We start from the raw sequence: 66,987 nt of genomic DNA on the forward strand, positions 1-66,987 counted from the left end.
GAAGCAGTGTCACCGAAGGGCTCAGCCGATGCCCACGAGGAGCCCTGAGGCTGGGATGGCCCTTCGGCGTTGTCCCCACGGGGGTGCGGGGGCTGAGCCTTCGTCCCCTGCGTGGACCAGTCATTGGACACAGCCTGCCCCGGGAGGGAGGTGTGACGGCTGAGGGCGGCCAGCCCCACAACCTGTTTGTTCCCTTCTGTCTTCAAGGGGGTTCGGGGCGGCCTACTCAGCATCCGCAAGGCGATTCTCCTCCAAGTTGCCAGGTTCTCGTGGCCCAGGCTCTTCCTTCGGTTCCCCACCCAGGATCGGAAGCCGCTTCCTGCCGTTTCCGTTGCCAAATTACTTCAGAGTCTCCCGGGTGTTTTTGTAGGTTTCGATACCCGGTTAAGCGATTCCTCGCACTAAACGCTCTCTCTGGCTCCTCCCGTTTTCCCGATGTGCATCCTCCACCAGATGACTCCAGCATCATTAGGGAAGGAGGGGGCAGGGGGAGAAACCCACACTTGGGGGCTGGTTCTGTGTCCCACTGGCCAAGTTACATAGAACCCAGAAAGGTCCATTCGGGAAACATGAGAGTTATGTTTTGCTTTCAGCTCATGCGTATCCCGCCCCCGAGTCATCTGAAAAGCCCAGCGTTTCCACCCAGAAACCTGGACTGAAATAATCAGAGAACACGCATCCCGTGCCCTCCGTGTGTCTGCCCTGCAGGCAGGAACGTGCCTGAACTCTCTGAGCGACTTCGAGCCTGAGTGTAATCCACTGACTGCATCGCTGACATATTAATGCAGTAAATGGCTCCCGGGTGATCTGAAAATGTTAACACGGTCACAGCCTGGGTGCCTAACTTCATGTGCAAATGACTCAGGCTCAGGTACGCTCGGCTGGAAAACAGAATAAAGGGGTACTGAAGGGGCAAGAATAAATCAACGATTTCTTTTTTTTCCATTTCTCCGACAGCACCAGAATGGATTTTCAGGACACGCTGGACAGCGAGACGAGCACATCCCAAATAAACGCGTCCTGCCAGTTAGTCAAGTGTCCATCACGACATTTACATGTAGTCACATCGGTTTTAGGAAGCATGTCTAAACTAGAATTCCCAGGCTCCCATCACCAGCATTAAGAAGCAAGCAGAATACAACCCACTTCTGTCAGTCAGAGCACGTTTTATTAACAGAGAAAGAGCACGATTTGCCTTGTTAACCTCGCAGGGGGAGTTCAGATCCTGGTAAGCACCACTCAGGTAGTATACCATGGACTGGGTTACGAGGAGGAGGCAAAACACAGCATTATTACCAAGAAGTCCTCACCGACAGCCTCCCCGCCCCCCGCCCCCAAAATGTATTAAAGTCTCCAAATATACAAATCTAAAAATATGGTACAACATGTAACATTAAGACTCAAGTTTGTTTTTGTAAAATACGCTTTAAAACGTACAAAGCATTTCTCCCCCTCTCCTGATTCTGTCTGTCTCCTGGACTTCTAGCTCCTTCTCGGTCCTTGGGGGAGAAGGAGGCTGACCGGTATCCGAGGCGGGGGCTATAAGGCTTTCTCCGCAGACCGCCTGTGCTGGCTTCGGACGTGCCCCTCACTGCTGGGGGGCACCTCCTTTGGTAGGTTCGCCGAGCTAGTCTTTCCCGCCGTTTCAATCCAGGGGTGCTGAAGGACCTGGTGGGCGGTGTAGCGCTTTTTGGGGTCCACCACCAGCAACCGGCTCACCAGATCTTTGGCAGCTGTTGAGGTGAGAGAAGGAGGGGGAAAGAAGTGAATAAAGGTGCCTCCGAAATGGTTCTCCCCACGCAGAAGATAAGAGCACAATCATCCGTGTCAGCACCACCCGAGCTACGCTGCAGCCGTGCTCACCCGCAGAACTTTCCGTGATGTTGGGAACCTTCCAGGTCTGCACTACCCACTGGGCGTCTGAAATCCGGCTAGCGAGACCGGGGAACTGAACGTTTCTTCTGTTTACTTTCAGCTACTCTACACGTAAAGTTCCGTAGCCACGTGCAGCTACGGGCTACCATGTTGGGACAGCACAGCTCTAGAGGACGACTGTTCATTTCTAGAGTCACAGGCCAGGCCCCACCCGTGATAGCCACGGCGCCCAGTGCAAGGGAACAAACGGGGGCCACCTACCCTATGTCCATGGATCTTAAGTTGTGAAATCGATCGTCGGGCTGTTAAGTAAAATACGTTCAATCTCCTAGGTTGGTAAATATGCCTTCACATTGACAAAACTGAGAAACGTGTGAAAGAAACCGGAGTAAAAAAGAGCACAAATTCAAAATGAACTTCATTTTCTGCCCAAGACCATGACTGCTTCTAGAGATATGTGGCAACTGGTGGGCCAGGGGGCAGGCGAGGAGGAGAAAAGATTTCTCCTCCTGGGACTTGCTGGCTCTCCCTGGCCAGCTCCCTGAGTCTCCTTTTCAAACACGTGAGAACCCTTCTTGGGGGGATGACCCTTGGCTCTCCATCAGCCACCAATCAGCCCCACCTCCACACCCCTGCCCAACCACCTCTTGGGCCTGGAAGCCACAGGATTTCTCCTGCCCCACCCACTTCAAGCTCCGCCCACAAAGTGCCCTGGTACCCATCCGGCCAGCATCACTCCGTCAAGGTCCTCAAAGGACTCAGCGGGGAGCAGGTCAGGTTTAAACTGGAAATTCTCGGACTCACATGGACAGGTGTGGACGACTGGATACCTGGCCACATGTCCAAGGTCTCTCTACCCCTCTGAACAGGCGCCCCTTGGCTCACTGTGAGGAGTGGCTGGGAAAAGAGGTCTCCCCAGTCTTGGGAGTGGGCCTGAGCCATTTGGCCAGGGGATTCTGGGGTCCTGATTAAGGGATCTAGAAGCGGGGGGGATCTGGGCTCTGGGGAGACACACGTCCTTGGCTCCAGAGTCTCCTCACTCTGTGGGGCAGGTGTAACCAGAGCAGGGCCCTCTAAGGTATGGGGCTCAGGGCAGGGGCCACCATACCCAAATCTAAGGACACTGCTGCACAGAACTTTCTAAAATGATTTTCAGCTCTTCAGTTCCCAAGTCGCCGTTGGCTTGATCAGCTCAAGACCCTCACTCCACCATTTTTTCAGGAAAAAATGAAGCTTTCTCCTTCCCTCATCTCCCAACCCCAAGTAAGGAGACTGAGGCTGGGGGTGAGGGCAGTTTGATAACTAGTCTTAGATGACGTGGTCGGAGGAAAATCGAGGCAAACTAAAGTTATCACTGCTACGTTTTAAGCTAAAGACTCGAAGACTCAAACTCCCTGAACGTCTAGTTCCCAATTCTGCAAGGGTGCTGGGCGATACCAACCAATCAGTAGCAAAAAGGGGGAAAGTTGCATTTGAAAGGGCCAAAAAGACCCCACGTGCTTCTGTTCCACTGAAAGTAGCTGAGGCCTTCACGCCCTACCCGCCACAGCCCCTGTGTCCCACGTATACCCCTCCAGGACCCCTGGCTGTTCACGAGCCAGATACGCACTCCTAGTCTGTTCAATTCACAGCACGTCTATATACGAGAGGACTTGGATCTTTCCACATGAGGGATCTGCGTTGTCAACATTCTTCCGTTCTAAGGGTCCTCCGTTGCCTTAAGAAAAAGTTATCTAGTGACTGCAACCAGCGGTCAAACTTTTTCACTGAACCTAAAGCGACTCATGTTTCCAGAGAGCCACACACAGAAATCTTCAGGAAGCTTCCAGGAGACAAAGGAGGAGGCACCTGTCAACGGCCCGCGGCTGTGCCCAGTTCTGTAGTGGGCCCTCTGCGCGTCTCGTTCCACACCTAAAACCTGCTCTGCGGTCAGAACCCGGGACAGGCTCCAGCTCCCACGTCCCCTCTCCTCCTGCTCGGGGAAGCCCCAATCTCACCGTCAGAAATATTGTCCCAGTAAGGGGCCAGGAACTCGAAGCGGCCAAGCTGGATGATGTTGAAGAGCTCGTCCTGGTCCCGCTCCGGGCTGCGGAAGGGGGGGAAGCCGCACAGGAGGATGTAGAGGATCACGCCCGCGGCCCACATGTCCACTTCCAGCCCGTAACCTGTGTGACAGGCAGAGACACAAGCGAAACGGAGGCCAGGCTGGGTCAGAGCAATCTGGCACGACTGTGACATCCGGCTGCATGATCGAGGACACATCTCCATGAAGAGAGTATAGACATCAGAGTTCGGGGTTGTCGAACACACGTGGTAACTCGCATGTGGCACGAGCGGTGATCTAGTCACCCTGTAGCAGGGTCCCCACTATATTAGAAAAGTTAAAACCTTCACCAGAGATGTTTCGAGAAGGCTTGGTCTGCACCAGCAGCCTCTACGTCCTAGGCATTCATCGTCTCCTCACAGTTAAAAAGTATTTTTACTGGGGCGCCTGGGTGGCTCAGTCAGTTAAGCATCCAACTTGGCACAGGTCAGGATCTCACGGTTCGTGAGTTCGAGCCCCGTGTCGGGCTCTGTGCGGACAGCTCGGAGCCTGTAGCCTTCTTCGGATTCTGGGTCTCCCTCTCTCTGCTCCTCCCCAACTCACTCTCTCTCTCTCTCTCTCTCTCTCTCTCTCAAAAATAAATAAACATTAGGAAAAAATTTAATATGTATTAATATAAATTTTTTTACTGACTCTCTTCTATGATTATAAAAAGACTGACATTACTACCTGTTATCTCCCATGAACACACGTTTCACACTTGTATTTTCTGTAATAAAATTAAAATCACATTGTCCATATCTTATACCTTATTTCACACACTCAATATATCATGGTATTTCCTATATAGGAATTTCCCATAAAGAACATTTAAAAATCTTTAAGGAATATGATTTCTAAGAGCTGTTAGTATTCCCTTGATATAATAAATCCTCTCTGATGTAATGTACGTGTTCCCTAATTTTTTTACACTGTAAGTAATTCTGTGGCGAACATCCTTACCTATTAAATATTTATGCACCTCTCTTAGTATATCCTTGAAATAACTTTCTGGAAACTAAATGCGCAAAGAAATAAACAGTAACAGTTTTTGCTAGAACTGCCCAATCGTCGTCACAACACTCTGTCAACAGCAGTATATACATCTGCAAACACTTTGCAACTTTTTACCTTTGGAAAAGGAAAACTGTCGGCAGCTGTAGGTTGGAAGTTATTCCAAATTAATAATTCTTATGAATTCATTATTAAGCCCCAGAGCAATGTTGTCAAGACAAGTCAGCAGAAAATTATTAGAGAAACAAATCATTCCTGACCTCTTTCTGGCCCACTTCACTGGTCTTTTCTCAGTTCTGTTCTAGAATTCCTGCTCAGGAGGGTCTGGTTCGGCTCAGCCTCCCATCTTGAAATCTGCCCCCCGCCCCCCGCCCCCGCCGGCCTCCATGACGTAGTACTTTCCTCTTCCTCTTCCTGCCTCCACTGCCTTGTCCCCCGCTAACCCATCCTTCTCTCGCTCATCCCCCAACTCCTGGCCTCCCTCCAGACTCTTCCCCCAGATGCCCTTGCTGGTACCATGCGGGGCTCGCTACCTCGCCCGCTTGGGCTGCCATTCCTGAGTCGAGGAGTCTCAAAAAGGCACGGTCAGCCCAGGACTTGACCTCCCCGCCAAGTGGACAACCCCAAGTGTCCATTCTCACATCGCTACCAAGTCGGTGCATTTAAAATTTTAACCTATCCACCCCCATCTCCCCAGGCAGCTTTCTTTCTAACACCCGATCTTAGCTGGAACCAGCACCAATGCCGAGGTTTCCCTAAGCGTCCAGGTAGACTGTCCGCTTCCCTTCTTCTCTTACCCAGCTCATCGACACCTCCACTAACATCGTCTCTTCTGCTCAGCATTCTCCTATCTGTCTCCACACCGCCATGGCTACTCTGCCTGGCCACGCTGAGTCCAAATTCCTCTCCTCAGCCTCCCCGCTTGTGGAGACCCCAGGCTCGACCCCATTAAGCCAACTGAACTTCCCTCTGCAACACCGAGAAGACCAGTCTTCTTAATGTCTCTACCACCCAATCCCCACGCACATTCCCATCTCCTTGTCTTACCTTTTCCCCATGCTGCTGCTGGGAAACTCTCTCCCCTCTCCCCACTGGCCCCACAACCCGTCCAGAGTCTCGCCATCTTCTCCACTGACCCCACAACCCATCCAGAGTCTCCCCATCTTCCCCACCGGCCCCACAGCCCGTCCAGAGTCTCCCCATCTTCCCCACCGGCCCCACAACCCATCCAGAGTCTCCCCATCTTCCCCACCGGCCCCACAACCCGTCCAGAGTCTCCCCATCTTCCCCACCGGCCCCACAACCCGTCCAGAGTCTCCCCATCTTCCCCACCGGCCCCACAACCCGTCCAGAGTCTCCCCATCTTCCCCACCGGCCCCACAACCCGTCCAGAGTCTCCCCATCTTCCCCACCGGCCCCACAACCCGTCCAGAGTCTCCCCATCTTCCCCACCGGCCCCACAACCCGTCCCGAGCTTTCCCCATCTTCCCCACTGACCCCACAACCCATCCCGAGCTTTCCCATCTTACACACGGGGCCTAAATGGATCTCTCTCAAAGTGCCATGGGGGCTAAATGGTCATTCACGTATTTGGAGCCATATAATAATAATAACAGTCTCCTTTTATACACTTTACAGAATGTGTCACTAAAAACCGTTCACTGGAATTTCATACTGTATATGCAAACCGGTAATAAATATTACTCACGGGGTTTGAAATGGGACACCTTGTTCCTTAAAATGCAAGGTTGGTGGAGAAATTTGTAAGGTGCTTACCATAAGAACCACTTCAATTTTCTCCCATTAGAGGTATCCTGGGGCCAGTGGCATAAATGGCCTTGCTCGCTTGAGTTCCCCAGCCAATTTTCCATCATCTCACGATCCTGCCAACGTACACACACACACACACCCGAATCCCTCCTCTACGAGGGCTGCCCCAATGAGGAAAAAGTCCACGTGCTTTGGTCAAGATCAGCTTCAAATATTCCCGTTAAAATCCAAGTGCCAGCTGGGTGCCAACATGCTGAGATTTTCGACTGCTCCGTATTGAAAAGTGGAAAACATGAAATATTCAAAATAAAACATCTGTTGGTAAGGGAGCTAGCGTCCCACGGGGCAATGTATAACACCTACCTTTCTCGGAGAGAATTTCAGGAGCTACATACGTCGGAGTCCCACACACGGTGAATATAGGTCTCACTACATGCTTTGCAAGGCCAAAATCAGCCAGTTTCAAGGTGGTAGATTTGTCCTCATTTCGCTGAACCTGTCAGAACACAAAACCCCAAATCACCAAAACCGTGATGAGAGCGAAGAAGGAAAGTGAATGAGACAACAACCGTGCAAGGTCAGGATAAGCAAACAATAAACCTAGAGGAGCTCGTCGTCGATAAGCCCAACCTGACTGCAGGGACAGGTGCTCGCTCACCTTTTCAACCAAGAAACGAAGGAGTTAGACTCCCCGTGCTGTCCAGCATGGTAGCACCATATTGCCACCGATGGCTATTAAAATCAAATCAAATCGAAAATATAGCGTCTCAGATGCACTGGCCACCTTTCAAGTGCTCAAGAGCCACGGATGGTTAATGGCTACCATATTGAACGGTGCAAATACAGAGCGAACATGTCCAACATCACAGACACTTCCATTGGGCACCACTGAGTTAGCACAAGGATCAATGATTTTTTGAGCACCGACTAGCTTTAGGGAGGACTAGAGAATTCCTGGCGGGTAATGCAGAGTCTGGGCAGAAGAAAAAAAGAAAGGGGAAGAAGTAAGAATTGGAAGGAGAGAAGCAGACAAGCAGTGGAACAGGCTAAGTACAGGCCCTAATTTGGGGGCAGCGGGAGGCGTTAAGGACCACACAGACCCGGAGTCTTCAATTCTGAATCCCAGACTTGCCGCTGGACAGTCGTGGACTGATTTCTTTACTACTCGAAGCCTCTGTTTTCTCATTTGTTTAAAAAGAAGGGGGGGGTGGTGATCGTTTCCAGCAAGAAGGCTTATGTCTGGAGTTCCATTCAGTGTCCATAATCTATCTTGCAAAGTTCTCATCGAGAGTAACCACGGTCCCAAGCTGCCGGGGGCTGAAGGGTCCCCAGGATGTTAAAACTGGGACAGCCTCGGGCAAATCAGGATGAGGTGGTTGTCCTTGTCTGCACGTAATGCAGAATTAATGCTACTGAACTGTGATTTATTCCCGCGTATGTGAACTGATACACTGGGCTCTGTTAACGTTTTTCACGACGGCAAAAGAAGTCAGCTCTGATTCTTCCTTGAGACCCCATTTCCATCGGGTTTTAGAGAAGGGCAGAATCAGTCATTTTGAGAACACAGAAAAGACGGCCGCCCTCACCACTTTGAAATGAGCGCGGAGAACCGCTGCCCTCCTCTGTCCTCGTCAAAGGGGATCCTGCCTGAGTCTCCCTCTTTCAAACAAATCCTGGTGACTGGCTTTCTGATGGCTGGTAAACCCATTCCCACCGCCAGGTCAATGAGTCCCGTCCTCCTTCACCCTCAAGGTCATATGCGTGCTAGATGATGTGTTAGGAAGAGGCGGGGCTTCACCTAGAAGAAATGAATCTCAAGAGGTGAGCATAGCAGGTGTTTGGACCACCCCGCAAGACCGGATAAAGGTACAGACATCGTGTGAGGGGGCAAAGCTAGCCTATCTTGCAGCAAGTAAACGATGCATTGGTTCCCTCCATGCTATGGAGGCCGTTTTCCACTTTGCGGAAGGGTTGAATCGGGCGCATCAAAACTCCAACCTTCTTCCATACGCGCTGTACCCAAATAAGCAATGCAGAAAGGCAGCCCGCAGCAGGTCTGTTCGACAAACACATCGGACAATGTTAAGACTCAAGCAGTTGCCTTCCCCATAGGAGTCTCACCTTGACGAAGTCCCAAGCCACCAAGAAATAAAGGCCCAAGCCAAAGGGTCCCCACAGCCCCTCATTCCCAGGAGGTGGGGAGCGAAGCACGCCTGGGCGATCCCTGCCTGCTTCCCACTCCTCCGGCTGACGCAGCTCGGGGCCCCGCTTGGGCCCCGCTCTGGGGCTACCCCTGGCCGCCTGTCTGAGCACACCTGGAAGATGCTGCTTCCACCTCGGGAAGGTGTTCCGAGCCCCTTTAGCAGCCTTGCCAGCCAGCGATCACTCTGACCTCATTTTGTCACGGCAAGAAGGCCGCACGGCCTCCACCGGGGCGCTTTGAAGGGAGGATTCTGGGAGCGTGGTATCTTTTCCTCCGGCCTTGTCTGCCTCTTGGGAAAGGTGCCGGCAGCCCGCACGACCACAGCCTGCCTGGCGCCCTGCCTCCCAATAGAAAGGACAATACTTGGGGCTGTCGAGGTCTCAGGCCCAGAGGAGAAGTCATCCATAAGAGGGAAGAGAGAATAGTGGAGTCTTGAAAAACAAATGGAAGAAGTCCAGCTCTTACAAAGAGTAGAAGAATGGTCGCCAGGGACCAGGGCGGGGATGGGGGGGGGATGGGGCACCGGGAAAGGTGGTTCAAGGGTACCAACGTTCAGTCATAAGATGAATATACTCTGGGGGCGCTGGGTGGCTCAGTCGGGGAAGTGTCTGACTCTTGATTTCGGCCCAGGTCATGATCTCACAGTTTGTGAGTTCGAGCCCCGAGTCAACTCAGAGCCTGCTTGGGATTCTCTCTCTCTGCCCCTCCCCTGCTTGTTCTCTCCCTCTCTCTCTTTCTCAATCTCTCTCTCTCTCTCTCTCAGAATGAATAAACAAACTTAAAAAAAAAAGTTGCATATGTTCTGGGAATCCAATGTACAGGATGGTGACTGTGGGTAATAATTCCATATCGTGTACTTGAAATTTGCTAATAAACACCCTTACCAAAAACAAAACAAAACAAAAGGTAACTCTATGAGGTGATGAATGTGGGAATTAACTGGATTGTGGGAATCCTTCCACAATGTATACACGCATCAGATCATCACGTTGAATACTTTAAGAATATTACTATTGTATTTGTCAATTATACCTCAACTAAGCTGGGGGGAGAAATTAATGCATAGTTTTAATTAAAGCATAAGTTTTATTAAATATAAGATTACATACACTTATATTTTGGGGTTTTTTTTCCAAGGCAAGTTCTCAATAAAACTTTCACTTTCCACTTAAAAAAACAAATTAAAGGGCGACCTGGGTGGCTCAGTCAGTTGAGCTTCCAACTCTTGATTTTTGACTCAGGTCATGATCCCAGGGTCGTGGGATCGAGCCCTGTGCTCAGCTCTGCACTGAGTGTGGAGCCTGCTTGCAATTCTCCTTCTCTCTCTCTCTCTGTCTCTCTCTCTCTCTGTCTCTCTCTCTCTCTCCCCCTGCCCCTGCTCACATGCATGCATTCTCTCTCTCTCTCTCTCTCTCAAATTAAAAACAAAACAAAATTTATGGCCCCTATTGCTGTCTTGAAACCCAGACAGCCAGCCAGTGTTCTGGGGATCTTGGTCACACAGCAGAAATGCCCCAGGGACGCCCCTAGAGGCACCCTTCCTGGACCCAGCGCCATCTAAGGGGTCCATGGCAAAAGCCCTTTTTTGTAACAACTTGGTAAAATTCAGAGTTGAGAGACTAGCTCTGCCCCCTCCTGGCAGAGGTGTGCCTCTGGTCCCCCCTGCCTCTTGGTTCTGCAGGGCGATGGCGGGCAGGGGGGTGATGGCAGGCAGGCGGGGGGAAGGCTTGGGCGGGCTTCCTCATGGCCTGCCCGGAAATAACCCTTGGCGGGAAGAGTCAGTGTCGCAAGCACAGACTCTGAAGCCCCCCTGCCAGGGTTCAACTCCAGCTCAGCATTTACTGTGTAACTGGCTAAGCAACCTGCCCTCTCTGTGCATCCACTTCCTCATTTGTAAAGTAAGGGGCGAATGGGATGTGTAATGACAACTTAGTGAATTCATATTTCGAAGGTGCAGGGTGCCTGGGTGGCTCAGTTGGTTAAGCATCAGACTTCGTCTCAGGTCATGATCTCACGGTCTGTGAGTTCAAGCCCCGCGTCGGGCTCGATGCTGACAGCTCAGAGCCTGGAGCCTGCTTCGGATTCTGTGTCTCCCTCTCTCTGCCCCTCCCCAGCTCACGCTCTGTCTCTCTCTCTCCTTGAAAAATAAATAAAAATTTAAATATATATATATATATATATATATATATATATATATATATATAAACAGCGCCTGGCTCCTAAGAACCACGACACGAGTGTTTGTGAAGTAAACCCTATTGTTTTCGCCTTCGTGACCTCTTGGAGAGCAGGACTGACTTCCGGCAAAATGGAAGTACCAGAAGCCGTCCTTGATATTTTCCCTCTCCAAACCAGGCACGGCCCTGGGCCATTCTCTGCTCCACCCCCGGTCCCCACTCTTACATAGAAGCTGACTGCTCAGGGCACAGGCCAGCTGAGCGGTTAATTACCGAGCGACAGTAAAACAGGGGACAAGCCTGGCTGGTGTCACCCCAGGCAAGAGGCTCCTTGAGGCCACCTACAGGAGCTGTAGGAGCAATTATCAACTTGTTTGCGGGCACAGGCTCGCCCATCTCTACTGGAATAGGGGCGAAGGCCCCCAGTGCCCCCAGCTGTGTTTGGGGGGTGCCGAGGGCAATGGGAAGATTCCGGCTCTCCCTGAGCCCCAACAGAGCCAAGGGAAAGGCAACACCCAAAAATCCGGGGCAGGCAGCGCTCCCCGGTTCCGCCAGCATTGAGTAAGCTCCCTGAACTTGCTCTGGATCCTGCCAGGCCAGTGAGCTTACGTCTCTGTGAGCAGAACGTGTGTCTTATTTACTGAGCCTGAGTCACCCCAGGGCCACCTAATCAATGCCTCCATAATCAACCTGACCGAAGGGGAAGTCACAGACGTAGACAAAAACTTGATTCGGTTTTGCTCTGCGTATCGAGACGGATACAGCCCGGAAGGAGACAGGGAGGTAATTATCAGAGTAACCTAGACTAGAAAATCTAGTTTGGAAGGGAAGGACAAAACATAGTGGGTGCCGAGAGTTTCCAGATGGATCATCTACATTAATCACACTTGCTGGGTAATCGCTGAGAAAAATACGTCCCTCACAAACATTTGTAAATATCCCCAACCAAATGATCAGCAATAAAAGCATTTGGTTGATTTAATAGCCCACAATGAAATATGTAGCCCCATGTGAAAGAAACTAGTCCCCCCACCCCCAACTCCAAACTTGGCCCAACTGAAGGACCCACCAGATTCAACATGGTGGAGAGGCCATCTTTTATTCTGGACATTTATCATATTAGATGTCCAGATGCTGATGCTGACAGTTTCATACACCAGATCTGTGTTTTACATTATTTCGTGGCCTTTCTGAAACATATTATGCTGCCCCTGGCCTCTTCCCGGTTTCGTGCCGCTCTCTTGGCCACAGCAAGGATCACGCCCACAGCACCACCAACAGCAGGCGCTGGGACCCGGGCGTGGTTAAGATCTGTGGGGCCCCTTGTCCCTTCCAGAAAGTGGCTCGAGACCACTCGTGGTTTTAATTCCCCGGTCTCCAGCTTCTGCTGTCAGCAGGGATGTCACAATCCTTCAGTCGCACATCCTCAGTGGGACTCGAGGCTTCTCATTTATGTCACCTACATGAGCAGCTTAATTGCCTTTAAGATCATGCACTGACTGTGTGAGTTTTGTTTTGTTCTGTTTTGTTAACAGGCACCTACCATTCCTGGCTTCCGAGCAAGACCTATCATAATCTCGAAATCAAATGAGTGACATCCTCCCGCGATAATTCTTCCTCCTGGCCTCTGTGGGACTTCTGAAACCACCAGATCTTTCCACCCAGACAGGAGCTTGTACCAAGTACTGTTTACCTCTGATTGAAATCTCCACCCGGAAAAGACTCCACAACTTGATCCAGCAGTTCAGCCCATTAATGGCCAGCGTGACTTGTGAAGAGCTTCACCCCTACGTTGATTCCAAATTCCACCCCCTACCCTGTTTTCTAAGCCTGCCCTCGGGGGTGATGCTGAAGAAGGGCACGGTCCTCCCAAAGATGGGAAACCGGTATCACGATCCCCAGGTCACCTCTGCCTTCTCTAACTTCACATCCGGGGATCCTCACCTGATCCTTATAAGACCTACCCTCCTGACCATCACCCCTTCCTTGCCCCCTCCCACACTAAGTTCACTGCTTGAACCAAGAGCACTGTCATTGCCTGAGGGCTGGTTAGAAATCTAGGCTGCCCCAGATCCATGCATGTCAACAAGACCCCAGGGCGGTTCGTGTGCACAGTCAAGTTCTGGATCGTCTCCCATTTCCTCGATGCCTCTTTTAACAAAGAACACCCAGGAATGAACACGACACGCCAGGTGTGTTTTCATCAGGACAGTAGACCTCAGGCCTCTCAGTGGACGGGACACTGGGTTGCCATAAAGGCGGCCAGAGAGGGGCACCTGGGTGGCTCAGTTGGTTAAGCATCCGACTTCGGTTCGGGTCATGATCTCATGGTTCAGGAGTTCAAGCCCCAGGTAGGGCTCCTCGCTGATAGCACAGAGCCTGCTTGGGATTCTGTCTCTCCCTTTCTCTCTGACCCTCTCTCTCTCTGCGTGTGCGTGTCTCTCTCTTCCAAAATAAATAAACTTAAAAAAAAAAAAAAAAGACAGCCAAAGACTCCACTCAGTGTCCCTCTCTGATGCCCCTTCCTCAGAAAGCCTTCGCAGTGGATCAGAACATGTTACCTCAAATTATGCCACCTTGACATATTGATTCTCTTGAGCTGAAGACCCTTGAGAAACAGCAGGGACAAGAAGTACTCTCTGACCTTCCCCTTTCTACTTAAAAGCAGGACACAAAGTCTCCAGTGAGGAAGGTGCCCTCCCTGCCCCAGGGCAGACCACTGTACATCACCAGACGCTCTGGCCAGGCCAGAGAGGCGCTGAGAGAAGACTCCGCACAGAAACCTTCTTAAACAACTCCTGTCTCCCGCTAGTTCTCCCACGATTTTACTTTCCGTAACTTGCTGCTCCTAAAAGCCTAAAAACCCCTTTTCCTTTATCTTGGCACTTCTCTGAAGTCTCACTGTTCCTTTAAGATGCTTCTAAAAGCCCCTAATTCCAACTCGCCATTTGGGTTACTCATCGCTGAATTTCTCCCACGTGTGAATGATGCACACAGGCCCTCTGTTTTTCTCGTTAATCTGTCTTTTGTCAACTTAATTTCCAGGGCCCTGCCAAAGAACCCAGGAGGGTGGAGGAAGAAAGGTTTTATTCCTCCCCTACACCTTAGGGGGCGAGGTTTGGCTGAGGGCCCACCACAGCCCCAGTGCGCACATCTGAACTCGTCTCACCCACATCTCCATTTCTCTATATTCTGGTCCATTGAAACCCACGGCCCCGGGTCGTGTTCCTTCCTGGGCTGTGTTTTCAGCCGCCCTCCAACCGCCAAGGTGTTAGGGATGAATTTGCATGGCACGGTGCCATCTGGACTGCCGATCCGTCTGCATCCGTCACCTCCTTTGCCAGCCACGCCAAGGTTCCCCGATTTGAATCCAGGTGGTCCATGTTATTTACATAAGCAGCCATAAACCATCTGGATGGTCTCAAAGATTCAAGAGAAATCCTTCTTTTTCCGAACAACGAACAGCCTCCTCCCCTTCAAAATGGTACCTCCGTTTAAATGTGATCTTGTAATGTTCACCTCCGAACAGAAGGTGGCAGCAGAGTACAGATGGTAAACAGAAAGTAGCTGCCGTAAGAAAAACTGAGAGGGGGGGAAGCCTACTTATCTTCTTGATCCTTCAGGGTCCTTCTGGCCTCTTCCCTCCAAGGTTCCATCTTCGACTGGCTATGTGGACTTAGACAATCTTAAAAACCAATTCACACTGAAATACCAATGCCTAAAATCAATTTACGTGTCAACAGCAATACAAAAGAGTGACTGAAAACGTTAGTGAAAACAAAGTCTTTCCTGGGAACTGTCATATGACAGGCCAATGATAGGCCTTCATCCTAGTTCTTTTCTACTTAATTAACATCTGATATGCATCCAACATATCAGGAGGGACAGCAAGTAGGGGCAGAAGCAGAGTGAGTGAAGGCATCAGTGTTTGGAGTGGAGCTTTAAGAGGAAGCCAGAGGCCATATCGTGCAAGACCTTGGAGGCCACAGAAATGAACTTGGCTTTTATTTTGAGTGTAACCGAAAGCCAGTGATGGCCCTAAGCAGAGGAGTTACAGGGTCCGATTTACATTTGGAGAAGATCACTCAGGCTCCTTGAGGAAGGTGGCCTTTAGAGGAAGAAGGAGGACCAGCAAGGAGGCTACTGCAATAGTCCCAGCAGGAGATGATGGTGGCTTGGTCTTGGGTGGTAGAGGGGAGGTGGGGAGAAATGTCCCACCTAAGGGCGGAGAGAAGACTTGAACGGGGAGGGTGGGGAAAGGGGCTCCAGGGCGACTCTAGGTTCCTGCCGTGAGCAGCTGGGTGGGTGGAGGCCCCATCTTTGTGACAGAAAAGGGTGGTTTCCGCACAGTAGGGGGTGAGCGCCTGGCTGGAGCTCAGGACAGAATGGAACATGGAAAACTACAAATGGTGAGTACAGACACGTTTCAGGGTGTGTGTGTGTGTGTGTGTGTGTGTAGTTCATAAAGTGGGGTAACAGGTGAAGGGGGATGTGGAGAAGACAAGGCTTCGTTTTCTTAAGTTGGGAGAATATTACGTATGTTTTTGTGATGACGGAGCCAGCCTCTGGGTTAGAGAAGTCCGGAGAGAAGCAGGTTCCGGGTGAAACCCAGCTTTTGACATCCTGGGAGCGAGACGCCCATCACATCAGACAACCAGGTGGTGACCTGAAGTAAGCGGCTAAATGGGAGCCCACCCCGTGTGACCCAGGAAACATCTCCGGCTCACCAGCCTCTCCTCCACCAGCGGGGCGGGCCACATCTGAACCAGACACTGGACCACACCCCAGGCTCCGGGGCCAGACGCTCTCAGCTGGGGGACCTCCCGCAAGCCCCTCAGCCTAGTGTAGCCTCAGTTTCCCCACGTGTACATGCAAGTAACGAAGCCTTCCTCAGAGTTGACCTGAGAATTCTGTGAAACTGCAAGATGCAGAGAGCAGCGAGCAATGTGCTACAATCACGTGACAGGAAAGTTCTAATGGGGTGTGGGTTCCTGGGGGGGGGGGAGCACAGAGCGAAGAGTCAACGTCACAGCGTAACAAGTACAGGCAGGGGGGTCCTCCACCACCACCGCCCCGGAGATACCTGACTGTCTGGAAACATCTTTGCCTGTCACAACTCGGGGGGATGCTATTGGCCTCTGGGGGGCGGATGCCAGGAGGCTGCCAAACCTACGATGCCCAGGACGGGCCCCCACAGCACGGTCATCCTGCCCAAACGCAGGCACAGCGGCACAGTTGAGAATCCTGGTGGAGAACGACAGAAATAGGGCCACAAGCATCAGGTTCAGACTAGAGTGATGACGCCCTGGCAGAGGACACGATGGAGGTAAGCAGCAGGATATTTCCAAACAAATGCCCGGACTAGCGCGTGATTTCCGCACTCTGCTGTCTCTTCGTATGGAAACACGAAGACTGCGCTCCTCCCCACCAGCTTCTCGGTCTCCCCGATACCGGAACCCACCCAGCTCCCCGACTCTCGAGGAGCAAAGTCCACACTCGGGTATAGAACTCTCCAAGGAAATCATTCAACCCAAAGTCAAGCAACGGAACCGTCGAAGGTCTTGCAAAGATGCGAGAGGCTGCACGCATCTTGCGGAAGAGCTCAGAACTAGGACTGAAACTACCTGGGTCTCGGTTTTAGCTCTGCTGCCACCAGAAGAGCCAGATGGCCTCCACCTTGCCTTTTGCTGAGCCCGTCTAAACGAAAGCAGGCTGAGAGGAAGTTTTGGAAAGCATTTGAGAGATGCCTTGTCCCACAGGATGAGGAGGCCCAACTTTTCGTGAAGTTGGGAGCCTCCCAAGAGATCCAGAGAAATTACCCATGAAGTTTGGGTGATTCTAGAAACAGAGGTCTGGCGGGCACGTCTTATCTATGGCTTCCTGAAGGGTATAGTCTCCCAGATTTGCCCTACAACCAGCAGTCCCCGAGACCTCCTAAGAGGACTCAGAATCATCCCTATAATCCCACAATAGAGATGGAGAAAAGAGTGAGGGAGGCCACCCCAAAAATGGCCCTGAGCCAGCCCCATGCTGAGCGGCGGAGAGACCCAGAGGGGCCCATGTGGGTGGTCCCCCCTCCCCCACCCACTCCAGGAGCACACTGTCTTCAGTGACCTCAAGAAACAGCTGGTGGGTGGTTTCTACGTCCCCACCCAAGCCCTCCAAACAGGGAAGGGTACCTAAGGGCCTGGCCACTGGGCAGAGTCCCCAAGACAAAGCACAAGTGAACATCTCCAAAGTGTCCTAGGCTAGGAAAATGGGCGTTTTGAAAGTTTCTCATGCCCCATTCACTGGACCTGGTCGGGGGGGCCGAGGTGAGGCTAAAACACAGGCCATGGCGTAAGCAACAGGGCGGAAACGTGTAGTGGCCAAAGACCCATACTCCCCGCAGGGCCATGTGACACGGAAACATAGACAGCCCTTCCCTAACTGGCTGGCACAGGAGGATACACAGGCCGGCAGGGCCTGCTGGCTGGGTCACCTCCTCCCTAGGTGTCCCACCGGCTCTAGAAGACACAGAAGTCTGCAGAGGCAACGCACCGTGTGTGCACCCCCGTCTCCAGGCACCGCCGGTTCCCAGGCCCACTCTGAGCTGTAGGGTGGCCACGGCTCGTGCCCCCCCTTCCACAGGCTCCCCTCCCTTCCCACAGAACCCAGACTCCACCCAGCCGCCGGGCAACTTGCACGAGGAAAGGTGGGCCCATTGTGACTGGGCCCAAGTCCATCACTGCGACCATGCCTCTTTTCCAAGGGAGGCCCCGTGATGCGTCCTGGCCAATGAGCTAGAACGGGGGGTGTGCCGAGGGGGAAGATTCTCTTCGACTTTCAAAAGGGAGAAGGCCAGCAAGAGTCTACCCCCTACTTTTCCTGCCGTTTATGTGGCTGTGACAATGCGATCCGTGGAGAGCTGTAGACATTTGGGGGCCCTGAGAGAAATGGCAAAAATGGCCTGGACGTGCTTGACCTGCTCCATTAACCATCCCCGTAACCGCCTGTCTCCAAGCTTCTGGTCACGTGAGACAACTAGAGGCCTCCGCTGTCGGAGCCCTTGCCCCACAAGGTGTGCTCTTCCGACCCTTAGCATCCCCTGGGCCTTATTATAACTGCAGCGTCTCAGGCCCCTGCCCACACCCACGAAATCAGCATCCGCCTCTCATCAAGCTCCAGGTGCCTCCGGTGCACAAGACGGGTTGAGAAGTGCTGATTTAGCCCACTGTAGTCAGGTGGTCCTGCCACAGCCGGAAGGTAGGTCTGCTGTCACCAGGAGAGCCGGTCAGGGGGTCCTCTCCGTCTCTTTATCCGCTCCTCGGCCCTTACGACGCGTCTGGCTCCCCTGGACACAGACGCAGGCAGTACCTGCACGGGCACACATCTTTGTGTTCCTGCTTCCAACTCCCTCCCAGAAAAAGCTAATGAACCGACATAAAACACCAAGCCCACAATGACAGGGCCACGCACGTAATTTGTCAAACTTCGCACGGTCGAGGTCCTCCCCAGTAAAGAAAGCCAAAGTTATTAGAAACAGAACTGTTATTGTCATGGTCGCCATTATTTATTCATGGGCCTCCAGGGGTACCCTGGGATCTGACAAGGTCAAAACATCAGAGACGGTTCCCAGAGGGCCAATTTAGCATCTTGAGAAGGCACCTGGGGCCAAATGCCTGGGCGTGCTGCCCTCATAGATTCGTAGACACATCGTCCTTTAACCTGATTCTATATGTTCTATCCAACCGGCTGAAAGGATTCAAAGGGTTCTGTCCGAACACGGGAAAGTGGACTCTCCTTGCCAATGAAAGGTCGGGGACGGATCAACAGTACCCATACGCACACAGAATGTCCTGAAGAGATTTACCAACTTGCTTCTCCAGGGGAAGGGCATTTCGAAAACAGAGATTTTTAAGAAACTTCACGTCAGACCCTCAAATGGCTCACACGCCATCAGTCTCTTGGAGCGACAACAACACACGTGAACACAAGTATTGAGAGGACGACAGACTGCTGTAATATGTACCTTTACTAAATGATTTGAACTTCAGGACCCTTGGGGGGAATGAAGTCACAATTTTAGAAGAGATTCAACAAGGTTGATAACTATGAATCAGGTTTTAAAGGTGCCTCCATTACTGATAATCTACTGTCTGCAGTATATTATGAGACAGCGACTGTTGTAGGTGACTCTTTCAAAAGAAACAGAGGAAAGAAAACCTCGGTTATCAAAATGACCCAGTATCTAGAATTGTGACGACTTAAATCTCCTGAAACTTCCGGCTCTGTGGTCAAGTCACATATGTGGGTTCACTCTATGGACACTTTTTATTTTCCTGGAAACTGTTCACATGGAGGCCGAGAACCACTCTCATGGATACAAACCTGAAGTCGTAACTCTCGATGTCTCCTGTGGAATTCACCCTGGGGTTCTTGAGATGAGTTGTAGCTCTTATAAACCCGTCTTCTCACCGATGTGATCAATACTGGCCAATGGCCTAAAGGCTTGTATCACTGTGCTTTTGCTTTAGTGACTTCGTGTGATTGCTGAAATCCCCATTTCTTGATGGTGCTAAGTATACCTTAACAAGATACGCTTCCTAGTCCTCCAATTTTTAATTAATGCAACGGGTGTATAAATGCATGTGTGAATGCCTGGACCATTAAGGAGAGGACCTGGACACCCGTCTCAGACGCTATGGGGAAAGGAGACGGAAACTGGAGCTGGGACAGAGAAGTCGTGTTGCTGGTGAGGGAGAACCGCGCACCGTTTAACTGCTAGCAGAGCACTGATCGCTGAGTCCTTCTTGAACATCAAAGTAGAAGTGGGAAAAAGAACTTAGAGAACTAGAGCACACAAAGTGACTGGACAGGGTTATTTCCGAGGGAAAATGGGCAAGATGTGCGTTTGCCCGTTTTTTTAATGTTTGTTTATTTTGGAGAGAGAGACAGAGTGTGAGTGGGGCAGGAGCAGAGAGAGAGGGAGACACAGAATCTGAAGCAGGCTCTGGGCTCTGAGCCCTTATTTTTAACCTTCCATATCTTCCTTACCACCCTTGGGGACGTCGGTCTCTGATCTGTCCTAGTCACATTCAGAAAATCTAGAAAAGTCTGTTCCCTTCCCAGAACCCACGAGAGGCCAGAAAGAGCACAACCTTTATCCTTGATGAGCTGGGACCTGTCCCCACACCATTTCCCCTGGACTCCGAGGGTCTCTGCTTCAAACACTTCAGGGCGACAGTGCCTGCCGCCTAGCCCCTGCCTTTCAGCCCGATTCCAAAGCCAAACCCTGCCCTTCTGTGGGACAGATGACCTCAAATGGCCTGTGCTCACATCTGACACACCCTCAGCTTTCTTCGCCGCGGTGTCTCAGTTGTTGGCCGGAAGTAGCCACCAGTAGCCACTCCCCAGGCCGTGTGGGCTGCCCCAGTCCTCCTCGCCTCTCTGGCTCCTGTCTGCCCCCTCCCCTCCTCCCAGGGCCCAGTCAACACCACACAGCACATTCCAACCCCACCAAGGGAGCACAGGCTGGCAGAAGAAGCAATTAACATTTCTGCACGCTGAAAATTCTCATAATTAAAACTTCTCTTGCAAGATCTCAGGAGTCGAGATAACCCAAGGGGAAGAGGCGTCTTATCAGGACACGTGATCGGCAGAGAGGGATAAACTCAGTAATACAGGCCTAAAATTGTACCCTGGGGCCGAATTATTAGACACAAATATTTCTGTTGATTAAAATAACATGAGAAGCTTGCTATAGTCCTAAGGAGCTCTGGGCACATTCAGAAAGTCTCTAAAAGAAGCAACAGTTATAATCACTCATGGAATCCGAAGTTAGTTCTAACGTGAAAGCGCTTTCCTAAGTTTAGCAAGGTCAGGTCTTAACTCAGACAGTAGCCATCCGCTGAAGGACAAAGAAAGAATCACCTTGATAACGCAAGGCTCCGTACAAGTGCAAAACACTAAATGAAGGGCACCTGAAGAACATTAATTGATGAACAGTGGCCAGCCTGGTCATATTCAGGAAGAGTAGATCTTAGAAGACCAGGCAAGTCTGTGGCGTGTTTATCGTACCAGCAAATTTAGAGAGGACGACCTTCTAAACCCAGACCACAAGTCCACTGTCAGATCCGGCAGTATCCAGAGCTCTGTCTGAAAAGCCAATAAACACTGGCATTAGAGACCATTTAGGCTTCTGACATAACAACACGCTGAACTTGACTCACCCAGAAACAGAACCAATATGGCCTATAAATGCGACGGACCTGTTCATTTTCAGATAAATGCAACCTGACAAACTGCAGGACAGAAAAGATATTAAAGTATTTCACAAAAGATGGCTCAGATATGTATCTTCTTGCAGTTTCTGAGTAGTCGTACGACCACACACACACACACACACACACACACACACACACACACAAAAGGTTTTATTTAAAAAAAAAAGAAAAGAAAAGAAAAAAAAGGGAGGGGGGCACCTGGGTGGCTCACAGGTTAAGCGTCCAACTTCAGCTCAGGTCAAGATCTCATGGTTGATGGGTTCAGGCCGTGCGTTGGGCTCTGTGCTGACAGCTGGGAGCCTGGAGCCTGCTTCGGATTCTGTGTCTCCCTCTCTCTCTGCCCCTCCCTGGCTCATGCTCTGTCTCTCTCTCTCTCTCTCAAAAATAAATAGACATTAGGGGCGCCTGGGTGGCTCAGTCAGTTAAGCATCCGACTTCGTCTCAGGTCATGATCTCGCGGTCCGTGAGTTCGAGCCCCGCGTCGGGCTCTGTGCTGACAGCTGGGAGCCTGGAGCCTGTTTCGGATTCTGTGTCTCCCTCTCTCTCTGACCCTCCCCCGTCCATGCTGTCTCTCCCTGTCTCAAAAATAAATAAACGTTAAAAAAAATTTAAAAATAAATAAATAAATAAATAAATAGACATTAAAAAACATTTAAAAAAAAAGAAGAAGTGGGCTTTCTTTGAGATCAGAAAAGAGAGAAGGGTCTAAATACAAGTTACAATCCACACCAATAAGTAAGTCATGTACTGAGACCGAAAAATGTGCCTCTCAGAACACACACACACACACACACACACACACACTTCACTGCCCTTAAGGGCACTAAAAACACACCTGTACTGACATGTAAATCCATGAAGGGTTGCCAAACGACTTCTCAGAGGCAGTTAGCCTGTCCATGCGAAACATTCCTTGCACTTCTAATTCCTCAAGGAAAAACTTCTCCCTGAAATCTAAACCGGTGCTTTCTCCATTTTAAAAACTGCCAACAAGTAGGGGCACCTGGGTGACTCAGTGGGTTGAGCGTCTCCCTCTCGGTTTCGGCTCAGGTCACAATCTCACAGTTCGTGACTTCGAGCCCCCGCATCTGGCTCTGCGCTGACGGTGCGGAGTCTGCTTGGGATCCTCTGCCTCTCCCTCTCTCTCTGCCCCTCCCCCACTCACTCGCTCTCAAAAATAAACAAACAAAAAATAAACAAAAGTAAAAACTGCCGACAAGCGAGTCCCTTGACACAAGTTAAGAGCCTCTGTGGCTCAAGAGATGAGCTGGTTCAACACATGGTCCTGGGACCGTGTTGAGAAGACGCGAGCTTAGATGACTGACCCCAAAAGAAAATAATCCTATAGGATAAATTATGTCAGTCCACATATTCAAGAACCTGTATCAGCGTTAGAATGCTTTAGTAGGCATATGCCCAAAATGCTCAGCTCAGGGAGGACCCACCCGGGCCTCTAAGCAGAATCTCTTCTGCTTAGACAATTCAGTAAAACATCAGAGGCTCATTCCAAAGCGTCCGTTATAAACAGCGCACGGCACCCCACACACGGAGAACACCGGGGCTCAGACCCAGAAGACAGAAGAAGCAGTCAGGAATCAAGTGAAGAGAGGAGGAGAACACCTCCCTAACGCTGAAGGGAAATTTCTTCAAAGGGAGCCATCGGACAGTAATGCAGATCTCTCAGGCAACCAGATTGCTTCTTCAGTTCTCTTAAATTCAGGCAAAACCAAGGTTGCTTGACTGGGTGGTCAACACAGACCTCATTTCGCCAGCTAATTGGCTGGATTCACTCGGTGTTTCTTTTGCGTGTGGGAGCAGTTTACGGACAGATGAATGCCCCGTGGCAGCATGTTCCCAGGCTGGGTCTACGGCCACGAAATGAAAGAAAGCAAGCTCACGTGCTGCCAGAAAGAAAAAGTAACGTGGCTCATCGAAATCGTGTTCCCCATTCCCAACTGCTCTATCTGCAGCAATGTGGCTTTGGATGCCTGCTCCTGACATCCACCTTAACATCCGAGTCATTTCTAAAGCACGACAGTCGCCACCGCTGATGGAATGCTCGCTGTTGTGGGGGCAGCGTGCTATGGTCCGAGTTCACTCATTCATCTAAGATTCAAAGAAGGTCCACCATGGGACAGAACGGTTCTGGGTTTGGGGGTAAAGTCTGAATAAAACAAAGCTCCCGCTGGCATAGAACGAGCTTTCCAGTAAGAGGAGAAAGAAAACAGAAGAATAAATAGGGGATGTATCAGGGGGTGACCAGGGCTATGAACGAAGTAGGATAAGGGTCCCAGAGGGTGACCGTGTGAAAGCATGCTGTCCTAACACAGACCACCGGGAACACGCGTGCCGTTCCGTTCAGGAACACGGCATTTACTAACTCGCTGCTACAAGGGAGAATGCACACCACGGGGAGCCAGGCATCCAAATAAGAGGGTGTTCAAAGGACTTACCTTAGGATTTGGCTTGTTAGCTGACTGGGGGGAGGGGTCGAGAAAGCAGGATTTTGCTCTGAATGGGACACTGTCAGGAAGGGAGGGTCGTTCTACAATTCGGTGTCTTAGTAATTCTTACCAAGGAGAGGGGAGGAATGAAATGAGGCAGCCCCTCCTACTAGCTGACGGGGGCCTTACTTGTGGTTTGGGCAATCTTGGTTTCACGTGCATTTGGACATGATTATAAAGGGTTCTCGCTTTTGTCTTAACCCATCTTTATCTGACGGTGGTGTTCTGGGAGCCTATTTACGTGAACCAGGAGAACACCACGGCCGAGCTGAGCGTGCGAGGCCAGCTCCCGGCCATCAGGGCCTGCTCTTCTCTTTCCTGTGCCCCGTCTTCCTCCAACCCTGCCAGTCAAGTACTGTTGCTATTTCTCTTTCATAAATGAGGAAGCAAAGGCCCAGAGAGGTGAAAGACCTGTCCTCCGGCAAGCAACTCAGAAAGCCAGGATTCAAACTCGGGTTATCTGACTCCAGGGCCAGCCTCTTACAGCCGCCTCACACGGGGGCCCCCCCTGCAGCGCTGAGCCTTTTGAACACCCTTGACAAGCTGTTAACCTTCCAAAGGGCCAGGGGGCATTCCGGTGGGAGGGCGATGCAAAGCCCGCGGGGGAAGCTGCCGCCGGTAGATATCCCCCCACCCCAGACCAGGCGATGCGCAAATGCCCGAGAAATTAAGTCCGCCTGGTCACTGTCAAGGTGAAAGCATTTTTCTCCCAGGAATGAGAAAGCATGTCCCATTTTATCTAAACTGGAAGGTTTCTTTTTCAATGATCATCAACCCCAACGCATCTCAGCAGCCTGTGACCGACGACCGGGCCGAGAACGCTAAGGCAGCACGGGGGCCACGTCCCAGGATGCGGGGGAGAACCGCTAGGAGGCGTACTTGCCGACCGCCAGGCAGTCAGGGCTTACCAGCAGGTTTTCGGGCTTGAGGTCCCGGTGGACGATGCTCTTGTCGTGCAGGTGCACAAGCGCCCTGCACAAGTCCATGAGCATGAGCGCGGCGTCGCGCTCGGCGAACTTCACGCTCTCGATGATGGCGTCGAAGAGGTCCCCGCCCTGCACGTACTCCATGATCAGGTAGATCTCCGCGTCGGTCTCGTACACCTCGTGCAGCTTCACGATGTTGGGGTGGGAGAGGCTCTGGATGATCAGGATCTCGCTGTCCACCATGTCCTCCTTGCCCTTGAGCTTGGACTTGTCGATGATCTTCATGGCGTAGGCCTGCCGCGTCTCGCGGTGCCGGCACTCCTTGACCACGGCGAAGTTGCCGTCCCCGAGCACGCGGCCCGCCTCGTAGAACTTGTGCACGTCTGCCGCCAGGAGGCCCGCGGGCCGCCGCTGCCGGCCGCCCCTGGGCTCCCGGTCCCCGCGGGCGGCCGGCTTCCTGGGCCCTGACGCGGCCGCACAGGTCTGCTGCTCCCGGTGCGCGTCCGGCTCGCCCCCGCGGGGCCCCGGCGGCGCCTCCGGGTCCACCGGCTGCTCCCTCCGCGGCCAGCCGCCCTGCCTGCTCCCGCAGGCGCTCCTGGCCTCCCTCCTCGCGTCCCGCAGCCCCTCCTCTCTGACCGGCGGCGCGTCCCCCGGCTCCCTCCGGGCCTTGGCCGCAGCCTGAGCGTGCCCTTCCTGACCTTCGGGGTCTCGGTCCTCCTTCTTGTCTGGGTGTCTGCCGGGCTTCCGGGGCTCCTGGGTGGGGTTCCTGGGGCTGCTCCTGTGGCTCTCGGCCCTCCCGCCTTCCTCCCCGGCCGCAGGGTGGGCCTCGGGCGACCGCCGGCAGCTCCTGGTCCTCACCAGCTTCTCGGCCGCCGCCTCGTACCTGTGGCTCTTCCCCAAGTCCAGCTCGCTGGTCCCCAGGGTCAGCCTCTCCCTCTGCAGGCCCTGCTGGAGCTCCCTCTCTCGCCTGCACTTCTCACACCGGATGATCTCACCCGAGGTCCTTTCGATCTCCACGCCCAGGTGCTTCTCACCGCTCGCAGGTCTGTCCAGAGCGGCTTCCCTGGGCGGCCTGCTGGCGGGCTCGGGCTCCCGCTTGCCCCCGACCCACTTCTTCTGGGGCCTCGCCCTGTCCTCCGGCGCTGGCTCCGCGGGGGCCTGGCCCCGATGTCCGGGGGCCGCCTTGGACGCGCCAGCCTCCCCGCGGCCCTTGGCCGCGTCGCTCTCCCCACAGTGGTGACCCCCTCTCAGAGCCCTGCTATAGAGCCTGCTTCGCAGCCTCGGAGAAGGGGCCCGGCTGTGCTGGGTCAGGGTCAGGGCCCGGGCTTTGCTGGGGTAGAGTTCTTCTACGGCTACCTGAATGTTCTTCAGGGTTAACGGTTCTTTGCCCATGGCTATGAAAGCATCCCCTTCCCTGAAGAAATCGGAGACGCTCCTGATCTCCTTGCCCTTGAGGTTAAAGAGCTTCCTCACGCGATCGTTCTTCCATCTGGGAAAGCCCAAGGCCTCGGAGATGTCCGCCAAGAGCTGCTCAAAGCTCTGCACCGACCGTCTGTTGAGGAGCAGGGTGACCTTCCGGAGCGGGTGCCCGCCCGGCTTCACCACGGTCACCACCCTGGGCTTCAGCGGGCTGCTCTCGGCGTGGACGGGGTGGAGGCCATTCTGAGGGCCGAGCACGGGCGCGACGGAGCCCCGCGGCCCCAGGAGTGGTTTCTCCAGGTTCCCGCGGCCCGCAGGCAGCCACGTGCCTTGCAGCTTCCGCACCGTGATTCTGGAGCTTAAAGATTTTAGAGAATGGTCACACAGGCTTCCGCGTCCTGCAAGAGGAAAATGACAACACTGTGTCAGTCGTGATGGGTTCAAGGGGCCCACTGGCCTTCGCCAAAGCTTTACTGAAGGTCACGGGTTCTATTATGGTCTGTAGGTGTGATCGTGGAGGGTCTGTTTGAAACGATGGAAGCCTGTGCACTTGGGACCTTATCCCCGGTCTCCCCTGTAAGAGACGAGGAACGCCGAATGGAGTCAGCCTCGGGCCTGGGTCACTCCTCTATGCCTCCCAGGAACCCCCAGAATGGGCCACACGTGGAGAGTTCTCACTAGGCTAGGCCTGACCCTGGAAACGCAGCCTCTGCCCCCCTGAAGTGAGCCGACTCTCCAGGATACACAACGGAGATCATAGGTCCAGGGTTTGCCACCCAGGAAACACCAACAAGTCAGAACGTTCCGGAGCTGGAAAGAACCCAACTTTCCCCCACCTCTTTGCCAGGAAGAGTTTTCTCAGCTTGACTTTCAACTCACTGGAGGTGAGGTGGTACCTGAAGGGGTGATGACCACCGACTCTGAGACAGACCTGGATTTGAACCCTGGCACGGCCACTGACTACTTGTGTGAACGTGGGCAAATCACTCATGCTTCTGTCTTTTCAGCGAGGACGTGGGGATGCAAAGGGTTTTTGTGAGGGGCAAATGGGAAAATGATTGCGGTTCACTCAAAGGGGTGTTTGGCACACAGTGAGGGCACAGTAATTAACACTGTCCTTAGAGTCTCAATATCTCTTTTGTATGGTATTTTCATTTTGGTAGTAATATATTACACTGGGACGGCAGGATCCACTTGGCATCACAAGAACTCATGGACCAGCACGACAGGGCGGGTATTTCTTAAAGCTGTGATCGAGATTCTCTTACACCGGGGGTTGCAGAAAAGAAAAGAAGGTGGAAACAAGTTCGGTGTAGGTACAGAAACTTTCTTCTCCAAATGGCTTTTCCTCTCAGAAAAAGGGAAAGCTTTAATAGTGAAAATACGCTCATTCTTGGGGCGCGTGGGTGGCTCAGTCGGTTAAGCGTCCGACTTCGGCTCAGGTCATGATCTCACGGTTTGTGGGTTCGAGCCCCGCGTCGGGCTCTGTGTGGACAGCTCAGAGCCTGGAGCCTGCTTCGGATTCTGTGTCTCCCTCTCTCTCTGCCCCTCCCCCGCTGACTCTCTCTCTCTCTCTCTCTCTCTCTCTCTCTCTCTCAAAAAATAAACATTAAAAAAAAATTTTTTAAATACAAAAAAAATATATGCTCATTCTCTCCTTACTCATTAACCACAGAAATGAATACAACAAGACACTGTGTTTCCTGATCAATTGTGCCCAGCCAGAATGAAGCAGTTGAGGCAAAAGCGGTTCAATTTCCATTTCTGTCCAGGTCAGGAAACAGGAAAATGACAGAATCTGTCACGGAGTTCAACCATGAGGGTGGACTGCGGCCTCCTTACGTTGCCCCCAAAGGATCCATATGTCCTACCCCCCACGTAGGAATCTGCCATTTATGCTTCCTTTAAAAAGAAGTTAAACAGGGGCGCCTGGGTGGCTCAGCTGGTTAACCGTCTGACTTCGGCTCAGGTCATGATCTCACGGTTCGTGGGTTGGAGCCCCGCGTCGGGCCCTGTGCTGACAGCTCGAAGCCTAGAGCCTGCTTCCGATTCTGTGTCTCCCTCTCTCTCTGCCCCTCCCCTGCTCACGCTCGGTCTCTCTCCGTCTCTCAAAAATAAAAAAATGTAAAAAAATAAATAAAAATAAATAAGTAAATAAATAATAAAAAGAAGTTAAAGATAATCCTTTCTATGTGCATCTGAGTTGCAGCCGGAACCCCAGTTGTGCCAGGATGCGCAATTTGGCCCAACATATTTACACGGGATGCCTTTTGTGTTTCAGTTACGACGCACAATCTGTTCTGAGATGATTTCCATCTAGACACAGGTGTCAAATTAGATGACGAGCACTGGCTGGTACCGACTGATCTTCTCACATGTCATGCATTTATAGGTTTAGCACTCACATTTACAGTGAGACTGCGGACATCTGGTATACCATTTCTTCTCATAATCTCTGTCATCTGCCTCCATTGTTTGAGAGAGTTTAGAGAGATCTACAGAAGCCATGCCAGTCTGTATTTCCTCATGGGGAACATTAAGGAAGGATGCCAAGGACGATGACCTTCTCAAAGAGAAGGACCTGCTAGACACATTCGGCACGCTAACTAAATGGAAAAGAGTTCTCTATTCCAGGGAAGGGAAAGGAGAGGGGCTTTCAGGGAAGAACCAGAAGTACACGGGAGCATGTGGTGAATACACTAGGGATGCGGGAAGAGTTTAGCACAGAAGGGGGTTCAGGAGGGTCCCAGAGAAGGGTCCAGATGGGATGTCAGGGAACCCTACAAGAGTACTCATGGAACGGGACAGACGCTGGTAGGGCTGACACACTGAACGGTGACCGGGGATGACAGGCAGGTATGTCGTGATGGGACCTGGGGCTTCAAGGTCCCAGTGAAACTATGGAGTTTGGGTATGGCCCTGTGGTACCCAGAGTCGGAGTGGGGGGGGCATGCTCTCTGGGATGGCTGTGCCCAGCCAGATTCAGCACACCTTACCTCAGAGCCGGCCCTGATTCCTGGTGGCTAGAGGAGCAAACCGGGGTGCTCAGAAAACACAGCCTCCAAGTGTAAATATTTTTACCCTCTCTTCCACAAGCCCCCTTTTAAAAATCCTTAGTCCAGAGCAAAGTTTTCTTCTTTAAGGGTGAGAGGATAACATCAGCAGACTCTGAAGGCCTGGGCTTTAAGCACGGGGAGCAAGCATTAGGGAGAGGAACAACATAGCCCGACCTTGGGGCCCTGGGTTCAGCCTCCAGCAACAGCCTCACCTCTCACAGCACAGTGGTCCATTTAGGCTAAGCGTAAGCAGCGGTGTCCTGGTACCCACCCCCCATCCATCCGAGCAGAAAGCCGAAGACCAGGCTGTGTCTGCTTATCTCCAACAATTTACAGAATCAACTAAAATGGAACCCTGCGAGATTGCCAGTCCTTCCATCGTGACCGGCAAAGAAGGGGAAATGTCATGTGGCTTAACCTGAAACGATCTAGGATGATAACCCCTACCCTGTCCCCACGTCAACCACAGGCAGTTAAAGAAAGTACAGAGAGTAAAAAGTAAACAGCCTAAGGCCCAGTCCTCGGTCACCACGCTTGGAGCTTCCCGGAGACGGACGCAGAAAAGGATGCTCTCGTAGCCCTGTTTTTCTAAGTTCCTACAGCGACGTCAATTGGCCTTGATTTGACAATACACTGCTTTTGCCTCATATACCCCAGACACAGATATGTGCAGGGTCTCTCCCCAGGGCCAATCTAAACCCCCGCACACAGCAGAACACACACTGCTTTCGCCGAGTCTCTCCTCTGCTCAAGAACCTACGGTGGCTCCTTATTACCTTCCCGGAGGGCCAAACCCAAACCCCTCCCCTGGACAGGTAAGGCCCTCCATAACGCGGTGGCCTCCGCCCATCCCAGCCCCACACCACCCTCGGTCCTCACAGCCACCGAAACCTCACCATGTCGGAAGACCTGGGACCCACGGCTACCACCAAACCTTCCCTGACCTCACTTTTACAGTCCACTCCCTCCTCGGAAGCTCGGTTCGTTCCTTAAAGCAACACTTGGCAGGGATGCTCGAGACCCAATGCCGGCGCTTGGCTGCCCCATATCCGGTCTCCTCTGCGGCACGTCTCGGCTACTTGTTAGTTCATCTTCACAAGTGCAAATACTCTCCCTCTCGACTGAAATCAAGCCCCCTAAAGACAGAGACACCATAGACTGTGTAAATCCCCCCGGCACCCCTGCACCCCAGTCGGTACTGCAGATCTGGGGAGTCGGTTCCCAGTCCTCACATCCAACACAAGGGCCGAGTCTCAGTCTGCCGGCTCTCCTTGTAGACAACGGAGTGTTGCTCCTTTCAGCTCTAGCAGACAGCACACCCCAGGCCTCCTAAACAGACTGGAAAGGCGAAAGAAGACACGATCACAGACATCCACTTTACTTCAAGGAAATCTGCCAATGCAGCATTTATAAAGAGGGACTGATACAGGTAGGGGACAGCAGTACATCTCTGCAGAGTTTGTGACAGCTTCGTTCCAGAGGCGTGCAAAGAACCCTGGACACAGGGTCAGAGACCTCATTGAAATCCTGGTTCTAGCAGGCTCTTACTTGCCATGCGACCTTCGCAGAGTTATAGCATCTCTCTGAGCCCCAGTCTCCACATCTGCCAACCACGATACCTCGGTCGTGCTGAAGGCGCTCAGCGTGTGTTTTTCTTCCCTCTCCAAAAGCAAACAAGGTCTTGTAACCCTGGCTTTCCCCCAAATCCACGTAGATCTTAAGAGCAAAGAGAACACGATGCTAAATGTGACTCGGTGGGTGAATTTGTCATCCAGGTAGTGACTGAAATAGGAGACAGGAGAGACAGGGTACTAAGAGAAACACTCCAGCAAACTGAAGCATACAGCAATTCTGGGAGGATACGCCAACTTCCTGCTCACTGATCCTATTCTCCGACTGGCGTCAGCCAGTAAACGCGGCAACTGCATAGACAGTTTGCTGTCATTGCCTCCAGTGGGTGTGGCCCCTGACAATCCTGTCTCCTATCGGCTGCCACAATTCATAACCTGATTCTACAAGGGTCAGCCCTACACCTTATCATACTGACAAGGCTACCAAAATGACTGGACGTCACATTAATCCAGTTTCCTGTGTGATCATTTAATAACTTTGTTTGGGCGGTACCAAGATTAAATATATATATATATATATATATATATATATATATATATACTGCTAAAATGAATCTTTTACTTGTCTTTTTTAATCAGAACAAAAAGAATGTACCTTTTCCTACTCATTTTTAAATCATAACCCGTATGTCTAACAAAGAAAAACTGTGTCTGAGGTCAGCGTTAACTTTGGAATTCTCACCTTGGTTCCTAGAAGGCTACAATGACACATCAAGAAAAAGAAATGGGAGAATCGCATCCAAATTGCCGTCAGGCGTAAGTAATCCATAATCACTTTTTAAGCATTGACGAATTAGGAGTGCTGAAAGGAACGGAAATCGGTGTTTCGAAGCATCTGGTGACACGCAATGCAACAACAAAAACTGACGGGAAAATAAAAGCCAACGCATCTAGTGGCACGCAGTCCCCATTCCTCGCAGAGACGCGTCCCCTGAAATGTGTTCCCTTTTATCGACCTCGTATTTCTGGCTGGTTTCACCGATTGATCACGTGTGGCCCCAGGCTGCAGTGCTGCAAGGCTGTTCGCTTCCATCCTTTTGTAGAAGTTGAAGAGGGACCGGCTGGATTCATTTTCCTTTCCACTGAGTAATCATTTGTCCTGGGTTTTTTCCAGGGGCTGTTTGGGAACAAACTCATTTTGCTCATATGCAGATTATGAGGCAGGAGAAACATTTGTGAACTTACGTTTGATTATGCAAACATCCCAAGGAGGGTTTTCTAAACGAGTAAAAAATTGGAATGCAGCCTCCAGTCAGTAAGCCTCAAAAGTGCTACAGTTTCCTAACTTGCGAGCCTGGCCAAGGTCTGTATCGATCAAAGCTGGAGACGTTAATAAAGCTAAGGTAATACGACGAACGTGCCGTGCCATTTATTGGCTGTCGCTGCTGATGACCCTTCAATCTCTAATTAATGCTGTCGCTACCTAATCTTTATTACCAACAGGACGTCCACTGAGACACCAGGAACGGAGTAATTGAAAAGACCTTTCCAGCTCTCATCTCAGAGGTGCCCCTGCTCTGGGTTGTCTTTTAATCTGCTGACCTACTCATGCCAATTTCCCTACGTGCCTCCCAGCTTCTTGGCACAGGAACCCTGTTTGGTCTCTGACTGAAGGATATTTGCCAGTCCTTGTAATAGCCCGCCTGACAGATGCCTGATATTTGCTTCCTAAGCTGCTCACTGATTTAAAGAGGGAGTTTGCTAAACAAACAAAGAGCAGAATCAGACTCACACACGCAGAGGCCAAACTGATGGCTGCCAGAGGGGAGGGGCTGGGGGGAGGGGCCAAATGGGGGAGGGGGAGGGGGAGGTTCAGGCTTCCGGTTACGGAATGAATAAGTCACAGACATGAAAGGTACAGCACGGGGGATATAGTCGATGATATTGCCATAGCGATGTACGGTGACAGACGGTAGCTATACTCGTGGTGAGCGCAGCATAACGTACAGATTTGTCAAATCACTATGATGTACACCTGAAACTAATGTAACATCGTGTGCCAATTATACTTAATTAACAACAACAAAAAAATCAATAAAAAAGAAGAAAGTGCACTGGATACCGACCAGGCAAACTAACAGTTGCCTATATAACCTTCTTATGGGTGGAATTGTGTCCCCCTCCCCCACCCTTAAATTCATACAAACTCCCCACCCCCAGGCTCTCAGAATGTGACATTATTCTGAGACAGGATTTTCACAGAGGCAGTCAAGTTCAAGGGAAGTCCCTGGGGTAGGCTGTAATCCAACATGACTGGTGTCCTTATAAGGAGGTGAAATTTGGACACAGACAATCACACAGGGAGAATGCCATGTGAACATGGAGATGGTCACCTACAAGCCAAGGAGAGGGGCCGACACCGGCCCTCAGAAGGAACCGGCACCGCCAGCATCTGATTTCAGACATCTGGCCCCCAGAACCGTGAGACAGTACATTTCTGGAACTTTACCATCGCAGCTACTTTGGAGTCGCAGCGAGTTAGAAAGGGATTTGAAAGTGAAGCTTCCGTATCTGCTCGCTTTCGAAGCTCATCCCAAACCCCCTCAATAACACTCCTCCTCCCGCCCTTGCTTTTCCCAGCACCCTGCTCTCATCCTGCACACCTACCCATCTCACCGTCACATCGCACTTCTCCCTTCCTCCTCTGCTGCCTGTATTTTGTCTGAAGAACCTTCACGCTCCATGCAAGCCAGAAAGCCTGTGTTCCTCTCTCCCCAGACGTCCCCCGGGACACCCCATGACGAAGAGGACCAATGACCAAGGGATGGACTTCTCCCCACTGTCACTGACGTGCCTCCTTTGGGCGTCCCGCTAAAGTGGCGAAGCCAGCAGCTCCCGCTGCCGATGCACTGTGTTCTCACATCTCTCGTATGAGAGCGCACACACCACCTGGGGACCGCGTTCACGTGCAGGTCCTAAGTCAGCCAGTCAAGGTCGAGGATAGCTTCTGAGGTTCTGCCTCTCCGACAAGGGCCCAGGCGATGCCCATCGTGCTGACACATGGACCCCACCGTGAGACACAAGGATACAGAGACGAGTTCCAGAGTATCCTTCTGGGAATGCCGGTCACCTATCAGCAATTTCTAAGTGGGTCCACACACCAACTCCTTAAAGTAGTATCACAACTAACAGTACCCTTATTTTCGTAATGCGAGTAGGAAGATGATAGGTGATTAAAACACGACATCACCCGTGCGGTGAAACAAAAAGTCCAGTCAGGATTTCCCAGCCAGGGTTTTCCCTTAAGCACAGCAAACAGAAATGAAGGAGGCGGTGACCACTTTGACGACCCGAGGGGGGCCCGCGGCACAGCACCCCCCCCCCCGGCACAGCTTGTTGGAAGTGCAGGATCGCAGGCCTCACCCCAGACCCACCGGATCCGATTCCGCATCTTAACAACACCCCCAGGGGGGTCTGACGCGTGCTGAATCCTAAGAAGCCCCGCTCTAGACCATCTCTCGCCTCTCCGAGGTGGCTAGTGGAACCAAAATATGCAGACCACGACGGGAGACATTACGAGGTCCTCGGACTAGTGCATCCCCATTCGACCAACCCCGAAGGCACGGCAGCGTGACCCAACCCAAGCCAAAGTGGGATCCAGGGTTGGCCCTCGCCCAGTGGTGGGTTTATTCCCCTGGAATCCACATGCGCCGGCTGACAAACGGGCAGGCAAGGAGGGGAATGTAGGGGGAAGAAGGACGCATTTCATGCGCCGGCATCAGGCACCCGGAGGAAGCAGCAGGATAAGAGACAATGACAAAAGAGGCAGTGGAATGGCATCTGCCCCTGCCCTCCCAATCCTTGGAGCACAGGATTAACAAAGGACACTAAAGAAGCTGTGTGTCTTTGGGGCGCCTGGGTGGCTCAGTCGGTTAAGCGGCCGACTTCGGCTCAGGTCACGATCTCGCGTGATCTCGCGTGAGTTCGGGCCCCGCGTCGGGCTCTGTGCTGACCGCTCAGAGCCTGGGGCCTGCTTCGGATTCTGTGTCTCCCTCTCTCTGACCCTCCCCTGTTCATGCTCTATCTCTCCCTGTCTCAAAAATAGATAAAACGTTAAAAAAAAAAATTAAAAAAAAAAAGCTGTGTGTCTTCATACATATATATATATATATATATATATATATATATAATTGTCAGATTGGTTTCCATGCAACACCCAGTGTTCATCCCAACAGGTGCCCTCCTCAACGCCCACCACCCACCCACTTTCCCCCCTCCCCCACGTCCCATCAACCCTCAGTTTGTTCTCAGTAGTTAAGAGTCTCTTATGGTTTGCCTCCCTCCCTCTCTGTAACTCTTTTCCCCCTTCCCCTCCGGCCCTGGTCTTCTGTTAAGTTTCTCAGGATCCACGGATGAGTGAAAACTGTCTTTCCCTGCCTGACTTATGTCACTTGGCGTAACACCCTCCAGTTCCATCCACGTTGCTACAAATGGCGGGATTTCATTCTTTCTCGTTGCCAAGTAGTACTCCATTGTATGCACAAGCCACATCTTCTTTATCCATTCGTCAGTTAAGCCCGTGTGGGGCTCTGGGACCCAGGTGACAAGGTTCAAAGGCAGCCACCCAGCCTTCCCCAGCGCAGCACAGAGGACAATGTGGGGCCTCGGGGACACACTGACGGCAGGGGCGGGGGAGTGAGGAGTGACTCAACCCCTGGGGAAAGAACAGGAGCCGCTGGGTACCTGAGGACAGTGACATCCCGTCCTGGGGACTCCGAGGACGCTGGCTGAGGTCCTGTGTAAGCAGGTGGGGCCACCGGGCCTCCAAGCCGGGCATTAATATTAAACACGGCCTCGTTTGCTCCCAGGGCTCGTGAGGCCTCAGACATTCCAGGGGCCGCAAGAATGGCCATCTCGCTCCAACACCTCTTCCCCCAGACGAGCCCTTCTCCTCCCGCTTTCCCATTGTTGCCTCACGTGAAGCTTTTATGCTCCTCTCTTCCCCTTCAGCTCTGTGTACCAACGTTTGCTGAGCCTTGCCCGATGCCACCCGGTCGCTCACGTCGCCCTTCTCGGCGACATCCAATGCTGGTTTACTTTGACACGAGCTTCCCCTGGGGACAGCTTGCCTTTCTGTCTCACCCCTGGGTTTAATGTTTCCTCCCGACACGCCCCAACTCACCCACGAGCCCGTCCCTGGGGTGTCGCCTCTCGCTCAGTAAAATTCCAACAGGACACGGGCCCCAGGCCGGGCTGTTGTGTTCCATGACCTGGATTTTTAATCCCGATTGTCTGCTGCAGTTCCATAAACCTGACTGGGGCTGAATTTCGCTCTTCTCGGTGCCTTTCAGGGAGCCTCTCTGGGTGTGTTCATTTGGAAGGGAAGCATAGTCTCCAGCCGACTCAAGGCCAGCAAGACCTCCTTTTTCTGGTCAGCCTTTTTCTGGCTGGTTGTCACTCCCGAAGGCCTTCCCCGGACCACCGGTCTCCACCGGCCTGTGTCCTAATAACACGGAAACACACCGGCTAGCTAGAGCTGCGCCTCGGTCCGTCCCTATAGGGGAGGCTGTCGAAATCATTCTAAAAGCAAAGGCTGTGTTCTTTTTTTCTAGAGAGACTGAGCACAGCTATCTCGTGTCTACGCCTTCGTGCTTAGGTCTGGCTGGATCTCAGATTGATCTAAAGACCGCTGGAATATTTGACCCACCGCCTGAAAGCGCCCGGCCCCACAGACTCTCACCCCTCATGTATCAGCTGCTTATCGGAGGGGCCAGGGGATACCTCCACTAAGCATTACTAGACAGCGCAAGGGCAGGGAGCCTGTGGATTCTTTAGAAAGCCCTTTTTAAAGCGGTTTGGCCTCTTGATGAGACAACCACCACGTACAACATGTAATTAAATAGCAAGCACGTAAAGCAACTTAAGAGGAGACATCTCCGAAAAATTTACAGTTTTCATTCTTATTCAGGAGCGATGATATACGGTGTTCGAAAAATACCGGGGCTGCTTCTATAAAGTAACGATAAGGGAATACTGTGAATTATCCTATGCCAACAAATAAGACAACTTAATAAAACGGATGGATTCCATGAAAGATACATCTTGCCCAAGTTTCCTCAGGAAGAAATAAATAACCCGAGTAGCTCCATGGTGCTATTATCTGAGGTTCAGGTACACCACCCAGAGGAATAACTTGCCATAAATATTCAGGACATGGCCATTACGTGATTGATTGGGCTTACTGGTAAAACTCCTCAGAAATTGCTTCTCTTGAAAAATGCATCCTTTGGATGCATTTGGCCTTGGATTCATTCTAAGAAGGATGCAAAGGGGATCCTAAGGATGTGTGGCAGCAAAGGCTGTGTGAGTGAGAATCTTTGTATGTTAGAACTGAAAGGCCAGTAGCCTCAGTTTTTAGACGTAAGTGTAGACAAGAAGGGGTAAGCAGTGGGTCCAAGGCCACACAGCCTGAGAGTAAGAACTAGAACAATCGACGGCTTCAGACAAAATCAGGTTGCCATTCGTAACCATGGAATAAAACAAAGCTCACGGGACCAACCAGAGGAAACAGAGCAGGACACCAACTCATCAACACGCGTCGGTCCCTAAGCAAAGCAGCCTCGGTTTAGCTGTGCCCTGTTGACGCAGCCGGCATCCCAACCAGGCAAAATAAAGTCACACGGTGTTCCCGCAGCAGGCGATAAACAAGAGAGCTGTTCCCTGACATCCCCGTAGACAGGCTGATCTGAAAACACAACTCCCCAAAGTGTGTTAGGATTCCAAACAAAGAAGAGGGAAGCAGATCAAGGTACACGCTTTTCTGCCGTTAGGGAATTCAACCTGGGTTTGGTTATCCTCTAAAGTAGCAAAGTCACCGTGCCAAGAACCTGACTGCAACAGGCATCCAACAGGCACCATAACGGGGGCCCCGGCACCCACCCCGAGTGCTAGAACCAAGAGGGACCTCATCTTCAGCCCTGCTGGCAGAGTGCCTGGTGGTCCTATCACCATGGGAACCTGCATGGCCACCACCGGCCAGCCTCCCACGATGGCGGTAAAGACTGCAACGAGATGACAGGTGTAAGGTCACCTGCCTATGGAAAGCACTCAGTACATCGTGCTTAAACCACACTGATGACAGCAGCAGCAAGGCAAGCCAGCTCCTCTGCTAAGAAGCCAACCTCAGAGGGCAGAAATGCGTACGGTTCCCTCAAAGAGCCCAAATGCTGCATCCAGGTCTTTGGAGAGCATCATTTATAAATGTTTCGGCGAAGGCTGTTGCCTTCAGAGCCTTGATATGAGTCAACTTTGGCAGCTTCTGCGGTTAAGCTTCTTCGGGATCCCTTGCGAAGCTCTCTCCTGGCATTTGCCAAAAATATAGCATTGGCAAGGACAGTGTCTAGTAAATAAAATGGACCTTGCTTGGCTGGGTCCACAATCATCAGGTTGTCCTGGGTGACCAAAGCAATCCTGCGCTTTCCATCTGTTTCTGCCCCCAAATCTAACTAAAGATACCCAGTCATCCGCATTCTCTAGGACCAGCACAGTCATGGACGCGGCAGGTGCCCAACGCTATCCCCCTACCAGGCGGTGGTCCCCACCCACCAACTCTTACGAGCGTTGGCTGTTCAAGGGCCACCGCTGCTCTAGTTTCTGGAATTACCCTCTGTTGACTGGAGTCCCTCACCCAGGAGGTTCTACACCCATCTCCACCTCCTCAAGTGCAGCCCATGATCAATGACTGATGGGGACAGGGAAGGGTACCAAAGACCAAGCAGTCGCCCAGGGGGGACCAGGTCTGTGTGCGGTGCAGGTTCCAGAACTCCCGTGGGCTCAGGCTGAGGTGGTCTCCAGCTGAGACCACATCCTTGCTTAGCCACGTCCCCCGCTGCCCTTGCTACCCTACCTCCCGTCCCGTGGCAGCTCTCCCCTCAAAATCACACGCACAGGGATCCCGATCTCAGGTTCTGCTTCTAGGGAACATGGACCCACACTGTCGCCTAAAGAATTATGAAAGTCCTTTAAATCTCAAAACAAGAATGAGCACTGAGGGTTTTGTGGCATGTTTTTTCGAATTCACACGTAGAAGGCATTCCATCGTTCGTGTTTCCTTAAAAACCAAAGGCAGTTAATTACCCAGAGATGCCTAGAGTGTTCATCAAACCATTTCTCGCACACACGTTTCTCGCACTTCCTACCTTTGTTCAGGTCTGCAATCGGTCATTTAATATCCTTTCTCCAAGAGGCCCTCCATGAAGACCCTCAACCCGTTCCATCCCCCTCACTCACCAACCCTCCTGCTCCTTCCTCCCTTCCCAGCTTACCACGACGGATGTTACGATACCCACCTAATGCTCTGACCTCCATCGCTCCAGCTCTTTATGGACGAATACAACAGCCTCCAGCAACAAAGGGCTATTTGCACTTTCAATTTAAACAAAGATTACTGTGCCTACGGCAGGTGGCATAGGAGATACTCAGCAACTAAATGTGAGTGAGTGAAAAACTAGTTTGTGGTGACCATCAGTGATTTCTCAACGTCTAAGTGGGTAACCTTTACACTAAAAACTGATTATTGTCAAGGGTAGGAAAAGAACTGTAAGAACCTTTGAGAAAAAGTTCCTGAAAAAGCCACGAAAGGATATGACTGTTACTGGTTCAATTTTGAGAGGGTGATAGTCAGTTGTAGGTTAAGAAAACACAATGCCAGCCTCCAGATGGAGGCAGCCGGCTAGCCAGAAACGGCTGAGAATTTCTAACAGTTATTCAAGGCAGCAAGGACTTTCCTTTTTTTTTTTTTTATAAGTTTTTATAAAACTTTCCTTTTTTTTTTTCCTGGGATGGGCAGGTATTTAAAACTCCACTCCCCCCTCCCAGTAGAATAAAACCCCCCTCATGTAGGTTTTTCCTTTGTTAACATCCTCAATTAAGACTACTTAAAAGCCCACACAACGTGTTTATGGCCACGCAAACATGCGGTGGAGGGGGGGGGGGGAAGGGGGGAGGGGCAGATAACAGTCTTTCTCCTTACCCATCCCCCCTCCACCTCTACACCGACACTGCACTTTCCTTTCTAAGAAAACATCTTAAGAAGACACCTGCTTTGTGCTCATGATGAAGAAAGCAAACTAAGAAAGAGAACCCCGGCAACCACTGCTGTCTTCGCTTTGTAATGTAGACAAAGCGAGTTGGGGGGAAAGCAAATAAATAACGGAATGTTCCCGGGAAGGTGGGAACCCCGGGGGTTTTTCAATTGGTTCTCAGAGTTTTTCATTCATTCTCTATTTCTCCTTAATGTGAGTGTGGACTCCTGTTTCCCTTTCACACTGCAGGACATCTTTGGAAAATACCATCTTCAAAACCAGTAAAACATCTTCAGTTATGCTGTCCTTGTAGGAAAGATCAACTCCTTTGAATTCTAAATTACTCCTAATGGCATTAAAGAGAAAGCACTCCAAGGTTCAAATAGCCAGCACCTTAGCAGCTCCCCTCCTGGGGAGGTCTGGAACCACTGGGCATTGGTTGACTCCAAGTTCCCAAAAGAAAACGGAGCTTCAATCTAATGAACTCAACTGCTTTCTTTTTTTTCTTTTTAAATTACTAAGTCCAGGGGCACCTGGGTGGCTCAGTAGGTTAAGCCTCTGACTTCAGCTCAGCTCCTGATCTCGAAGTTCACGAGTCTGAGCCCCGTGTCGGGCTCTGTGCTGACAGCTCAGAGCCTAGAGCCTGTTTCGGATTCTGTGTCTCCCTCTCTCTCTCCCCCTCCCCTGCTCATTCTCTCTCTCTCTCTCTCTCTCTCTCTCTCAAAAATAAAAATAAAAAAATAAAAAATAAATTACTAAGTCCAATGATTTTGGTTTTCTGAACTCCAACACAAGGTGAGACCCTGACCAGGGCTGCGGTGTCCTTTTATCTTGTTTTACATTAACGACTCATAACTAGGCCTGTCTTTTTATCAAGACTCACAGTATAAACATGCTGTTACTAACAAGTGTCAATCATAGTGACAGTCAGAGACACTGACAAGCAACTTTTAAATTTTTTTTTTTTAACGTTTATTTATTTTGGGGACAGAGAGAGACAGAGCATGAATGGGGGAGGGGCAGAGAGAGAGGGAGACACAGAATCGGAAGCAGGCTCCAGGCTCTGAGCCATCAGCCCAGAGCCCGACGCGGGGCTCGAACTCACGGACCGCGAGATCGTGACCTGGCTGAAGTCGGACGCTTAACCGACTGTGCCACCCAGGCGCCCCAAACAAGCAACTTTTAAATTCACGAGAGATTATGTCTCAAAGAGAAGACATACTGAATGCAAACTGTTTTCACAGCATCTATAACTCCGCAAGTGGACGGGGCAGCGGGGGCAGAGGGATCCTGATTCCTACCACACGCCCAATTCCTTTGTATACCTTTTCTCTCTACCCCTTTTTCCGTCTTCTTTCCTGAACTTCTTTCCTGAACTTCTTTCAGCTCAAGAATCCATCTACTTATGGGGCGCCTGGGTGGCGCAGTCGGTTAAGCGGCCGACTTCAGCCAGGTCACGATCTCGCGGTCCGTGAGTTCGAGCCCCGCGTCGGGCTCTGGGCTGATGGCTCGGAGCCTGGAGCCTGTTTCTGATTCTGTGTCTCCCTCTCTCTCTGCCCCTCCCCCGTTCATGCTCTGTCTCTCTCTGTCCCAAAAATAAATAAACGTTGAAAAAAAAAAAAAAAAAAAAAAAAGAATCCATCTACTTATTCTGAGTCACCTGGAAAGGTAATTTGAGCCCGTGGAACCTCATGAAATAGATTTTGCGTTTTTACTTCAAAATATAATTCGAAACTGGCCAGCTATAAGGCCAGAAATTGTTTCTAAGTATACATATTTATATTCTATTTATATTAAGCTTTACCTAGAGAACAGCCATAACCAGTTGGAAAATGTACCAGTTTAAAACGTAACACAATAGGAGTGCCTGAGTGGCTCAGGAGGTTAAGCATCCGACTTTTGATTTTGGCTCGGGTCATGATCCCAGATCACGATCCCTGGTAGGATCCCGCCCCTCACTGGCTTCCATGCTCAGTGTGGAGCCTGCTTAAGATTCCCTCTCTCTCTCTCTCTCTCTCTCCCTCTGCCCCCCTCCCCCCTCTTGCACTATCTAAAATTAAAAAAAAAAAATAAGTAATAACATATATAATGTCAACATATAGAGAATTTCTAGGAATAACCTTAGCAAGCAATGTAAGGAAACTACAAAACTCAGAGAGGAAATAAAAGATCCATTTAACTGGCTATCCATTCCAGAACGTGAAGTCCCAGTCAATGAAACATATCAGTTCTAATCATAATTTGTAGGTTTGATGCCACTTAAGTACTGGTGCAATTTTTGAGGGAGGACAGAAGAGAGATGACAATGAGTAATGAAGACAGCAAAATATATTACAAGGCTACAATTATAAGATCTTGGTACTTACCCAGGAATAGCTGGGTTTTAGGAAAAAGAAAATTGCAGCCTCAAAATAGATACTACTTGAAAGGAGCATTTAATGTATAATACAAGATCATTACCAACTCATCAGGAAGGTGGGAATCATTTTTATTCAATATTGGAACAATTGGTTAATAACTGGAAGTAAAATAAACTTGGGGCCACCCGGGTGGCTCGGTCAGTTGAGCATCCAACTTCAGTTCAAGTCATGATCTCACGGTTCATCAGCTCGAGCCCTGCATCTGGTTCTGCACTGACAGCTCAGAGCCTGGAGCCTGCTTCACATTCTGTATCTTCCTCTCTCTCTCTCTCTCTCTACCCTCCTCCACTTGTGTGCTCTCTCTTTCTCTCTCTCTCTAAATATAAATAAATAAATAAATAAATAAATAATAAGTTTGTATTTTTTTAAGTTTATTTTATTTTGAGAGACAGAAAGAGAGGAAGAGCGTGGCGGAAGGACAGGGAGAGGGCAAGAGAGAACCCGTGCAGTCAGCATGGAGCCCGATGTGGGGCTTGATCTCACAAACCCTGAGATCGTGACCTGAACAGAAATCAAGAGATGGACGCTTAAGCAAGCTGAGTCACCCAGGCACCCCTACAGCTGGATTTTTATTTCTCCAGTATATACCAAAATAAATTCCAGATGACTTAAAAGCCATGGACAGACATAAATAAGTTGTACTCTAGTATCTATCAAACCACTGAAGAGGGAACGAGTTTGGAGCCTGGAAGCACAGGTAACGGATCCCAAGTTCCCCTGCTTCAGTACAGGATGGGGAAACGGAGGGTGGACCGACCTCAGTGTTGGCCCCCAAAGGGACAGGGCTGGTGCCACGTGGCAGGCAGGTAGGGGCCTAAACCGATAAATGCCAAGCTCAGCAGCTACCGTAAGAGTTCTTGCCCATATGAATTCCATGCGGACTAAGCATCCCTGCTCCCTCTCAGACCCTCCGAGGTGGCCGCAGCAGCGGAACGGTCACACCTGAGTGCCCTGGCTCTTACCCGCTTTGCGTGAGAAGTGACACACAGCATTCCCAACCATAGTCTGAGGGCCCTGGTCAACCCAAAAGGGTCTTGGGTTTGACTCTCCCCAAAGTAAAGCCCGGGATAAGGATTTGGGTTGAATTGGGAAGAGCTCTTGGGAAAGCACTGGAGAAGAGTAAAGAACGGAGGTAGCACAGCGGCACGGGCGAGCTGGTCACTGCTGTGGGCAACCCGGGCTCAGCTCTGAGAGGAACCTTCTGGAAGAATGGGGAGAACCCTGGCCGAGGGTTGTCTCACCAAAGGGGCAAGGTAACTGTGATATTTATCCACCCATTCCCCTCCATTAGGGCTCGAGGGCGGCTCCCAGGGGCATTACCTCCCCAGCACTTCTGGCTTTCTCCAAGAATGGGGGAACCATTCCCCTACAGCCAGAGAAAGCCCTCAAACAGGGCTGCAGTGGGTTGCAGGGGAACCGTAAGAATGGGGACTGAGGAGTGGGGGGGGGGTGCTGATGGCATCTGCTAATGCAGGGGGGCACATGGATATCTGGGGAGCATGAGCAGTCTGCCACAGACGTAGAGACCCGAGGATTCCGGTTCCAGTGCATGTGAAATCAACACAGCATCTGAACCACACTGAGCAACCAGCTTCATCCAACCCATGCCTGGAAGAGACGTTCCGCAAACCAAGCTGTTGTTGCAGGGACATCTGCTCCTCTAACCCAGCCCTGAGGTCTCAAGATGGTTCTTAAAGGTGCCCTGGACTAGCTCACGGGTGTGGAGACAGCTCTCAGGAAAAATGCTTCACTGGTCTAGCGGGGTGGGGCGGGACGGGGGCGGGGGGGGGGGGGTCCAAGATGAAGAGACACAACAACGCCTGTCCTCCAGTAGCATGTGGTCTCTACAGGTGACAGGTCAGCACTTGCTTACAGACCATTTGTCCCAAGTGCCAAAGAGATGTAGTGGGGAGCAGAGGGGGAGGACTACACATCCGCCCCCTGGAGGACCTCAGAAGCTGTGCCATGAAGGTGATGGTTGTACCGAGGCCAAGAGACACGGGGGAGTCTGTCATGAGCAGGAACGAGCAGGACGGAAGCCGCTTCTGCCAGCTTGCTCTAGGCGTTTCCACCAGGATATATTAGGCTAATAATTCATACAAAGAGGAGAGGCCAAGTTACCTTTTAAACTATTCTGTGCCAATAACCTGCATTAATACAAGACTCCACTCTGGCCACCACAGAGATCTGCTTTCAGCCTGGGACCTTTGTACCTGTCTGTCTGTTCGGGTGCCCTCGTGTTCTCCCCTCTCTGACTCCCCAAAGGGCACAGTTTCCATATTCCTTGTTACGTAATTACCTAGAGATCATGTAACCCGCACCACGTCTGTTCTCTCCTCGGAGAATTTTGAGTGTCTGTGTCCAAAAAAACAGAGTTGGTGCTCTTAAAAACTGAAGGCGCATAACTCATCTCCCCTTATATGGTATGACAGCTTCTCTCTCAGAACCATCCACAGTTTTCTCAAATTGTTTTCGCCTCCTTCAAATATGTAGAAGGCAAAAAGTATGCGCCTGATTAGGCAAGAATGTTGCCAGAACCCACTCCAACGGGTCAGAAGCAGCAGGCACGATGGAAAGGCTCACAAAGCCAATCGTGTCGTCCAAACGAGCACTAATTAAATGTCCTGGAGAGGAAAAAATAGATCCTGCAAGATGCTGCAGTTCCTGAGAGACCGGTTCAGGAAAGATCAAGTCAGGCGGGAAAGGTAGGCTGACAAATATGGGCACAGAGCCTTAGCCTAGAGCGATCCTGTTCTTTCCACGGACACGCGTGGTCCTCACCCCGGCCAGCGGCACCATCGGCCCCCTGAACCCATGACAGTGAGCCATCTCTGGGTCCTCTTCCCCTCCTTCCCCTCCCCCGGCCAATCTCCCAGCCCCGTGGATCCCACCCCCCCAATCTCTCTCAACTGTAGCACCTCCTCTCCATCGCGTCTGCTACCTACTGCCTCGGTGCCCACCCTCGCACGTCTGGCTTGAACCACCTGCCTCTGGCCTCCCCACCCGCCCCTCACCCACCCACACCTGAACAAGCAAGGTCTCTGGACCCCAAAGCTGGTCACCGGCCTCCTCCATTAGACACCCCACGGGCATTTCCACTTGCTTCTCAGACTCTGGAGAATCCTCAGACACATTCCGGGCCGGCTGCAAGTTCTCTCGAAGCGGGTGTAACTTTGTGTTTCATTCCCACGAAAATCTTTCTGAAGCCGAGCCACAGAAAAGCAACAGAAACACATTCTGGATCGTGTGCACGACCGTGCTATGACCCAGAGCTCCCACGTCGTCTCACGACGCATCTTCCCGCATTTACGATACAGCAGGTGACAAGAAAGGTTGTGTCACAGGCTAGTAAGGAGGTAACAAATCAGACTTAACCCGGAGAACACCGAGGAGAACTGAGCCATCAGGCGACCCACGTGGCACGGCCCATAGCTTACCAGATTCACAGGACCTGAACAGCTGTTTTTAGAATCAGAAACGGTGGTTTCGTTGTAGCTAAAATAACCATCCATCACACTAAATTCATCAAGCTGATCTGAATTTCGCCGCGTGCAGCCGTGTTGATATTTTACGTAGACATTTGTTTTGGTTTTATAGTCATACGAGAGCCCTAAGCATAGAGTATAGACCCTTTTAGGGCGACTACGTGTATGAAGTCGTTATAATCAAAATAGTTCGAGCCACCACGAGGACTCTCCAACATTTCGCTTCCTTTAAAGGAATTCACACATTGCTCCCATTTGAGAAACTCCGGCCTGCAGAGCGAGGCTCAAGGCCCACTCCGAGCCACACGTGGGAGAGACAGTGATGTTCTCTGAACTTCCGTCCACACCGCCCCCATCGTGTCCCAGCCCCCTCGCAGTGAGTTGTGACCAATGAGCTGTGGCACACGGAGCAACGAGTCAGTGCCAGAGGAGCTACAGGGCGACTCTCCCACCATCTCCTTCTCCCGCGCTGGCGGCCACGTAGGCCACATTTTCCAAATGGCGTGTCCGCACAAAGGGAAAAGCTCTGCCTCCTTGGCCCTCTCTGGCCTGTGAGGGGCACCGAGTGTGAGTGAGAAGTGACCCTGACCGGGTTAAGCTTTGAGGATTTGTCACTGCAGGAGAGCTCAGCCCGTCCTGACCACTACATCCCAGCGACGGAGCTCGGCCTCCCTGCCCCAGCCCTTCTCATCATATGCTCCAAACAGCTCTTGGTTCGATGAGCTGGACACACCAAGCTGCTTCATGACACCGTGCACATGCTGTTCCTTAATCCTAGAATGCCATCCCTCATACGCTTCTGCTCTCCCCGCACCCCCCACCCCCGCTGTGATTCGTCCTTCAAAACCCAGGTCAGGCGTCGTCACCAGCAAGAAGTCTTCCTCCCTTTTCCAACCCTCTGACCCCCATGGCCATCACCCATGAACCGTATAGAATGTTTATCTCACCACGTAAAAATCACACATTTCCATGCCTGTCCCCGCCCTCCCCCAGTCACACCGTAACAGCATCCGTGGCTTACTCATCTCGACACCCTCAAGACCAGCATGCAGGGGGAGCAGGCACCGTTCGGCCAGAAAGAGCTTCCTCCAGGGGGCTTGTCCTAAGGCACCTGAAGGAAGTTAGACCCATCACCCCCATAGGGAACACGTCCCAGCTGTTTCTGCCCGCCCCCCCCCCCGCACCAGACCAGACCTGCCTAGGAAGCCCCCAACCCTCCCCATCATCTCCCCAGCCCTAAGAGTGGCCTATGGCCTAGTACTCAAAGTGTGGTCTCCAAACAAGTGACACTTACAGAATTTAGGAGCCGGTGAGAAAAGGAGAATCTCAGGCTGACGCCAGACCTCCCGGATCAGAATCTACGTTTTAGCAAAATCCCCGGATGAGTCCTATGCCCAAAAAATATTTAAGAAGCACTGGCCGAAGGCACCCAAATAGCATCTGTTCAGAGTAAAAGGTAACTTTAATAATACTTTCCATTTCGGGGCACCTGGGTGGCTCAGTCAGTCCGCTCGGCTCAGGTCATGATCTCGTGGTTCACGAGTTTGAGCCTCGAGTCGGGCTCTTTGCTGACAGCTCAGAGCCTGGAGCCTGCTTCCGATTCTGTGTCTCTCTCTCCCTCCCTCTGTTCCTCCCCCTCTCACGCTCTGTCTCTCAAAAAATAAATAAACGTTAAAAAACATTTTTTTTAAATACTCTCCATTTGTAGTAATCACCGTTACGCGCTTTAGGTCACTAAACCCTCAGAACAATTTGATCATGCCCTTTTTACCAAAGAGGAAACTGAGGCTCAGAGTAGCTGGGTACCCTGCTGAGGACTACACAGCTTCAAAGCTCAGGACCAGGATTTGGAGGCAGCTCTAGATGGATCGAGAGCTCCAACCCCCATGAGGACTCACGGCCATTTGCAAAGTTTTATAAACACTTAGCCTTCAAGACCAGCCCAAGCACCCCGGCGGACCTCCGTACCCCTTCCTACAGCCACTGAACCGGTGCCTCTCTCCAGCCCATCACCTACGACCTACAGCACAATGCCCTCACCACACACCACCGTCCCAGAGAGGCTGTCCGTTCTCCCTCGGTGAGGATCTTACGGACTCGCTCGGCAATTGTTTGGTAAGCCAATGAAAATATTTCCCTTTTGATCATCAAACAACCCTCTGAGGTTAGACCGTTATTACTAAGTAAAGGAAGTTGAAGGGGTTCCTGGGTGGCTCAGCATGCTCTGTGCTGTCAGCATGGAGGCTGCTTGGGATTCTCTCTGCCCCTCCCCTGCTCCTGCATGTGGGTGTGCTCTCTCTCTCTCTCTCTCTTAAATAAATATTTTAAAAAACAAAGAAAGTGGAAGACACTGAGGTTCCCAGAGAAGTTTAGTGACTGGTCACCAGGAAGCCACAAACCTCTGAGGAGGGAACCCAACGGCCTGACTCCCCAACAGGAATGTCTTCCTTCTCCACTTGTCTACTCTCCCTGCACTGCCCCCTTCCGACCTACATTACCAGGCAATGAACAAACATCCATTCCAAAGAAGCCCGCCACAGACACATCTTCAAAAGGGGCTGGTTCACCACAAGAAGGGCCAAATGTAGAGGTTAAAGGGGGCCACCAAAGGAAAAGGGGGCGGGGGGGGAACCATGGGTACCAGATACAATGAGCCCAGCATCCCTCTCTCCAAGCTTTGCCCAAAGACTGGCCATGTTAAACTAAGACTTCCTCTGTTAGTCTGAGTCCTTATGGGGTTCTCACGCAGGGATTCTCCCCCTTCTCCTATTCTTTCAGCTTACCATCAAAGAACATGGCTCAAAGACCTTTCAAACCTAAATGAAGAGAGTTACTGAGTATCTTTGAACAATCCTGTGCTTCCCTGCTCTTTCTCCAGTGGGGCATTTTACGGCGCCACCCAAAGCAAGCCAAATACTAAGTTGAAATGCTTTTTTGAAGTTGGGCTGCCCTGCACGCCCAGCATCCCTTTACTTTCTTACTTCCTGGGGCCCCTGCCATTTGCCACCTTGTCCCTTAAGAAAAAGCACAATGCTCGACTACGGCTGGAGCTGCCTCCTTAGTTGTGATGGCGACTGTCAGCTCGACACCGGCCCAGCAGACCACGTCAACCCAGACTGACTTCACAGCTTCTAACGCGGTCGCGGAGGCACAGGACCACTCCATGCCAAGATGCTTCCAGAAACACAGTGATGGTAGCAGGACCGGCTTCCGTTTGACCGCTGTCCTCTTGGACAACACACGGAGAAAAGGAAGGAAATGGAGTGCAGGGGGAAGGTTGAGGCAGAGGGACGACTAACCTTGGGGGTGAATACTGAGTTCCCTCCACTTCTCCTGACCCCCCGCTCCCAGCAGAGGGATCCTCTGAAAAGGTGTCCCCAGCCGCCTCTGCTCGGCCCTGGGGCAGTCTCCTCTCCACCTCCCAACACCTCGCCCCCAGAACCAGACGTGGAAGGCAGTGTAAATGAGGTCCTAGATTCAAAATTAAGTGATGGGGGATTTCGGGAACTCATTTGCTTCTGTGAATTCCCCTGTAGCCTTTATCCCGAAGGTCTTTAGTTCTTCCGTGTGTCTCTGTATCTAGTTCTAAGGAGTTCCCTTCCTTTTAGCTGGGTCGGAGAGCTCTGGAGACCCGGGTTCAAAGCCCAGCTCCACGGCTACCCAGCCCAGTGACCTCGGGCAAGTCGAGAGTTCCGGGCACCGCTGCTTCTCCTGGGAGAAATGGGGATAATTCCACTTTCCCTACAGGTTGTGAGAAGGGGGGCGGGGGGCCAGCTCCAGGCAAAGCCCTGGCGCCCTGAGGCGCTCACGACGTGTCCCCCGCCTGCCGGACGCCCGCACTCTTCCGCAGCCCCACCGCGCCTCGAAGGTCGCCCACGCGTTTCCCGGGAAGGCCCCTCTGGCTGGCGACGGAGTGGAAAGCAGCAGCCGACAGCGTTATCCCCCTATCCCCGGCAAGCGAGTTCCAGTGGGTGTAGACGCGCGCGCGCACACACCCAGACACACGGACACACACGCGCGCGCGCGCGCACGCACACGCAGCGCTCGGGGCACCCCCGCTGGACCGGCCCGGGGTCGCGGCGCCCCCCGACCCGCTGGGGCCCGGGGCGCGCGGCACTTACTTACCCGGGGCGGGCGGCGCGGGCCGGGCCGGGGGCGGCGGCGGGCGCGGGGTGGGCGCGGCGGCGGGCATGGCGGGGCGGCGGGCTCGGGCGCCCGGGGGGCGGCGGTGGGAGCGCGGGGCCGCGGCTCGACGGCCGAGCGGGCGCGGGGAGGCGGGGCGCGCGCGCCCTCTCTCTCTCTCTCTCTCTCTCTCTCCTCCCCCCTCCCGCCCCCCGCCCCGAGCCTCGCCGCGCCCGGCGACGGCCACCGGCAACGTCTCCGGGGGCGCCGGGCTTAGCAACCGCGCGGCGCCGCAGCCCTCGCTCCCCGCGCCGGCCCGGCGTGCGCGCCGCGCCGGGCCCTGGAGGCGGGGCGGGGCGGGGCGGGCGACCGGCGCCCACACCCCTGCTCCGCCCGCGAGGGCCGGGCGGCGGCCCTCGGGGGGCCCCTGGGCGGCCCCGCCCCCCGCGCCCGGTCCGGCCCCCTCCGCGCGCCCTCCGCGCTCGCTCCCTCCCCGCAGGGCGGGATCCTGCTTCGAGCCGGAGGCTCGCCCCCGTCCTCTGCAGGCGGCAAACCGAAGACGTCCCCAGGACCCCCACAGCCCTCGCGCCTCCCGGCAGATCGGCGTCCAGACTTCCCCGCAGCGCTCCCTCCGTCCCACCCCACTCCCACTCCCCCTCCCCTAGCACCCTGACCCCACGTCCGGCAGCCACCTACGTCCTGGGCCCCCCGCCCCCCCAGATTCGGACACCTGCTCACACTCTGACCACACCCCTGGCTTCTAAGGCACAGCCTGCCCAACAGCCCTCAGCCTCACGTCTCCCCGGCACCATCCGAAGGCTGCTCCGTGCCCCTTGCCTTGTTATGCCCCTTCCAAGCACCGTACGCCCAGTCCTCATCTTTGCACGTATCCCAGGTCTCCCTCACTGTCCCAGGTGACGCGTATCCTCAAGCACTGGCTCGGCCCCTCCTGGGAGACATGATGAATACCGGGGACCACCGTGCACGCACCTGTCCACATGGCGCCTGACAGATGACAGAAGTGGTCTTGATTTTGCCCTGATCCATCGGGGTCACAGAGTGGCCTTGTCCAATGCTGGTGTTCTGTGAAATTGTTCAGGTTCAACAGAACCCCGAGGCTGAGCGGATCGTCCCAGACCAGGTCCCAGATGTCAGCATCTGTCTTTCTCTCTCACACATACCTAGTCTAAAAGAAGACTGTTCTGCTGCTCAGGGATGACCTCGGCACCAAATCTCTTTCCAGGCTCCCACAGGCCCGCCTTCAACGTGCTGCCCCTTCTCCTCAGACTCAGGCTGTTGCCTGGGGGTCCCAGAATGGCTGCCGCAGCCTTAGGAAGCCATTGAGCGAAAAAGCAGCTTCTGCTCCTGGCTGGTTTGATGACCGGACAACCCAAAGCCATCGTCGAGGACCGTATTCAGTAATCCAGGTCACCAACAACGACCAAAATGACAAAGGACCTGCCTTCAAGTCACTCACGTTCTAGTGGGGGGAGACAGATAATGAAATAATCAAGTATCATTATAAGTGATACGGAGAAAGAGGAAGTAAGGAAGTAAGGAAAGGGGGATGTTGTTATTTTAAGCTGGGCAGTCGGGAAAGGCCTCGCTGACAAGGTGGTATTTAAGCCAAAGCCTGAAGGAAGAGCCTATTTGGAAATTTCTCTAGGTGGTAAGTGCCCTTCAGCTACTTAAATACTTTCTTTTTAGCAGCCTTGAGCAGTCACTCCTCCTGGCCCTATCATTTATATTTTAAGAAGAAGTAAAATTTAAACTGAGTTTGAGAAAAAAAAGCTTTAACCGGTGGAAGAGAGATCACATGACTTGTATTTTCTTCCTTGCGAAAGCAACAGTCCAGCCGTGTTTAATTACTGGTTAGATGATCATCTATATGTGCATTAGATACACACATTAAACAAGTACAATGAGCACCTTCACCGAAGTTATCACATTACCCTGCAACAGTAAGAGATAAATATGATGCGTCTTTGTCAAACACTTTGCAAGACATTATCAGTTTCCTCCTTAATACTTCTTCCCTCTCTCTGACCTAGAAACACACCTCGAAGTTTAGCTGAGCACATTGCAGCCTGGAATAAAGAATATATATCCTGGGCTCCCTTGCACGCAGGAATGGCCATATGGAAAGTTGCTGGCCAATGAAATAGAATAGGATGTGTTGTGTGGGAGTTTCAAATGGGCTCCTTTAAAGACTCCGATGTGGTTAACAGGTACAGTCCTTCGTCCCTCTCAACCTGTGTCTTTTGTCCAGTGTTTCACACATGTCTGTGGTTGGTTGGATTATTATTTCAACTCCTCACCCCGCCCCTTGATAGAATTCAACAACCCTAACAGAATTAGACAAGTACATGGAATGTACTTCCCAAACCCAGATTTTAGACTTGAGCATCTTCCTGACTTTGGCCAACGACATGCTATCAGACGTAACGTGAATAGAAGCATGGAATGTACTCCTGTGGTTTGCTTGGCCCTCGCATGCTCCTGCCAAGGGCCCAGGTGGGCAGCTGGTCCAAGCAAAATGTCAGGAAACGTGCAGCAGACCTAAAGTTGGACCTGCTGCTATATTCAGCCAACCTGCAGACCAAAGCAGAGCCACCCCATCAGACATTCAGACCTAGGAGCGAACAAATGCCCATTGCTGTAAGCTATGGAGTTCGGGGCTGCTTTGTTCCTCAGCATTATTGCAGCAAAAGCTAGCCAACATGATGGTTGACGATGGCAGGAGCTTCGGCAGCCATCTGGGGTCATGTGCTCACCTTGAAAATGGAGGCCATGCCTTCAGAATTGCAGAGCGGAAAAATAGAAGCCTGAGTCTCTTACAACATCATGGAGCTACCATACCACCCCTCAACTCTCGACGTTGGCCTTTCCTTTTAAGAGAGAGTAGATCCCGCACGTTTCAGTTACCATTCTCAGAGTCTGTTGTTTTGGTTGCTAAGGGATGATTTGTATCCATTGGCTCCAAAAGGAAATCACTTTACTTTCGTATTAAGAGAAACACTGATCACATACATTTGCCATCTTTTACGTCAAATGGTCAAATGGAACACAGAAAAGAATCATCGTGCTGACGGGTGATCTACTTCAGGAGGAACTCATTTAGCATAGCCGAAGAGAAGGGAGTAACAGTCCCCGTGGTCTGGACGAGGCCTCAGAGCTATTTTGATTGCAAATGATCAAAAGTCAGTCAAGCGGCTCAAGGCGGCAGGCAGCGCAGGATCCGAGGAAATCTCACAAACATCCAAAAACAGCTTGGCTACCAGCTCGGGACCTGACTCCCGAATGTCCCCTGCAGTTGCTGCCCCTGACAATCCAGTTTGTCCAGGAAGGAATATCCTCAGCCCAGCTTATTTATTCTGACCAGGCTCCTTAAACCACTGGCCCACCGTTGGATTGGCTGCTTTGGGGTAAGTGTCCCTCCCTGGTGGCAACAGCCACGGATCCGCGGGGAAGCAGCTGGAAAGGTAGCAGAGGCTGAAGGTGTGGAATGGGGGCCTCTCAGAGGCTGTGCCTAGAATGTTCTAAGCCTGGAGGGGAAATTGCTAACGGCAGGGAAGCTGACTGACAGATCCAGGACACCGGGTCGGCTTTGCTAAGGAGGTAGCTGGGAACATTTCCGGGAGGTCAAGCCCAGGTGGGGTATCACTGCCAGACAAGCTTGCAGGAGAGACCTACATAAGGGGGTGATGAAGCCTCCAGGAGCAATTGTCCCGCTTCCCAGCGTTGCCCGGGCTGACGCCAGATTGAGATGGAGGAACAGGAGAAAAATGGAGAATCTTAACACAGACCACTATCCCAGCACATTTGCAGCGTGCGTTCTCCAGGGACACTTTGCACTTCTCCCCATCATATGGATAGGACGTTTCCAGGCACCTCCCCCCGCCCCCACCTCCTCAGACCTGCCGCAGCGGGCCTTGTTTCCTCTCTTTCTGCCTTGCTGATTTGACTACCCCGCTAACGACCTTGTCTGCCGGGCTCCGTGAGCGCCACACAGTCCTCGCTGTGTTTCATCGCACTGCAGCGTGCGACCGGCCTCGAAACTCTCTCCTCTCCTGGCTTCTACGGTGCCAGTTGCTTTTCATTCCACCCCACCTTCCAAAAGCAAACATCTTTACTGCTTCGTGGGTCTCTCGTCCTCCACTCAGGCCTTAAATTGCTGTGGCGTGGGGCTTTGCTCTTGGCTTTGGGAGACTCACCCCAGGCTTGATCTGATCCAAGCCTTAGTTCTAACTTCAGGCCAGTTTCGCCTTGCCTCCCCCAAGATCAGCTCAGTGGCCTCCTGGACAGCCCCTCAGGGGCCTCTCATTGGCACCCCTCACAACATGTCCAAAACAAAGCTCTTCGTCCGTCCCCCCAGATCTGTTCTTCCTGCTGGATTCTTGGTCTCATTCAATTCAGTGTTCCAGGCCATAAGCCCAGGAATGACTCTCAACCCCACATCCATTCACTAAACCCTGTCCTCTCACCGCCACCTCCCCGCCATGGCCTTGGTCACACTCTCATTATATCCCGCCCCAGACCACCCCGAGTACCTCCTCCCTTGCCCTGCTACGCCGTTTCCATCCTTATTCCCAAATCACCAGCCTTCCTGGAGCCAAGGAAACCTTTCTCCATGCGGCTCTAGACGTTACGTAATTTCGCCACTAAAAATCTGCCAGTGATTCTGAGTGCCCAGAGAACTAGGTTCCCAACCCCTTAGAATGATCTTCAAGGCTCTTCAGCCTCTGGTCCTGTCTACCTAATAACTCTCATCTCCTGCCATTCCCCCAGGGGCACTCTGGGCTCCAGCTAGTGCACATTCCTTGCTTTGTCTTGGCTGCCATGTTTTTCCATACACCGCCCCATCTGTCCCTGAGCAGTCCTTACTCCAGCGTCACCTCCCCACAGTAAGCAAGCTGCCAAGCCATGACTCAAGCCCTAACTCGTCGCCCCCCTCTACCAGCAGAAGAATAAGAAAGTAGGGTATTAGAAATGACTGCAGCGTGGCCACGGTGATCTCGCGCCCGTGCTGACAACTGACCCAGGCACTGGCACATTCCGTTCAGCCAGTGATTCTTATCTGGAATCAGAAATTTGGCCATTCCAAATGCCTCCATCTGGTTTGGCCTGAGTCAACACTAGTGATAGGTTTCAAAAGGGAATGAAGTCAAACCTGCTGCCCGAGACAAAATACAGGATTTCCTGTGGATGTCCTTCATGCCTGTAATCTCGCTTCACCCTTTGGTCCGCTTTGTGTCACGCTTTGTGTCAGCTATGTGTAGACGTGATTGGAGGAAGAGATCCAAACTGTTAACACATTTTCCGGATACAAGCTCCTGCTTTTAAATGAGTGTCTTTCCAACATCTGCTAAAATCTCCCTTTAGGCCCGCCGGATGCCCAAGAATATGGCACTCGGTGCTGCGTTTTCGCAATAAAAACAAACCCATTTGTGCGGCGCCTGGGTGGCTCGGTCGGTTGAGCGTCCGACTCGTGACTTTGGCTCAGGTCATGAACCCAGAGTTGTGGACTGTAATCGAATTAGATTACAGTAGCTAGAAAAGTGGACTGGGCCTCAGTCTGAGAAAGCTAGACTGTAGCACAACAATATGTGTAATCTGTATTGAATCACCACACTTGCCTTCAAAAAAAAGAAGAAGCAGTAAGTAAATGACATCCAGTCCTAAGATTCCAGAATAAGACATGTAGGCACGCAAAGTTAAAAATGTACATAGGCCCATGCACATTTGCAAAATGTATCCATATGCATGGTTCATGACTACGTATGGGACACTGACCCTGACAGAGCTATGATGAAATTGCTAAATTGATGGCCCAGATCCTATCTAAAATTTTAAGACAAATGTATCAATGACTCCATTGGCCTTAAATAAATCCTTTCGGTTTATCTAGATGTCAAATGAAGGATAGGAGACCTCAGGTAAGGGTGCTATCCTCAAAGATAAACAGAGAGAAAGTGGACGGAACGTTCCTGATTCTTACATTTAGTCGAAGGCTTGTTGCTCTAAGGCAGGGATCTGCATAACACTACATGGAACTCACGGCCAAATCTGGCCCTTTGCCAGTGGGTGTAAATAAAGTTTTATTGGAATGCAGCCACATCTGTTCTTCTGTGTATTTATTGTCTACGCTGCTTTTGAATAGTTGTGACAGAGACTGTGTATTCTGCAAAACCAAACATATCTATTGCATCTTTTTCTTTACAGAAAAAGTTTGTGGACCCTTGTATCGTCAACACGTTTCTGTGGTCTGCCTTTGGATGAAATGGGGAAAAAACAAAAAAGCAAGCCCCCAAAGAGTACTTATTTGTTGCAAGCTTAATAACGTTGAAAACTTTTATGGAAAAGAAGTGAAAGCTCCTCATTCTCAGGTTCAAGGCAGTCACTCTGCTTTAATCCGACCCTTCCAGTGTCCAACCGCTCAGTAGATTTACCCCCTCTCTGAACATTCTCAAAATCCCTAGCAAAGAGAGAAGCCCAATGCTAGAGGGGAGACGAGCATTTCTGATCTATCAGGAGCTTCCATGAAGGGACACCTCTTGTTAACCCCCTAACGCTGTGAGATAGTAGGGTCATCTTACGTTTGTCTCCATTTTCCCGTATTTTTAGACACTTAGGAAAGCTGAGAACTGGAAAGGTTAAGAAACTCATCCCAAATCACACAGCAGCCGTGTCGGTGGCAGAGGTCAGATTGGAACCCGGGTCTGTCTGACATCAGTGCCCATGTTCCCTCCACCGTGTCTTGCTGCCTGATAGATTTATCCACGTATTCCTCCAGCAAATAATCAGCAGGCCCTTCAGGAGTATCTACTGTGTTCGGTGACTATGTCACCATGCCAGGCATGGTGAGGACACAAAGATCCTCAGAAACAATGAAGAGTGACCGCTAACCACAGTAAGATACATTTCAAGTAAGATTGCTGAGACCCCTCCCACCTCAGAAGCCCCCTCAATCCACAGTCTAATAAAACAAATTAAGAGTAACTATATCCTTACGATAGTTCCATGATTTTATTTTTCTAAACGATACAGTGTTGAGTGTTCAGATCGTATCCATTACGTAGGGACTGTCAGCATCGTGTCAGAGAATGGCTCATGAAATCTGAAGCAATCTCTCCAACGATTCAGTTTTTCTTTATCTAGATTACCTTTGAATTTATATTAACCACCACACCAGACATAATTCTGGCGTCCTGTTGGCGTGGAACCCACCAGACTGTGATGAGTCAGACACAGTCACTATGCTGGGTTTTCTAACTTGGGTGTCATTATTTTTTCAGTATGGTCTTAGGCAATCTTTCTTGTCTAAAACTTAAGAAACTGGAATTTTATTCTACACTCTTGGTAGAGCATCTTAAATTTCCAGTGACAGCTCTGGTTACTTGAGATAATTATACTATTTCTTTCTACGGACCCTTCATAGCTGTATGAAGCCTTTTGTAGAAGCCTTAAAGTGGTAAAGAAAATAGTATCGTAAACGTTGCCACGCTAAATAATGTTTTAAATGTAAATAGTGGGGCACCTGGGGGGCTCAGTCGCTTAGGTGTCTGACTCTTGGTTTCAGCTCAGGTCACGATCTCATGGTTTCGTGAGTTTGAGCCCCGCGTCCGGCTCTGTGCTGACAGCATGGAACCTGCTTGGGATTCTTTCTTTCTCCCTCTCTCTCTGCCCGTCTCCCACTCACGCTCTCTCTCTCTCTCTCTCTCTCTCTCTCAAAATAAATAAACTCTTTTTTAAAAAAAAGTAAATAGTGAAACTCCAGTAGAAGCATCCAATGTGAATCTGTGCTGTGACAAGTGAAGGATGCTAGGGAATGATGTGTGGTTTCACACACACGGGGGGGGGTTTCTGCAAGTCGGAGGTTCAACGGTGAAGATGTAAAAGCTTCCCTTCACTGGAGTATCAATCTACTAAACCCCAATGCTCAGAAGCAATCTGTCTTGAACCCCTGTTGAACAGATGACTGGAACTTGTCGACACTTTTCATCATTTTCAGACGAAGCACAGTGAAAGCCACAATTGCAGGCTGCCCGGTTTCTCCACACCCTCCCCAGAATGTTATGTGTCCCAGTGTGAAACTGACAAATTGTGAATTAATGGCTGAAAAAAAAAGACTAAAGGCTGTGGATGTGTCACTCCCTGCCGTCCTCCTCACAGCAAAAACAGGAATGGATGTCTTATAAAACCAGCCACGAGGATCAAGAGAGAGTCATGCCTGAGGAGAAAGCAGAGAGGGGTCGTAGCCAAAGTCCCTTAGCTAATGACAATACAGGGAGTCCCATAAAATCAGCAGGATACAAGAGGAAAGGGCAGTCTGCACTGTGTGTGTGCATGCACGACAGAAGTTCTTTTGGCCTAGATTTAGACAAAACACTGAAGGGTGGAATCAGGCTCTTGATAAAAATATGAGAGGAAAGTTCTCAATGACCCTCACGCTCCAGAAGAAGAGATTTTTTTTTTTTTTTTTTTTTTTTTGGCACCTGATGGAGCCTCAGCCACATGGGAAGCCAAAAAGAATATTCAGGGCCAATCCATACACAGCTTGATCAACAGAGGATTGTCAGCGGTCAACAGCCCGCCCACTGGTCCTGGTATCATGTCGACGGAGCCAGTGAGCGTCATGAACATGATCAAATTAGAGCGACCTACCGTTTGCTTTCTCAGCATGCTGTGACAAGGAACCGGCAACAAGAACAATTCTGCTTTTCCCACACTCAAGGGTGACTCAAGAAATGTGCTCCCATTAAATTACAGAGATGAAGATCGTAAAAATGGCTTTTTCATGCCATTGATAATATAAAAAAGATCTCTTCTCTGATTCCGAGTGGCAAGGGTCAGTGACATATTCAGCATCTTAGAGAGGCTGAACTTACAACCTCAAAGCTAATAAATATATAGCAATTGGAAATATCAAAGATAAGTTAGCAGAATTTCAGAGAGAGGTTGAGCTGTGGCACAAATGGGTCCATCACAGAATGGGATTTTTACCCAAAGCTTTATTTTTCTTCATTCATCAGAGAAAAGTCATTGTCATATTATTGAACATGCTGAAAGGTCACATTCAAACACTGCACCAGTCCATGAAGAAAAATCTTTCCTGGGCCAAGAAGTCAAGCAAGAGCAGAACTGGCATGCCGGTGGGAATCTCTTCCAAGTTCAGACACCGACCCTCCAGGGCTCAAAGTGCAATGTCACTCGCAACCTAACAGACTCTGAGTATAATCTTCAGCAAGAAATTTTCCGGGTAATAGTCCAATTCCAATATCCAAACCAACTAACAGAGCTATCAAACACCTGCTGGTATCCTGAATGCCTACGATGGTGATTTAGTAGAAATAAAGGAGTTAGGAAAGAAAACAGCTAGAGACAGAGAGAGTAAGCCCGACCCCCCGTTCATACCAGGAGATAAAGATGCTCTTGTGAGAAAACAAAAAACACTCTTCTCCTACATGATCTGAACCTATTCCTGTATGTCCTGACTTTTTAATGTCATGCTTTGTAATATTTGAAAATTGTGATGATTTTTTTGAACCTTAAGTTGGTAAGTTGCGTGATCCCAATCCCTAAGAGCGGTCTAAATTAAAAGACAGAATAAATTCCCAAAAAAGCATGTTAAAAACAAAAATACCACCTGTGGCACAGCTATGTTTGCAATATAGAAGCCGGGCAGTTTACTGCTGGGTCTAGATATCCATTGTCTTTTGCACGTAGTCCTTGAAGTTGTCTTTACAGTTGCATAGAACCTTCCCAGTTTGAAATTTCAAGAATGTTCCAAGTGTTCCATGAATCTTTAGACCATCCCACTTGCACTGAGAGTGGGTGGAAAACATGAGACCCGGGGAAATGAAACAGCCTTTTCTGTGTCAACGAAAAGACTAAGGATGAAAAAAAAAAAAAAAATGCCCTAACTTTGTTTTGGTTCACTTTGAAGAATATCATTTCTTGCAGCATTTAGCACCAAGAAAATTGGACAAACCCCCCTCAAATTAAGTTTCAGAGACGGTAGAAAAATGTAGATTTTTTTAAAGCTATTTCCAAGAAAGCATTTAAAAAGCACAATTATCTAACAAAGCAAAACTGATAATTATGTAATTCTGCAGCACTTGGCAGCATGGTAACTTTCGTTCAAAGGAATGGGTGGGATTCGTTTTATTCCTTTGTGTCTACAGAGCTTCGTGCCTCAGATCTCCAGAGATCTCTAGGGCAGATCTCGAAGGTTATCACCAAGGAAATGTCTTCCAGGAGCAGCCACTGTATTTCAGTCTTTAGGAAAACAGAAGTTGAAAAGTGCAAATGGAAATTAATGGTAATGAAAATAGTCAAGATACGGCTTAAAGAATGTTTTCTCTGCAAAACGAAAGCAAATGACATACAATCAGTGACAGGAGACTTGGTTCCCAGAAGGATGGCTCCTCCTACACCTTGAACTTTAAGAAGGTCTCACCTTGGTTCTTAGGCAGGACCTCAGTTACAGAGCATCTATTTCATACTAAGTTCTGTCTTGCTAGTTTTACATGAATTGTCCTATTTACTCCTTACAACAACCTATTTGTGGAAATTGTCATTCCCGTTTCAAAACTGAATCCGATAAAGTGACTCTCCAAGATCACACGGCTAGTAAGCAACAAAAACAGGATTTGAACCCAGATCTGCCGGACACCAAAGTCTACGTTTGCTTACCACACCACACTGTTGCCGGCTGGGAAATGAGTGTATTGGTTAGTTTTCACTGTGTAACAAATAACCCCAAAACTTAGCGACTTCAAATCACAATCACTTATTTTGCTCATGATTTTATGAGTTAATGGTTTAGGCTGGGTTCAGATGGGCAGTTCCTCTTATGCTGGCTGGGCACCTGCAGTCAGCTGATGGGTTGGCTAGAGGCTATCTGGTCCAGGGTGGCCTTGACTGGCATTGCTTATCTCCGCTCCATGAGGTCTTTAGTTATACAACAGGTTAGCTCAGGCTTGTACACGTAGTAGCTGCTCAGTGTCCCAAGAGACACGTGGAAGTGTGTAAGACTTTTTGAGACCTAGACACCTCACGTCATTTCCAGCACATTCTATTGCCCACAGCAAGTCACAATGCCAGCTCACATTCAAGAGAGGACACATAGACTTCACTTCAAGACAGGAGTTGCCAAGCCACATGGTGTACCACCTCTGCGATTTCGTTTCCAGAAATCCACGGCCTTTCTCTCACCATGAGAAAGCATCGCAGAAACCTAAATTAAGGAACGTTCCTCAACATACCTGACCAGTGCCCTTCAGAGCCCAGCAGAGCAAACCCAAGGAAACATGACAACTAAAAGCAACATGGGTTTGTGAATTGGATCCTGAAACAGAAGAAGGGCATTGGTGGAAAAACTGGTGAAATCTAAGTAAATGTATAATTTTATTAAGAAGTAAAGTGTACTGTTTGTACAGCAAGTTATAAAATTACCTGCTTATTCCTGACCTTAAAAAGAATGCTTTCCCTATTACATCATTAATACTTTTAACTGATGCAACTGTAGTTTTAACTGATGGCATTTATTAAGTCAAGGAAATGCCTGTCCATTCCTAGTTTACTAAGAGCTTTTCATAATAAAGGTATGTTGAATTTTAGTAAATTTTTTCTGTATCTACGAGAACAATCCTATGGTTTCTATTCTTTGATATGTGAATAATTGACCATATGTTAATTTATTTAATTTCCTAGAATTAAGACAATCTTTTTTTAAGACAGTTTTGTATTCTTCGAGTAACTCAACTAAATAACAGTGTATTCATTTTTTTTCAGACATTGCTGAATTTGGTTTGGTAATATTTTCTTTAGGATATGTGCATTGCTATTTATGAGTGAGATTCATCTATACGTTACCTTACTTCATTCTTTCCTTATAAGAGTTTGACAGAGAGGTTGTACTAGCCTGCTTCTTAAAAATGAACAGAAGTATTCCATTTTCTTATATTGTCTACAGCACTAAATATAAAATTAGAGTTAATGTTATTGCTATGTTTTATAAAATGTTACTGAGAAGTCAGCCAGGTCTAGTCTTTTCTTTGCAGGAAATACAAAGAAATGCTTGATTCAATTTATCATAGGACTATAAGACTATCTAGATTCTCTGCTGCTTTAAGAATAGGTTTTCATAAGTTATGTTTGCCTGAGAATTCACCCATGAATCTAATTTTTTAAATGTGTTGGCATAAGTTAATTCATAAAACACTCTCAAGTTTCCATTCTAAGTACTTTCTAAATTCCATCATGATTTTTTTTATGAACAGAAGTTGTTTAAAAATGGGAGTCTTTATTTTTAATCTCCAAATGTATAATTTTTCTAGTTATATTTTTATTATCGATTTCTAACTTAACTGTGTATAGGCATAGTGCCATTCTTTTAAAAATTGTTGAGGATAGCCTTATGAACTCACCTGCAGGCAACTTTTTTTACATATTCAACATATCCTTAAAAAGAATGGGCATCCATCAATTCTGAATGCAATGTTCTATATGTGTCTTCTAGATGATTCTTATTAGCTGTGTTTTTAAATTTTATATATCTCTAGCGATTTTTTTACTATTTAATCTATTAATTATTGACAGTTGTATTTTCTAATGTTGCACCATGAAAGTAGATATCACAGCAATTTTCAAACATTCTCTTTTAAAGCAGAATACTTTTTTCAACTGAAATCTTACATAGAATTAAATTCTTTACCAGAATGTTCTTGGTAAAGATTCATTTTATATAGTCAGATTTATAACATACTCATGGTAAAATTAAGTGATGAACACAAGGAGACATTTTTGAGAACACAAAATTTTGAAATAAGAGCTTCTGGAAGATAAGGTATTATGTAAGGCCCAGCATCCAAACGGCAAGGTGTCCCAAGATACAAAAGGGAAGGTGACCCAGATGTCTGTGGAGTGTGAAAAGTTTGTGGGAAAATGTTCAGCTTCAGTCGCTCTCAAAGCAACATAATGCACCGGGAAAAAAACAATATAATGGCAGAACTTCTTTTTGCCCATAGTACTCAATGCTGACCGACACGCAGTGAGATGAACACTCGCAAGTGTTGCTTTTATGCTGGTACAATCTCCAAAAAATAATTGGCTCTGGGGGCACCTGCGTGGCTCGCTCGGTTAAGTGTCCGACGTCAGCTCAGGCCATGATCTCACGGTCCGTGAGTTCGAGCCCCGCGTCGGGCTCCATGCTGACGTTATGGATCCTTCTTAGGATTCTCTCTTCCCCTCTCCCTCCCTGCCCCTATCCCACGTGCTCTCTCTCCCAAAATAAATAAATAAATAAACTCTTTTAAATAATAGTAATAATTCGTTTTGAGAGTCTGCAAAAAAAAAAAAATATTTACATCCTTTCTCTCAGAAATTTCTTTTCTAAGGCTCTGTCCTGGAGAAATAATCTTAGGTACAGAAAGGTGAAAGAAGCTAATGTTTACCCCATGCCTACTCTGTGAGACATTTGGTAAGGGTTTAAGACCCCGAAAAACTATGTGTTAGATATAAAATAGATACTATTGATTGCATCTTATACAACGTCTTAGTAACTTAACTCACATCACACAGTTAGCCATTCTAGTCCAGCTTTATCCCATTCTGAAGACTCCAACTCTGTGTCTTTGAAATTTCTTGATGATCAAGAACTGGTAGTCAGAAGAGCGGCCGTCCCTCCTACTTCTTGGTATCACCTTACCTTCCTTCCCTCTTACCTGGAGTCACAATGGCTCTGAGAAGCTGAGTGGGAATTTGAGGTTTCAAGAGACACAACTGAAGCCCTCAGTTGGAGGACACCGATTACCTCCCACACACATGTCATCAGATGAAATTTTGCTTTGTTTCCATTTGGGAAACTGTCAGCGGAAAACATCTGCATGGAAAGGAAATTCCGGGAGAAACCCGAGAGGGCAACTGTGGGAGCTCCTCGTAAAGTTCTCAGTTCTCAGTGAAAAGTCCGTCTTCAAGTGCATAGAGACAGATGTCAATGTGTCTTGGGAATTGCCCACAAGAAATCCACTCAGTGGGAAATAAATGTGTTCCGGAGACATAAAAATAATGCTGCTGTTAATAGTCATCAGCTATTCCCGTGAGACCTAAATCATGGAACATCCGACGTGACTCAGGGATATTCCAGGGAATAGTGAATAAGATTTCCGAAGCCCTTTCTTTCCGCTCAGTCAACATGAGGCTGACGAGGCCCGTCAGGCTCGAGTGCTCTGGGTAGCCGGGGCAGGGGAAGAAGGCACTCCCCCCAAGAAAGGGACCCAAGGGAATGGGGCTGCCAGGCCACATCCTCCATTCCGACGTGGACGTTGTGGGCAAGAGCACTCTGAGTGACGGCCGATGTCTGCCATGCTGGTCTTGGGGTGGGAGCCAAAATTGCTCAGGTGCGCCCTTGCCTTGTTGAAAGTCAGAGATAAGGTCTGTTCTCCTGGTTAAGATCAGGCTTTATACCTCGGAAAGAAACAGTAATTTTTGGCTTTTCGAAAAGAATACAAAATACGAAAGACAGCGATGGCCACTCGTGACCATAGCCTATTTGAGCTTTGGCCAGGAATCAGGGTGCTGCCTGGCCTCCCTAGTTCGCCACCCTTCTCCTTACTGCTTCTCACCCCCTCAGCTCTGCCGGCTTGGGAGGAGGGCTTTCTCAGCACGGGTGCACTTAAGAACTTGGGGGAACCTGGGGCGCCTGGGTGGCGCAGTCGGTTAAGCGTCCGACTTCAGCCAGGTCACGATCTCGCGGTCCGTGAGTTCGAGCCCCGCGTCAGGCTCTGGGCTGATGGCTCGGAGCCTGGAGCCTGTTTCCGATTCTGTGTCTCCCTCTCTCTCTGCCCCTCCCCCGTTCATGCTCTGTCTCTCTCTGTCCCAAAAATAAATAAACGTTGAAAAAAAAAATTAAAAAAAAAAAAAAAAGAACTTGGGGGAACCTTTGGATTCCCATAGGATTTGCATCCTTCCCAAAATCTGCGTGACGACAAGCCACGGAAAGAACAGGTCATAAGGAAATCTCCCGGAACGCTTCACCCACCAGCCAGACCCACAGTCCCCAAAGGTTCCTGCGTTTCTGAGAATTCCCTCACGACCAACATAATAGTCATCCAGGTCCTTGCATTGTTTCATCTATGAGTCATCCGAAACTTTAAAATTCAGAGGCGCTAGAGAAGAGCAGAGAAGCATCAAATAAAAAATGAATAATAAAAAGGTCATATTCAATTGCTGTATTGTTTCTTTTTTCCAATTAAAACTTTCTTCTTTGGTCTTTGGAAAGTAACCAAAAAAAAAAAAAACAATCTTAAAGAAAATATATGTAACGAAAGCAACCTAAACATAGAAGGAAGGGGATGGCGGGTTCACGAGAAATTTTCCAGCCACAGTTTTTATGCCTCTCTCTCTCAGCCCCTGCATCTAATACACCACAAGTCCTGCCAACTTGCCTCCAAAGAGACGCTCAGATGATACCGCCATCGTCTTCCAAGCTGTCATCACAACCTGCCCCAATCACTGCCACGACCTCCTAATTCCTATCCCTGCTTAAATTCTCGTTCGTCACCCACCTATCCCACACCAGAAGCTGAAGAAGATTTCTTAGAACACAAATATGATCGGGTCATGTTCCTGCGTGAAAGTCTCCAGCGGCCAATAAACATTCGAAAAGATGTTCCCTTGTTTACTCATTAGGAAAATGGGCGTTAAAAACACACTGAGGTGTGCCGGGTGGCTCAGGGGGCTGAGTGTCCAACTCCTGATTGCAGCTCAGGTCATGATCTCACTGTTGTAAGACCGGCCCCCGGTTGAGCTCTGCACTGAACGTGGAGCCTGCTTGGGATTCTCTCCCTCCCTCTCTCTGCCCCTCCCCTGCCTGTGCGTGCACGCATGCACGCTCGCTTGCTCACTCTAAATAAACAAATCAATAAACATTCAAAAAAAAAAAAAAAGAAAACAACCACAATGAGATACCACTACAAAACAACCAGAAGGGCTGAAAACGAACAAAGATGTAAAATGCCAAGTGTAGGTGAGTGTGGAGAGAGAGAGCTGGAATTCTCGTACTTGCTGAGGAGAACGTAAAATGATGCCACCGCTTTGGAAAACAATTTGATAGCGTCTACCGAAACTGAACATATAGCCATGCTGTGACTCTGCAATTACACCATTAAGTGTATATATCCAACATTAACATGCATTTCTCTATTATGTTCATGCATGTTCCGCACAGCACGGTTCACAACAGCCACCAACTAGAAACTTCCCCAGTGCTCATCCACATTAGAATAAACCAAGGAGTGGCTCAGTGGGTTGAACGTCTGACTCTTGATTTCGGCTCAGGTCATAATCTCACCATTCATGAGTTCAAGCCCGCTTTGGGCTCTGCGCTGACAGCACAGAACCTGCGTGGGATTGTCCCCCTCCTTCTTTCTTTGCCCCTCCCCTGCTTGTGCTCTCTCGCTCTCACAAAATAAATAAATAAACATAAAAAAAAGAATAGATAAACCAAGTGTGGTATATTCATGCCATGATGATGACCAATCTACATCTATGAAAATGACAGATGAATCTCATAGAGATATTATTTTGAGGGAAAGAAGCCAGAAACCAGAGTACATAATTGTAGCTATTACTACATATCGTAATTACCTATTGTAATTCCATTTGTATAATGGACAAAAACAGGCACACGAATACAGTATATGTTGTTGAAAGTCCAGATCGTGCTTAGTCTGGGAAGGCAGAGTAAGGACTGGAGGCAGGCGCAGGAGGAATCTCTCTTGGTTTCTGGTAACGTTCTATTTTCTGATCTGGGTGCTGATTATATGGATATGTCTTTTGTGAAAACTTCAGCAAGCTGTGTGCTTATGTGCACTTTTCCGTATGTGTTTATGGTTAAATAAAAATTATTTAGATGACTCCATCCCTTGCCATTAAGAAGAAATTCCAAATCCTCAGCCTGGCCACAGGACCGTAAATCATCTAGCGGCTGCCCACACCTCCAGCCTTCTTG

General features: G+C 50.2%; 1 protein-coding gene across 1 annotated transcript; it reads right to left on the reverse strand.

Annotated features, from left to right (window-relative positions):
* Positions 1 to 1,539: 1,539 nt before the first annotated feature.
* Positions 1,540 to 26,617, reverse strand: DCLK3 (doublecortin like kinase 3). The gene is made up of 4 exons (XM_047098884.1): positions 24,800 to 26,617; positions 7,106 to 7,238; positions 3,873 to 4,040; positions 1,540 to 1,733 (listed from the first exon to the last, which is right to left on the reverse strand). The coding sequence occupies exons 1-4, from the start codon at positions 26,207 to 26,209 to the stop codon at positions 1,540 to 1,542; spliced, it is 1,905 nt and encodes a 634-aa protein (XP_046954840.1). The 5' UTR covers positions 26,210 to 26,617.
* Positions 26,618 to 66,987: the final 40,370 nt, after the last annotated feature.

This window comes from Lynx rufus, unplaced genomic scaffold (assembly GCF_022079265.1).
Source record: "Lynx rufus isolate CCGP_SWC_20201006 ecotype Redwood Valley unplaced genomic scaffold, mLynRuf1.p SCAF_5, whole genome shotgun sequence".
NCBI classification, from domain to species: Eukaryota; Metazoa; Chordata; class Mammalia; order Carnivora; family Felidae; genus Lynx; species Lynx rufus.

Excerpts from the sequence above, each read along its gene's own strand:
- DCLK3 (XM_047098884.1), bottom strand. The coding sequence starts at position 26,209 with ATGGGCAAAGAACCGTTAACCCTGAAGAACATTCAGGTAGCCGTAGAA. Across the intron at positions 4,041-7,105 it reads TGAAATTCTCTCCGAGAAAG|GTTACGGGCTGGAAGTGGAC; the intron begins GTAGGTGTTATA and ends CCTGTCACACAG. Across the intron at positions 1,734-3,872 it reads CTGGGACAATATTTCTGACG|CTGCCAAAGATCTGGTGAGC; the intron begins GTGAGATTGGGG and ends TCACCTCAACAG.